The sequence below is a fragment of the Azolla caroliniana genome, unplaced genomic scaffold (assembly GCF_043228905.1).
Source record: "Azolla caroliniana isolate FFs.n. ecotype wild unplaced genomic scaffold, voAzoCaro1.0.p SCAF_18, whole genome shotgun sequence".
In the NCBI taxonomy this organism is placed as follows: Eukaryota; Viridiplantae; Streptophyta; class Polypodiopsida; order Salviniales; family Salviniaceae; genus Azolla; species Azolla caroliniana.
The window spans coordinates 17998745-18068272 of record NW_028230453.1 but is presented as its reverse complement, the minus strand read 5'-3'; the positions used below and the strand labels follow the sequence as shown (position 1 = coordinate 18068272).

Genomic DNA, 69528 nt, shown 5'->3' with positions numbered 1-69528 from the left:
ATCGTTCTATGCCAAATCTTGTTGAACAGAAACTGGGGTTAAATTTAGATTCAAAAGAGCTATTGGAAGTCTTGGTCAAGAAACATCCCAAAGGGATGTTTTCTCTGATTTTTATCAACAGTCTAAATTTCTTCCCAAGATCTAGTGAAAGCACAATTTCTGACAGCCCTTCTCCATCCAGTTTGGAAGAAATAATTCAAGAATTACAAGTGAGTATGTGGTTTTTATTTTGCTGTTCAAAATCTTTATTTGTGCTGCTTAAAAAAAACAGTGTTTCTGTTTGTGGTAGGAAGCGAAAGCTAATGATAGCATTTGCAGTCTAGCTCAGGCATTCTTCATGGTGGCAGAATCTAATTGTCGAAATGCAAAACTGCAAGAAGTATGTCTAATCTAAGTTATTATATTCAAGCCAGGTGCCCATTTCTAGATAATTGACGTTCTTAGAGTTGGTTTTTGTATTCTTATTTTAGGCTCTTCAAAATGCAAAAGAAGCACTTAGTCTTCGGCTCAAATTATTGTATAGATTCTTCAAGATCTCTGCAAAATCCTCTACGTTTAGGGTTGCTGAGGCAGAAGCTGTTGAAGATAATCAGAAAGCTCATTATCTTGAACCGTTGGGATCTATTGTTGTTGGCAAATGGCCAAGGGTGAATCTAGGAAAGCATGATGCAGGTCCTAGTCAATGGCAAATTCTTAGCAATTATTTAGAAAGTCTGATGCAGGTAGTTCTATGTCTTTGTTGTAATGGATGCATTTTTGTCCTTTTTGTTCTTGATGCCAACATTTCTCTTTTTACAGGTTGGGACCCTCAATCAAATGTTAGGCATCATTGATGATGCAGAGAATAGTTTCCAAGAAGGCTTCCAAATTGCAACTTCTCACAGTCTCTCATTCGTAGGAGGAGTTTTTAGTTCATGTTTAGGTTGATAATTATTATACAGCTCACAATTTTAAATTGAAAATGAGGCCTTATTGTCTATTAACATAGAAATTTTCTATTTCTAGGGGAGGTACAAAGAAAAAAACATTCATGGCAGCTAGCTGAGGACAGCCTTGTAATTGCCAAACGACTGCTAAATGATCAAGATAAGACACTATACTGTCATCATTGTAGGGAAATGGCTGAAGCTGTTCTAAGTTCCCGCTTTGCTGACCTGGAATATCTTCGTGATGATAGAACTGCTATGAATTCTAATGAAACATGTAACCATGTGATAGAGAAGTATTGCGATGCTGAAAAACAACTCTACTGCCTTATCGTTGAAAGCTGTAAAAATGAAACTGGAGAAAATATGTTCTGTCCTAGCAAAACAAGCTTGTCCCAGGAGAATGAATGTCTCAACATATCTGGAAACAAGGATTTTGTAAAGCCATCTTGTTCGAATGTGTTTCATATTGACACCAATTGTTCTTCCAGCACCGACAGGCATAGGGCTGGCAGAAAGTCTACCAGCACACAAAAACATTCTGATGGAGTTCCTGAATTGAAACCTGCACTTTTAAATAAAGGAAATAATAATATGACTGGGTATCGTACAAGGCGCAAGGTTGCAGCTGCTGCAAAGCAAAGGGAAGAAGATGGAGTTAATGAATTGTGTATGGAGACAAACATTAAACTGGCTATTAGTGAAAGCAATCCACAAGAAGTTGGTAAATATGAGATTGGCTTGGAGAATACACAGAAAAAGAGAAGGCCTCGCCTAAGGAAAAAGACGCGTGATTTGGTTTTAGAATTTGATGTGCAGAATTCAAGCCTTGAAATGCATGAAAGTGATTATGGAGCAAAATTATCTGAAGAAACCACTGTCATAGAAAACTTTAATGAAATTTCCAGTAGATCCCTGAAAATGTGCTGGTGTCATTGCAATAGCAAAGCTAGTTTTCAGCCATTGCCGATTGAAGAATGGTTGGATCTTCAATTGTCTAGACATGCAAAACGTTTGATGGCCAGAGTTCTATTACAGAAAGGTAATAGATATATAGCCTGAAGAGGCATTATTTTCTTCAACTGAAAAAGATTGAACTTTATGAAAATTGTTGGCAGCTTTCATCATATATTTTGACAGTGATCTCTATTTGTTTTCAGGAAAGTACTTCAGAAATATGCAAAACATCCATAAAGCACATCAAGAGTTTTACAAAGCTCTCTCAGTTGTGCAACGTGGTATATATATCTCTTCATCAACGTCTGATTCTCCTGGAGTTTGTCAACCTGATTGCATTTCTCTGAAGGAGATGGGACTTTTTCCAATTGAAGAAAGCAGTTTGCTGTATCATATAAGCATGCTTGCTTTATGCCAAGAAAAATGCGAGGAATTTAGGTAAATATATTCATAATCTGTATAGTACTCTATTACAACTAGATGTCTAACCTTTCTGATGTCAGCAAAATAAATGAAACTTAATGTAGTGAACGATGCTGCTATTTTTCAACTGTTGATGTATCTCAAGCATTAATATGGCTAACTAGAGCTTTCCTATTATGCAAAGAAATGCCTCCATTAATGTCAAAGGTATGACGGGTTATTATTTGTTTGGTATTATGACAGAGATTGTAAACATTGAGCATTCTTGTAATTTAGTCGCAATTTACATGGTATAGGTAGCAAGGACTTTGGCGATACTTCATGTACCCAAGGATTTTGGAGGCCCCTTTGAGGTCTCCCTGATCAATGGTGTTTTGCCTCTGAAATCAGCGTCATATTTCCATCAGATATCTTTAGGTGCAACTGCTCGGCAAAAGCACCTCACCATGTTGAAAGCTAGAAAACATCCGTCAAAGACAGCAACAGGAAAGGTCTATAGCACAGACCCTGTTCTTGCTTCTGAATTCTTTTTTTCCAACTGATGCATGTCGAACTGATACGAGATGAAATATTGGCAGGAATTGGAGGAATGCTGTAATGCCCACCAATGTATCGAGCAGATGGAGCAGCTACTCAGGTATATGATGTTAATTTTTGTTGGATTAAATGGTTTAGTCTCCATCTTCATTAGTGTAGCATATCAACTTGTTTTTTAAAGTTTTACAGGATTCAGCCAAGTGATTTGAGTGATCTTAAGAGAGCTATTGACCATGATCCTGAACTGCCCTGCTCAACCGTCTGTTTAAGCTTGGTTGATCAAGAGATGCAATCTCTATTCATGAGCGAGAAGTTTATTCATCATGATTCATGGCTTCTGATTACACGTTTTGATACTGGTTTGAACCCTCTGTCCATGATGTTCCACTGTGCTTCATTGCCTGAAGGTAGGCGGTAGATCTCTTTTATCATTGCACGATTCGAAATGTTATTTCAAGAAGAACCTCTGCTAAGAATGTCGTGATGTTTATTTAGGCCTCGGTACTTCTTGTTGTCCGTATAACCTGGATGATGATGATGTAACAGTGGAAGGAAGCAAAAGGCCAGCATTCAGTAGTCTTCTCAGCAAGCTTAGTACTATTCTTGATGAAAGCAGACAATCAACTTCTGGAGTTGGACGTCTGAATTCTGTCGAGGACAAGTGTAGATGGTGGGAGTGGAGAATGGATCTTGACATTCGACTTGCATCACTTTTAAGGTATATATGACCTGTAAACGTTGCTGGTTTGGCTCAAATAGCCGTTTCTTTGTTAACTATTTCTAGCTTGACTTTGCAGAACGATAGAAGAGTACTGGTTGGGTCCATGGAAATCATTTCTATTTGGGAATTTCTCTGGCAAATTTTCAGAGACTTTCAGGCATAGTGCTGATTGCTTGAAACAGCAGTTAGAATCTCTAGCCAAGTCATGCTCACTTAATAGTGAACTGATCTGTCTTTTGCTACAAGGAACTGGCTTGTTAACCAAGGCTGAGTTGGAGAAAGGAATTACCTGGATGCTTGGTCAGAGGAGCTACCATTTTAGCTGTAATAAAGGCGCACGGTGTAGGGTTCTGGATTCTGTGGGGAGTTCTGTAATTGCTGAGACGACAGAAGTAGCAGCCAGGATGTTTCTTGAATTCTTTCAATCAGCAGAAAAAACAGCGAGTTCCTTTGGTGGTGTGCAAAATTCGGAAAATGTGAATTTTCATCGGGATCCCATAGTACTAATCCTTGACCGGCATCTTCAGGTGCACACCATCAAGTCTGTTACAGAGTTAATTTATTCCTCATTGTAGTTGCATCTAACTAATATACTATATCCTGTACTGTTTCAGGCATTTCCATGGGAGAGTTTCCCTTCATTAAGAATGAATGAAGTCTACAGGATGCCCTCTATAGGTGCAATCCAAGCGCTTGTGACACAGAGAGGTTTGCATGAAACAATGAAAAGCAAACAGGAAAGTTTAGCAAGTCAATTTCCGAGAAGGGTGGTTGCAAATGAACATTCCTTGGCATGTGTCTCTGATGTGCCCTCCATCGATCCATACAATGCATACTTTCTCCTCAATCCCAGTGGGGATCTTGGAAGCACACAGGCAGCTTTTGAGGAAATGTTCAGGAGTCAGCATGGGTGGGAGGTTGGTTGATTTTGTGATTCTCAAGAGAGAGTTCTACTTACACTTGTACTTTCGTTTTTTTATCAAAACCTGGTATTACTGAGATCAGAAGTAAGTTGAATATCTGATAGGCATTGGTCAAAAATAGGTTGATCGTAATGCGAGTGGTCCAGAAAAAAGAAAGAAAAATATATTAATGTCTTTTAAGAGGCAAAAATGGCCCGTAAGACCAAACAAGAGATTACATTTTAAAATGTTATCTTTATCATTGAGAACAACAAACCAAAATAAAATTTACCTAAGAAAAGTAACTAGAAATAAAGCGATTAAATATATTCTTGAAAGATCTCTAGCATAGGATGATCCAGAAGGGAGAGGTCTTCTGAAGTGATTGAAGCACCTATGATGAAGAGAGATAACAGCCTTTATTTGTTGATGACTGGGCCGGTGAGATCATGGTTCCCGAAGCCAGGGCCTATGTACATAACAAATTGCTGTTGACCGATCTATTGTCACCCTTTTGCAATGTCCTGGTTGGGAGCTTCCTTGTGTAGCCCTTGATAAACTTGTCCTCATATTCTATTGCCTTGCATAGTGCGCAAAAACCTTGGTTAAAGAGGCAATGGTAACTGTTTCTTGTCTCATAAAACACAGCACAGTTTAGAGATATCCATTCTGTCCATCAAGTCTAAAATCTGATACTCAAAGAAATTTGCTAGTTTGGTGAATTTTGTGATATACAAAGCCAGATAGCTAAAAAAGATATTTGAAATTATGTGTTGAAAAAAATGTGTATATACATACATACATATCCAACATAATTATCTTGATTGTGTCAGGTTTTCATATTGCCAAGGTTTGCTACCATGCAATTCGATATGTATTACATATATATAACAATGTATATTTATTTATATGGAAACTTTTGGTTTGCAGGGGAGGGTAGGGGAAATACCTACTGCTGAAGAATATATGGATGGTCTGCAAACACATGAGCTGTTTGTATATTTTGGTCATGGAAGTGGTACACCCTCTTTGAACATGAATCTCAACAAGAAATTTGGATCTACTAATGGATTCTGAGAATAAAATCATCATCTGAACTAAACTGCAGGAGATCAATACCTTCCCGAGAGGCGAATGAGGAAAATGAAATGCTGTGCTGCTGCGTTGCTGATGGGTTGTAGCAGTGGCCGCCTATTGATGAGAGGTGATTATGAGCCTCTAGGAGTGCCTTGGACTTACCTAATGACAGGCTGTCCAACAGCTATTGCAAATCTATGGGATGTGACTGATGGTGATATCGATAGGTTTAGCAGAGTCCTCCTCAGTAAATGGTTAGATTCTGAAATTGACCAAGAGGCTAGGGTCACTTCATGTAATAAGGTGAAAGAGAGCAAAAAACAAAGCCTCAGAAAAGGACATAATAAGGCTGCACTAACTGTTATGTCTGAAGATGGATCAAGTCGACAAGCTATGTTACAGGGTAGAGTACGTACAGCTACTCATGTTGGAGAAGGAAGAGATGCATGTAGATTGCCATATCTCATTGGTGCTTCACCTGTATGCTATGGTATTCCCACATTGATAAGAAGAAAGAACCCATCTTAGAACTCTAGATCTACAATCCTTGTTGGGGTTATTACTTCAAATTAGGCGGAAAAGCCTTTGTAATAGAATGGTTATTGATTGCCATTTGTAATAAAAGAAATCAACGTCTTTCAAATGTTAATTTCTTCTATAAAATTGGTTACTCTTACAGCTTAACTAATGATATGAAAGAATTTGGTAAGTAGATTACCAACAGCTTGCATGATTCTACGTTGTAGATGGCTATACCAATAAGTGTACACCAATTAAACCACTCATTAAGAGATGCATGAATGAGAGAGAGAGAGAGAGAGAGAGAGCCCAAATAGATGTAGTTCAGTTGGAAAGGTTGCCCTATGGAGACCAGGAGGTCATGGGTTTAACCCCAACATTCCAAGATATATATGAAGTAATAGAGAGGTGACAGATTGGGTTTCGAATCTAAGGCATAGTGCTCATAGTGCTAATTAAGGTAATCAAGAGAGAGAGAGAGAGAGAGAGCTTGGCTGGTATGGTTGCTCAATGTCATGGGTTCAAGCCCTATATTCTATAGTGGCATCTAGTGAATTAAGAGATATGTATGAAGTAATAGAGAAGTGAAAATTTAGGTTTTGAACCCAAGATGTAGTGGTAGTAGTGTAACAACTTACCACCAATGTAACCTAATTGAGAGAGAGAGAGATCCTTTTTCTTTTTTTGAGCTGTTAGGGATTTTTACATAATTGGGAATGTTTGTCATGAGTCGATGGAGATGATGTTGTGTAGATATGCATGAGATTCAAAGCCCAAGATTATGTCATCAACATAAAGAAGGATGTAAACATGTGTACCTACTTGTAAGAAAACTCTAGCTCTTGAGTGAAAAGTGAATAAGACGTAGAAGTGAAAAGTGCAACTTTTATACTTACACGTTTAGTGCAATTACATATATGTTGCTTAGTGTCTAGGATTATTTCATAGGTTGCCAATGCCAATGTCCATGCCTATCATAGACCATCACTTTCCCAAATCTTCCATATCAAATGTATTCTTCAAATCAAAATTTACCATGGCAATCAAAAATTTATCATTAGATGTGAGCATAATGTCGTCCACATAATGCCATCTCGTGACAAAATAATCTATAGACTTTTTGAAGGATAATCTTTGACAATATTGTTATCAAGTATAGGTTGGTAAGAAACCTAGGAACTATAAGTGTTAGATAAACCTTTAAATGTTGATGTAGGAGATCAATTCAGAATATGATTTGTTGTGGGAATGGCTTTGTACCAAAGTGCATTATTGGATTTCTAATGCAAGCTATCAAGTTATATAAGCCATCACAAGGGTTCTATTATCTATTTACTTCCTTTGAATAAACTAGGATAATAGTAATGAAAATTGCCATGATATATTTTTTTCCTCTTATTTTTCACCTTTGAAACATGCCATATATTTTCATGCATAGACTTAGTGTGAGGCGAAACAAATGTTGATACCAAAAGAGCAATAAAGTATGTTAATACTAATTCTAAAATGTCAACACTTTTTGTTAAGAGTGGTTAACTTTAGCTCAAACTTCATCACCGTATATAATGCACTAGAGGCCTCTTTAAATGAATTGTTTCTCATCATAAAGGTTCACATGGGATAGTTCTTCCCCTCACGTCTATCTTCATTAACAATAACACGAACAACATCTTCTTTGGATGCAATCCTAACAGGGAAAAATAAACAACTCTCTAACCACCAAAATACTACCCGTGGTTCAATTAACAACAACAAAATTTGGCTATAACCCAAAGCATTGTTTGCTCTTGGATGAGTCTATGACACCAAATGCTCAAAGAAAGACCATCGAAATAACATTGCATTACGCAGCCAATAAATTCATAAGAAAACAATACACTGCTTCAATGTAGGTTTTTGGGAACTAATGCATGTAAGGCGGTTCTAACAACCAATGCATGATTCTAGATATGCATAACCATAACATAACTTACTCTACGAAATAGAACATTCCCTCCCATAAACTCAAATAATCTCTTTCATGCCCATATCATGGCCGAAGGTGTATCAAGCTCAACGGGGGTGTTTGCTTCGGTAAAGATGGCCATGTATGCGAACATCTTTCGGGTGTGTGTTGTGCTCTTCACACATAGCCATGTGGGCAATCTTGTCCTACTTGGCCCTTCACAGATAGATAGACATGTGGGCACTTTAGCACCTCTTTCTCCTTCATAGACAAAAGCCATGTGGGCGATTCTGTTGGTTGTCTGAATTCCTCCAACGCTGCCATGGCTACGGTGTCCGAGAAGGCAACCCTTGTGAGAGAGCTTCTGCAAGCCAAAGAATCGAGCGGGAAGAGCTTCACTCAGATCGCCAAGGAAACCGGCCTGACCAATGCTTATGTAGCTCAGCTCTTCCATCGCCAGGCTCCTCTACCTGGACCCATGGCTGAAACCCTTCAGAGGTCTGTTCCGTCCCTCACTGATGACCATATCCATGCCATGAAGAAAATTCCTCTTCGTTCATATGACCCCTCCATCTTGCAAGACCCCACCATCTACAGGTATGTAAAAGTTTGTACCAGAATTAGGGCTTCTTTGTCTGAATTGGAAATAGCATAAATTCTTGTCTAAAGGAAATCTCTGTATCTTATGTTAAGTTCCCTGTATCAACAGTTTGGGGTTGAAATTAAGTTGTCAAAGGATTCTTCATCATTATTCTGCATATTTCTATGGTGAGCATTCATGTGAAAACTGCATCATTAGCAGTGTTTAAAGGAAAATTCCAGTGCAAACTTCCTTGGGTACCCAAGCTTGTGGTGACATAGTTTGAAGCAAAGCGCTGCATCTTACAAGTTTCTATGTGCCAATACATATGACACTCATGTGAAGCCTCCTATATGTCATGAGGCCGTTTTTCATATTTTGGATTCAGAGTTTAGGGGTTTAGTGTTAATGATACAAACAGGAAATGCTAGCAAATGGGCAGGCGCAGTGGTTGCTTGGCAGACTTTGAGTCAGTGTTTTATCAGAAATCTTTATAAAGGGAACAAAATCCATAGAAGTATATAAATTTTAAGTGTTTCATGCGTGAGAAGGCATCTATCCTCTTTTGTACTTATTCATTGATCGTAATTGTATTTGTCGTAAAAGGTTTCAAGAAGCCACTGCACACTATGCAGAAAGCATTAAAGCGATCATCAACGAGGAGCTTGGCGATGGCATGTGAGGAATAGATTGCATACTACTATACTAGCCTTTTCTGTCAGGAATAGATTCAGTGGATTTTAAGAGTTCTTGGCTAAAAAATTTGCTTTTATATATACTCGTGGATTGTAGAATGTCTGCAATTGGATTTTATTGCACCGTGGAGAAGGTAAAGGGAAACGACGGGGAAGATCGGGTTGTGGTCATTTTCAATGGAAAATACCTGCCACATACTGTCCAGGTAAAAACACCAACAATATCATTTGATGAAACTTTGTTTGGTGCTTATGTTTATCTGTGGTGCTTTTATTCTTTCCAGGAATCTGAAGATAATGTAGCTAGGTTGCAAAAGCTCTAGTGGAATGCCTCTTAAATGCATGATACAAATAAAATCCATATAGCTGCCAAAGAGTGGTAGTCAATGTCATGGCTAAATCTGTACTCCATGAATCCATGAATAATATAAATGGTTTACTCTCATTTCGCTATTATGACAAAGTTGCAACAAACTCTTATTCATGGTTCATATGCTATAGTTTATGGTTTCTTGTGCATTAATAGAAAATTTCTACATTTCCTAATTCATCACCAAGTTCCACCTCAGTATCATTAATTATGCATTAGTTTAGTGCATATGCATGTGCAAAGAAAGCTTTGGGAGGCAATGAAATCACAAAATCATCCATAGATTCAGAAGAAAAACTAAATTGGTTCCACCAGCTGAATGCAATTGAATGTAACTATATAAAAATGGATGAATCATGATAACAAATATGGGTGAATTCAATGTTGCTAATATGGATCCATGGTATTGATCTCAATCATTGTTGTAGAATACTTAGCATACAACACCTGTAGAATATGTATGCTAAGTATTCTTAGATTATGTATTTTACAAATAAAATATGTTAAAAACTTAGAATACGTGTTGAATACTTTAAATACGAAGAATACTTGTAAATTTCGTTAAATACCTCTTCAATTTAAAGGTTTTTTCAAAAAATAATAATTTAAAAAACTTTTGAACTTTTTTGAAATAATAAATACTTTTTAAATACATAGAATATTTCAAATTGATAGAATACGTGAAATTTTGAAAAACAGCAATTCTAGAAAATAGAATACATGTAGAAAGCTTTAGAGTATTCTAAAATGTGTTTGACGTATTCTAAAGTTAGATACACGTTTTTTATCTATGATCTCAATCCATACAATGGCATGATTCTCAAGATGGTTTACAAGGAAGACATGCATAATTAATATGTATAGAATAAATAGCGGTGAGGGAACTTTGATATATGCAGGTGTCAAGTGAGGCTATGATAAATGTCATGTAGCAGATTTGGGTGTCCCTTTGTTGATTTAAATAATGAGCAATTATCTCTATGATTTAGTGATGGTATGGCCCATGCGCCTCACATTGTTTGTTGGTGTCACTCCACTTAAACTATGGTGACTTTTCAGCACATTGTCAATGGAGGTGTGACACTCAGTGAATTGTTTGTTGTTGGTGTCACTCCTCTACTTACTCTATGGTGACTTCTCCGCACATTGTCAATGGAGATGTGACACAATGAATTATTTGTTGTTGGTGTCACTCCTCTACTTACTCTATGGTCACTTCTCAGCACATTGTCAATGGAGGTGCCGCACACAATGATGTGCATATCAATATAGAGCTTGTAGGAATGATTTGGCCTACTGCTTCAAGAACACTATGGAACATGTAGATGTGTACATACCTCAAGCCTATATGGATTAGTCATTAAACAACCTTTTGTAGAAGGCTGTCTTTTCAGGGAGAGTTTCCCTTGGTCTGACCAAAGTCCTTTGGGTATAAGGTTGTCATAGGTCTTTTTGTTCTTCATTTTGGAGACCAGGTAAGGTGGCAATTTCTTGATCGCAATGCCATGAGAAAAAGTTGGTAAGGAATAGAAGATGATGTGGGAAGCATTTACACTGCAGTAGAAGATGGTAGATGGTAGGGAAGGAATCAACACAGTGTCGAGATGTGTTAAACATATTTTCTGCCTCATATATTTAACTTATTTGCTGCCCTATTTGGGTGTACATTGTCAGTCAGGCACTATTTTTTCCATTTGGGCAGCAATTAAGTATTATAGGCTTATGGGCCGAAGAGTTTGTTTTTTCTCAGTTAAACAGCAATTGAGTATCACAAGTTCATGGTCTTCAGCAAATCAGAGACAATATAATGTTGCACACAAACATCATGTAAGATAACATTACCTTGGGTAAAATTATTATGTTGAACTCGACCATAGATATCACACTGAAAACATAACGTATCAAGAATTTAAGCTGCAAATTCTGCCCAATCAAAGCCCTTGAAGAAATTTGATTATGTATACATACATACATTCATCATTTTGTATAGTTGAAGAAACAAGATACTGGAAATACAAATTTAACACTTCGATTAAGAATGAATGATCTCTCATCTCGTTTCAATAATTAACATAATCTCATTATCTGATACCATTGACCTAAGCCACGTGAAAAAATGTGTTTCAGCCGGATTGTGAAAAGCAGCCGTTCACTGCCTCCAAACACCTGACCTTGAAAATAATTTATTAACCTCTTGCCCGTGAAAATGGATTCTTTCTTTCAAAAACTAGAGATCAAAGCGCACCTCTAGCAAGAAGCAAAAAATAAAATCTCCAAAAGCTATGGCCACCATATAAAGTTATAGTCGTGACTCTTGCACAGTTCCACATACTCTGAGGATTCAACGTCTTCATTTTTGTATTAGAAACTCTTCATGTGCACTGAACCGTAAAATGCTTTATACCAGCAAAAATTTATGTATACATTCGGATGAACTGTAAAAGTATAGTTTAGTTTACTCAGTATCTTTCTATATTTTCTAAATAGTAAATGAGCATTATCAAAGCCCAGAAAGGAATACCTGCAAAGAAGACTCATTTGAAAATACGTAGCAGTGCAACACCAAGAGCATAGACAGAGATGATGGTACCTGTATGCAAGTGAATAACATTTCCATTTCAATTGTAGGCTCAGTCAATTTCTCAATTGTAGAAAAGATTTGAAAAAGTAAATAGATATACCTATACAATATTTGATGACCTCATATTTTGAAGCTTCTAATTGTGTTTTCAAAGTATTGATTTCCTGAACATTGAAGTTAGTTCAAGGATTTTGATTATAAATCAGTTGTAATTGCCTACATTGTACAAATGTTCAAGGAATATGTTCACTATACCTTGTCTAGTCTATTTGTCAAATTGGATGTCTCAGCATTTCGATTAGCTAATTCTTCTTTGATACGTCTGCAAAGAGATGGAAAACAGAAAAATTCATTGATCAGACTCTGCTGTTTATGTATGCTCAGCATTTCTCATATTAATACCTTACCCTCTCTCCAGATTCAGATCCAAGCGTTGGCCAGCTGTAACTTTATCCATTTCATACCTGTTAAAAACTTACACGGTCTAAGTACTACAGGAGAGAAATAAATAAATAATTATTTCCTCAAGAATCATATAACACAAACCTTATTTCTGTTTGGAGTTTCTCGATATCAATTCGAAGTTTTTCAGTATCTCGATGTATGGATGATATTTTTTTCTCCTACAAATCATGAAAATAAACTTTAAGGAAGAACTTAACCCCTCTTTTTCTCTCAATAGATTTCAGACTGTGACGTAACTATGACACAACAAATAGCACTTAACTTTTTAGCATGACATGACATATAAAAGCACATGGCTGCATAAATATTTCATCACATTTCATTCTGCTATGAGATTGAGATGGACCACACAGGGGGCTGTATACATCGTAAACCATATTCCTTTTGATTAAAAAACATGCCTGTTTCAAAGGCTGCATACCGTCAAATATATCTCTTCTTCTGGATAATGACTTGGTTATGTGTAGTGCCCATTTTTCGTCCTTTCTTTGCCGCTTAGGCTAGTCTAAGTAAGGGTCCAGGATTGTACTGTTTTCTATTAAGGCAACAGATATTTCCTTAACAAATCTGTACATCCCACCCAACCTTATTCAAGTTTATTTTTATCTCACTTTCAGACTTTTCTAAATTATTTAGATTGACTAACATGCCCTCTAGGAAAAATAATCAAGCGCTTAGCATTTCCTTTGGCAGTCTAGGATAGCATTTGCCCTTTGTTTCGACATCTTATCCAAATATTGCAGTTATGCCTCCCTGTTTCATCAACTAGGGTCTTCAAGCACATTAGACATGAGGCTACTTCCATGAGGCTACAGACTTGATGAAATATGTTATCTTTCTTCTCATGTTCATCAACGTCCTACAGTTGACAGTTGACGGGTTTCCTTCTTTCATCATTCCTTAAACCTTTTCATCTTCACCATGTCTCACTACCCTTCATCAGGGTTTCTTTCAAATTTCATGTCTCTTTCACATAAAAGACCTAGATGCATGGTAGAGTTAAGGACTCCATTAAATTTCATGCAGGTCTTCATCTCTACTTTTCAATATGCTTGATTGGTTTGCATTAATTTAACTTGCTGACTATGTTTTACTCAATATTTAAGAGATTGATGATAAAAATGAAATCTCCCAGTTATTGTTCTTATACTTTGATTCTCAAGGAATGATAACTGAGCTTGCAAAGTCGACACAGTACTCATCTACAAAACGAACCATTTTCGAATTCACAGGAAAACCTGCTAAATGTCTTACTTTGCATAGATACTGTGATTAAAGAATATAGAGCAGTTAATTTATTTCAAAGAATCCATGGTTTAATAAATATACAATGACAAAAAATTGTAATTTAATGCTTAGCATCCAGAAAGGGTTCGAATCGATCATCTTACATGTGAGCTTTGCACATCAGTCTGCAGCTTTTCATATGCACCCTCTTGCATTAAGTTGAACTATTCAATAACCACGCCAAGATAGATCTAAAGATGTCAGAATAGCATGCAGTATATAGTTTAAACAGGCTTCAACAATCCAGCATAAAACATTTAAAAGGAGAATGGGTGCATTTCCAGTGACAATGATCCACAAAGCATATGAAAAACGTCAATCTTTTGATGTATCTTAAAATGGAAGCCAGTTAACCATTTGTCTGATGCATGTAGGCATATGATTTGGATGTGACAGTGTCGAAATGAGAAAATACAATAAGAGAGCATTCCTTTTTACCTGTTGCAACTCAGACTTGGACACAAATGAATCTGAAACGTTCTGCAAACAATCGTTGAGCACATCTGTCATTGCAGCAGTTATGGCTTCTGCTTGTTTAGCATCAAATCCCTGTGATTCCAGTTTACGAACCTACCAGATCATTACAGACACTGCATAAGAAACTCAGAGTTTCCAAATCAAAGACTTTCACATTGGTAAATAAATTGCATAAAAAGGCAGCTTTTCAAACACACCAATCCCTTAGGGCGAGAACTGAGAATAAACCAGAACATGTTAAACAGTCTTTCCATTGTCCTAGGTCTTGTATGAGTAGAACTGAGAGTCGGTCTCAATAAACACTCCTTCCATCTTCCTTTTCCTTAAAGAGAGCAGAAGAAACTAGAACATTCTTGGATTTTCAATACTTTATCAGCCTATTCCGTAAGATGAGAAGAATACAGAAAATGAGAATGATTTAGTTTCATCCCATTCTTTGAGGGAGAAGACGAAACCAGAACATGCTTCAATTTCATTTTAACACTCCTTCCTCATTCTCCTCCTTTCAGAGCGAGGAATCCACCTGACATTCTTTAGTTTCAGTAAACACTCTATAATCGTCCTACTCCTGAAAAAGGGAAGAGGATTTTGATATGACCTACCAAGGCAAGGGTGTCGAAGAAAGGCACAATGCTGGAGCCATTGGAAGAGGTTGAAATCTTTGCAAAGTGTCTGCGACGGCTCCAAAGGTGAGAATTGGACTGCATAAAAGACGAATAAGAAGAAGAAGAAGAAGAAGGTTTCGATGATGATGATGATGATGATGATGATGGTGATGGTGATGAAGACGAAGATGGTGATGATGATGATGATGATGCAAGTAATCGAAACGGCTCTCCACGCAGAGATGAAGAAGGCTCCACACGAGACGAAGCAAGAGGCGGAAGCGGAGAAGAAGAAGAAGAATCTGCGGGGCTGTAAGGTCGGAGGTAGGCCCGAAAGCATCTCTGACAGGAAGGAACACGTCTGGCCATCGCCATGGCCCAGAAGGCTGGCTCTGTGTCTGTGTGTATGTGTGTATGTGTGTGTGTGTGTGTCTCTCTCTCTCCGTTGTGTCTTTCTCTCTCCTTGCTTGCTCTCTCTCTCTCTCTTGTGTGTGTGTGTGAGTGAGTGTGTGTGTGTGTGTCTCTCTCTCTCCCCTGTGTATGTCTGTGTCTGTTTCTCTCTCCTTGCTTGCTCTTTCTCTCTCTCTCTCTCTCTCTCTCTCTCTGTCTGTTGTGTCTTTCTCTCTCCTTGCTTGCTCTCTCTCTCGTGTGTGTGTGTGTGTGTGTCTCTCTCTCTCTCTCTGTGTTGTGTCTTTCTCTCTCCTTGCTTGCTCTCTCTCTCTCTCTTGTGTGTGTGTGTATATCTCTCCTGTGTGTCTGTCTGTGTCTCTCTCCTTGCTTGCTCTCTCTCTCTCTCTCTCTCTGTCTGTTGTGTCTTTCTCTCTCCTTGCTTGCTCTCTCTCTCTCTCTCTCTCTCTCTGTTGTGTCTTTCTCTCTCCTTACTTGCTCTCTCCCTCGTGTGTGTGTGTGTGTCTCTCTCTCTCTCTCTCAGACGTTAATATATCTTTCTTTCTCTCTCCTTGCTTGCTCTCTCTCTCTCTCTTGTGTCTTTCTCTCTCCTTGCTTGCTCTCTCTCTCTCTCTTGTGTCTTTCTCTCTCCTTGCTTGCTCTCTCTCTCTCTCTTGTGTCTTTCTCTCTCCTTGCTTGCTCTCTCTCTCGTGTGTGTGTGTGTGTGTGTCTCTCTCTCTCTCAGACGTTAATATATCTTTCTTTCTCTCTCCTTGCTTGCTCTCTCTCTCTCTCTTGTGTCTTTCTCTCTCCTTGCTTGCTCTCTCTCTCTCTCTTGTGTCTTTCTCTCTCCTTGCTTGCTCTCTCTCTCTCTTGTGTCTTTCTCTCACCTTGCTTGCTCTCTCTCTCTCTCTCTCTCTCTGTGTATGTCTTGCCTTGGCAGGCAAGGGAGGAGAAAGGGACAGAAATGTAAATATGTCAAACCCAAACGAGTTAATTATGTTAATTGAGCTCATTCATCATCATCATCATCATCATCATCATCATCATGTGACCAAAGTTGAAAACCGAAACTGAACCACAAAACCTTGGTTTTACCAGTTTGAATTTTTTTTTAACGGTTTCGTGGTTCCATTCAATTCAAGTTTCGAAATTTTTAAACGGTTCAGTTTCATCACTCTCAAACCAAACCGAACCAAATGTCCCTTATATATCTTATGACGCGTAAATATGATGCCATACTAGATCATGCATGCAAAAGAAGCGTTTTTTTAGAGTGCATGAGGTACACATCATGAATTTTGGAGCATCGGTGCAACTAGCTGACACAATAGTCATGCGACTCAAGAGACCCGGTTTGTTCTTGAGTTATGTCCAAACCATGCACAAGGCCACCAAATACATTGGATGATACCATTCAATTGATTCAACATATTTTCTTGGTGTAATTGAATATGTACTTTTGAGATTTTAAATGCAAATCAAGCTCCTAACCCTTTCTTGGACATGGCTAATGCCATACTATACATTAGAGGAAACAATTCTCTTTTTCCATCTACCCTATGGTTTTTACTACCTCGTATCTCCAAGGAAGAACCATGGCAAGAATCAAAGTCTTTTGTGAATGGTCTTGTGCAAACCACATTGACCAATTGGAAATCTTACCACATTTAATCCAGCCTGTCTGAACGAAAACCTTCAAATTTAGATAAAAAAAACATTTTGCCTTGAAAAGAAATGTGCATTCGTGTTCCCAAGGAGCAATTAAACTCAGGCACATCCATAACAAGCAACACAGCTTTCGGATTTGCAATCATCTAGATAGCTTTGGGGGGCTGTTCTCAAGAAGGAATATATGTATTATCAACCATTACCAGGATAAATTGCACATTTCACATATCCAATAAAAAAGACATTAATCTTTACACTTGTGTAACCTAGAGTGAATTTCCGCCTGATCACAGAACGACGGTAACTAATTCATATGCAATTCAGTTCAATCCATCTTAAGAGTATTGTCTGCATCTCACTCGTTCATGTTCCAGTTTCAGACATAGCATGAGCACAACTTAAAAAAAGGAGTTGCAATACAAGCAAAGACCAGCAGCTAGAGCTTGGAATAGGAAAGGGATTCCATGTATTGCAACTTTTTTCCAGCATTTGCAGGGATTCAATTCAATATCTATCTGACTTTTTAAGACAAGGTTATGCACTTTTCTCTATATTCCCAAAAAAATAAGATGGAGCAATTGCACCAGTGAAAAACCCAAACATTGTTTCATGATGGAAAAATGACTTGCTAGATCCTACCCCTACAGAGAATCTTTTATACTTGAGAGCATAAAATAAATAAAAATAACAAGCTAAGTATATTTGAGAAACGGAATGGAATGGATGTCATGCGTGCCTTCCACAATGTATAGCAGACAGCTTCATCATCATTGAATTCATTTGCACAACTCTTCTACAGCAGTAACAATTTGCGCTGGCTGAACAACCGTTGCTTCCTCTAAGGTTCCAGCATAAGGCGTAGGCACGTCTTGTGAAGATAAGCACATCACTGGTGCATCTAAATAATCCCAAAAGTTGTCAATGATAGATGACCTCAAACTCGCACCAATGCCTCCCGTCCTCATGCACTCCTCCACTATTAGCACCTTGTGAGTCTTTTTAATCGAGTTTCCAATGGTGTAAAGATCGAATGGCTTTAGGGAAATGATGTCAATGATCTCTGGATCGTAGCCCTTGTTGATGAGGGTTTTGGCAGCTTGCAAGACATGATGCCGCATTCGGGAATATGTCAAGATAGTGATATCTTTGCCTGGGCGAACCAACTCAGCTTTCTCAAGACAGCATACATATTCCTCATCGGGAATCCTCTCTTTCAAGTTGTATAGCAATACATGCTCAAAAAGAATTACAGGATTCTCGCTCCTTATAGCCGCTTTCATGAGACCTTTGGCATTATAAGGGGTAGAGCAAGCAACCATTTGCAACCCAGGGACAGATTGGAAATAAGATTCTAACCTTTGCGAATGCTCAGCACCAAGTTGTCTGCCGACACCACCAGGGCCTCTAATTACTACTGGGATAGTGAATTGCCCTCCAGATGTGTAATGCAACATGCCACAATTGTTGGAGATCTGATTATAAGCCAACAAGAGAAAACCCATGTTCATGCCTTCAATCACAGGTCTTAGACCTGTCATGGCTGCACCGATCGCCATCCCGGTGAACGAGTTTTCCGCAATTGGAGTATCAAGGACCCTTAGATCTCCAAATTTTTCAGCAAATCCTTTGGTCACTTTGTACGAGCCCCCATAGTGTCCCACATCCTCTCCCACAACACACACTCGCGGATTTTGTTCCATTTCTTCTTCCAGTCCCTCACGAAGCGCCTCAAACAGAAGAAGCTCATGCCTGGTGCCTCGGTGGTGTCAGCAAAATGTAGTTTTTTTCCGTTTTTACTTTCCTTTTTAAACAAACACAAAGAGATACATACCCTGATTTTGCCCCAGTAGAGCTTGCAGCAGCTTCTCCTCCTTTGACCTGTGAAATTTATGAAGGGAAACTTGGAACATGGAGCATGAAAAACAATCACATTACAAGATGCAACGAAATATTCACTTTCACCAGAGTGATAAGGTTCTTTTAATTTTAGTGTTCTGGTGTTGTGATGCTTTGCATGTTCAATCTATATGTCATTTGGTCTCTCTCTGAGCATAAATCGCACTTTATAATTCATGGATGAACTTTAAATGTGATCTAATTAAGAAAAACACCGCACAAACATAAAGACCCCACATGCAAGATGTCCCAATATCCGAATGCAAGAGCTGTCTTTCACTGCAACCAAACTTATGGCCTGTAAATGGGTCAAATAACACGAGAAAACACAACGATCATGCATGCAAAAAATTAACAGACAATAATGTTTATCAACCATAAACTAAAACAAAAGGTTGTGCATACACATGATTTCTATAGAGCGATCTAAATGAAAAAAGACGACAAAACAGCAATTCTTTTCACTTCTTTTAAGCATATGCATGATTTCTGAAGTGTGATCTAAACGATAAAAGAAACAGAGGATCTCTCTCACAGCAACTGCTTGAGCGACAAGCTTCGATTTCTTATCACTTGAAGAAGAGACTGACAAAGATCCATGATCCTCTCCAAATGATCCCACCACATGAACCCCTTTGCTTGAAACTGAAAAGAAACAGTGTAATTTTCATCCTCGTCAAAATTAAGAGGAAAAAATGGAGAATGAAAAACGAGATAATGGTCATCGTCAAGTTTTCAGAAGCAACTCTGAGAAAAAACACCTACAGTGTTCATCATCGTCACAGTTTAACAAGCAATTTTTTACAATAACTAACGGAAAACATTGTGATATCGAAAACGAAAATGATGGGGATTATGACATGTTCTCAAATAAAAGACATGATTCATCATCAAAACAGCTCAAGAAGCCGATTTTGAGGGAAAATGTAAAGTTCATCAGCAGCAGCACAGTTCAAGAAGCAAATTTCGAGGGAAAGAACACAAACACGGGAAAAAACTGCGATCTTGGCAACTGAAAGAAATGGAAAAACAAGTAAATCTGAAGTGTAGTGTTCCATCACCATCGACATCCATCCATCATCGCAGTTTGAGAAGAGATTTTCAAGAAGAGATTTTCAAGTGAGAACAGAAAAGGTATAAAAAATTAAGAAAAAAACTAACGAAATCCTTGTTTCGACATGAAAAGGTAGCGGAATTTACAGACCAGGTGGCTTCAAGGAGAAGCGGAGAGATGGAGGGAAACGCGCAGAAACGGCGGCGTTCTGGGAAGCGAACGAGGAGAGGTGCATCGCGTTGGAAGCCATAGCCTGACCTGCGGGAGGGAGGGGCAGAGGAAACGGCACGAAACGGCACGAAACGGATGCGTTTCGGTGAAGGAGGAGGAGAAGGAACAGAGGAGAGCTTCTTCAGATTCAGACAGCCCAAAATCTGATTTTTATATGATAAAAATAAAATAATAAATGATAATGATAATTTTTTTGCTTTTTTTTTTAACCTTTTATTTCTTTTAATTATTTATGGATAAAGTAAAATAGAAAAAAACAAAAAAACAGAGTAAAAATAAATAAATAATAACAAATAACAAATGGAAGGCTGATAAAAGAGCATTGCCATGCATCTCTCTCTCTCTCTCCTCTTCTCTTCTCTTCTCTTCTCTTCTCTTTCCTTTCTCTTCTTTTTTCTTCTCTTCTCTCGGACTCAGCTCTCGGCTTGTCTGTCGGCCCTCACAGATCCCACATCTGTGTTTCAAACCCTGCCATTGTTGGTCGTGACCCCGCCCATATGTTCTGTATTGCCATAACAGGACATAACCTCATGGTCCCAACTCTCCTCGGTGGTGCTCGTAAACCTCCTGATAATTGTAGGCCATACCCCTCCCATACCCCATCTTACCAACATCTATAGTCGTGTGTGTCTTTCTAGATGGCATTTGGCTCACCTTGCGGCATTACCACGCTTGCTCGATTCCTTTTATTTACGTCCAATGACACAGTTGGTCGTCTTATATGTTCCATTGTGTGGAGGATATGACCTTCCCATGAACCTATTACGAAGATGAGGGTGGGCATATTGTCAATCTATTCCCGTGCCATATTTCAACCCACGTCACTTGCTTAGCTAGTGGAATGGCTCTCCACATTGTCACTCCCTATCCCATTGTTGTCATCGTTCACCATGTTGGCATTCATTGCCCTAATGATTGTTGATGGGTAAGGCATCACATGTTTTGCCTAACAACATGAATGAGGGGAGACAAGGTGAACAAATATTGCATGTGGATGTGTCATCTACTTCTAACATGTTGGTGTGTCACCTCCATCAATCCATTCTTTTTCACAATTCACGTGTGGCACTGAAAATTTGCCATGGGTCGAGATTTGTCCAAGTACATGATCCCAACTATAGTTGGTAACATGACCTCTAGAATGGCTTTTGCGATCTTCTGTGTGGTCAGTCCCTTCACCTCCATACTTTGACAACTCTTTAATACAACATTCATATGCCGTAGTTCCTACTGCTCATAATTTGATCAATTGTACATCTTACCTTGGTCAAGTCCAAACATCCAATGCTAATAATAACATGTTGGCTTTAAACCCTTAGGATTATGAAAAGTGTCAACACTGAAGTAGATGTTCACAATGCTCGACTTGCGTTTACATCCTTCATCTACCATGGCATCATAAAGCCAATTGAGCTCCCTCATTAATGAGATTGTTGTATTCGGTCCCACGTACTTTCAATTTGAATTATCTAATATTTTGAGCATGTCTCACTCAATGGATAAAAGCAAACCTACTTCACAATAAACAGAATTGTTCTTCTTGAAATGGCAATTGCTCCACATCAATCAACTTAACTTGGCCACTTTTCAATGAAGTATCATTCTTCCTACTCGTAAGAATACTTAAAACTTTAGGACAAATGTATCCATAGCATTTTATGAAATCTACCAGTCCTTCTATGAAGCAACTACAGGTAACAATTGAAATATTTCCTTTAGAGGTGACGTCATAAAATCATACTTCATGTAATGAGGTGATCTTTTGCATTGGGGTTCATTCTTTCAACCACACTAAAGCACAATAATATAGATGTGGAGCAAAATAAGCACGATAAACATTGAGAAAGTCAATAATATATGTAAGGCTATACTCAAATTTGTACGAGTTAGACTCCTTAAAGGATTCAATATATTGATGGACGCATGAACCAAATTTTCACTTTCAATTCTTTTTTATTAAACGAAACTTTTTTAACTTTGTATGGCATAGCATAATGCATGAATATCAAACCACAATGGTTTATCGCTTGATGGTGAAATGTATAAGTCTTCCACCATATCTTACCTCTACGCGTGGAGAGAGAGAGAGAGAGAGAGAGAGAGAGAGAGAGAGAGAGAGATCATTCTTTCTTAAGTGGGGCATTCGTATATATGATCTCATTCACATTCAAGGATAGGACAACTTCAAAGTTCAAATGCATACATATTGGACATGCAAGAAAATTGAAGCATACAAAAGTAAGTTTAAGCTAATTAGGTTTAAACGGTTCTAATTCGCACAAATCTCTAACATGCAACACTTAATATTTGAACTTGGTCACACTACTCACTACCATTTGTCATAGTAAACACATGGACGTCCATGCATGTGTTATACACACAAAAGTGGGCAATAATTGAATCATCCTTAATATTTTGTCATCAAATAAATATGAATTGAGTGACTTGTGTTATGATCTGATAAGCATTTAAATGACACAACAATAGGATCTTACAAAAGATGGAAACAATATCACATCAATCATGCATGTTGTGTGCTACCAATATGAAAGAAACGTTACCTATTTATTTGTTTTGTAACAAAAAAGTGTCACATGCATATAGACTATGAGCACATGCAACAATGAGGATTTGTGATTTTACTGTTTTGGCTTAAATCTAATTCCAAAGGAAAGTTATCACTCTTTATTTGCATTCATGTTTGTGCAATGTGACATCATACATGTACACAACTTCTCTCTCTCACGCACACTCTTTCTTCACACACAATCACAATTTGCACTCTCCATTACAACGTTTATGAGTCTAGAACATTGGGTATCAATGCTCAATTCAACACATGTTATGTAAAACTGTTTGTCCCATAGGTCATATGTGATATTTTTTCTTTTTCTTTTTTGTCTAAAAACAATTACTGCTTCTATTAGTTACAACTCATATGTTACAAGCCAATTTGCATGGCTACAAAGAAACCAACATGTATAAAGGAATCAACAAAGACTCAAACTCACCACTTCATCCGATGAGCACAGTATTACTCGACCGAATCCCCTCAACACGAGCCTCACACAACCCACATTCAGCATAGACATCGTCCAATCTCTTCACATTTCAGCACCCACCTCAATGTTTGGTACCCTCAGAGGAAACAACCACCGGGGTGGCTGATAAATCCACTTTGCATTGTCATCCACCATCTGCAACATTGGAGAACCTCTCTATTTCAGAAGGAAACGACCTCTAGCTTCTTCACTCACATCAAAGGGCCCTTGAAGGTTCTCAAACTCTCCTTGTAATGTAGAAATAAAATTAAACGAAATCATCATTAAACTCTCAATTGATGGGTTCACTTATCGGTAAATAACTCCTTGCACCTAGATACCCACACTTGCCAAATAGTAATACCGACCACTAGAAACTAAATATCTGCGTATCGTTCTTGTATGTAGAATGAACCTCCTTGAGCTAAAAGTTGTATTGTTCCATGCACCACCTTTAAGAGAAGGACTATTTCCATTCCACCCATGAAACCACGCAACCAATTCAGTAGCTAACCAAACAACTGTTGCGCTTGATACCTGAACTTCAACTCTGCATCGAACCCGAATTCTTAAGCTCCTCGTCCAAACTTCTTGGACATGCGGGCAACTCCACAAACAATGTGTGATGTCCTCCAAACTCACTCCACAAGCCTTGCAATTACTCATCCCACCCCTTTTCCCCAACCACTCTTTGATTGGAACAACCCGATGGGTGATTAACCAATAAAACACCTTGACCCTCTCGGGGAGGGATGAGTTCCATATCACGTTCCTGGTTCTATCCACGAAGACCCGAATTGACAAGTACATGGGTCCATTTGTTGGCACACTTCTCATGATGCAAGCATAACTTTCTCCCCAAGCACGTCGAGTAGTCAAAGAAACCTCTTGATTTATCTTGTTCTCCCCTCCACATATATTCTGCAAGATCCCATTCTAAACACTCGAGTGGCCTTCCTTCAACAACATACAAGATCCAATCCTCCTCAACCTCATCGACTGATGGACTCACCTTCCATTTCTTAGTGTCTCGTGCCATAATTCTAATCGGGGACCAACTAGCACTTGCATCTATTGATCCCAACTGGATGATCTTCCCATTCTTTCCTAGACCCTTAGCATTGACAAATTTTCCTGTATCATCACATTGTCCGAACCATTCACCCTCTTCCCCATTACTAATAGGAATAGAGTGACTAGGTCAAGCATCTTCCTACCATTTCTGAACTTTCCCGCATCTTCATATAATTTATCCTGGTTACTAATAGACAGCTCCATCCAATCTGCCATTGAATGAATCCATGCACAATGCAATATAGCCCACGACATACCCTTGCTCTGGCCAAACATCTTTCCCTTTGCCGACTTTAAGGTCTAGTTCCACAATAGGGGTTGGTGCATCCATTCAACATTAGTACTTGAACCTATACGACTAAGATGCCCACGGAGCATACTCCACGCCTTCATCACTGACATTGTGCGATCAACCAACCAATTACATTTTCTAAGCTTTAAATCCATACAAAATAGCCATGATTTATGTGGCTTCAAATGCCCACCATGTCGTGGACTCTAGATGATGCTCCTATTATAAATCAATGTTTTTCATAAATAAAATCTATGTGCATGATTATGTGCGCATGGATTCTTTATGTTTTGTATGGGTTTTGAGTGACAAAGGAGCCAAGGAAATATGTGCATGGACATACACATAGTTTTGTAGGAGAGTAAGAAGGTCTATATTTAATGCCTCAAAATGAGGTCACGATTTTCAAATATTGTATTGTTGTTGATTAATTGTTTCATTTTCATTTAAGTGCTTAATTGTTGGCTACCTCATTATTATTTCACTTACTATGTATACCCAATTAATGTACATGCATAGGTTAAAAGGATAGTTCTAGAATTGACTTACCATGTAGTTATTGGTTAGTTGTAAAAAAAACAGTTTGCTAAACATGTTTCTATTATTCATTTTTAGCGTTGCTACATGCATTACCCTTATTTCCTTTATGCTTTAACGGAAGTTGTAACTTTAGTGGCATAGATCATTGAGGTCTACATGAATATATGTATGTAGGTGTATGCATATTGTGAGTATATATAGGTTCTCTGGTTACTTGCATTAAAGTACAATTTTACTTGTTTATGAAACCAAGTTGGAACCCATGAATCTTGATCCAAAATTAAGACCTTACCAAACCATGTATTAATGTTAAATACATGTATAGGGAAATATTGAAATATGCAAATAAAACGACTTCTGTTGGACATGGATTTTACAATATCTTGAGATATTGATATGTTTAGGAATGTACAACCACTTTTAGGTAAAAGGAACAATGAAGACCCCAACTAGTGCTATCTACCAATATAACATCAAATAGAAGGCAATAAAGTGGACACTTCAAAGACATTACAAACATTTTGATCTAGTGACTTAAAAAATATGTGTCTCTATGGTTTGAGAAAAAACAATTTAAATTTAGACGCGTGAAGATGGAATCCAATAAGGAAAAACAATGCTTAAATTGTTTGAGTAAACACTCCCTATATGCACATACCACTAATGCAAATTCACCTCAATATTGCCCATTTTAACCAATAGGTTGTTACGACCTCGTTAACACTAGTTTCATTTTTAATCGACTAGTGGAAACCCTTCAACAAATTCAAAGGAACCCATGTCTAGGAAAGCGGAAACGACAAAAACCAATTGAATTGTTCTCCAACTCTATGAAGATTCGTTCATAGCCCTTGTGTTGGTGAAGATTTAGACTCCAAACAACATCGAGTAAAAGAAATATTCAACAAATTGGTTAGATTTTGTGTCATTGATGAACAAGTGGTTACCTATGCTTTCCTTTCTTGTATGCTCAAATACTCATCTAAAGTAACACGTCAAGAAGTCAAACAAGTACTCACACTTTTTACATTGGATCTACTGAGAAGATTACAATTATGTGTTTGGCCCCATGGGGGATTCTAATTGCCCTAATTAAAATGTGAAAATGACAAGGTTATCACATTGCATGGATGCCCAACTAAATACCTTGTTTATTTTTAAATATAGATCGTTCTCACTTGAATTTGATCATTATTGGTATACTCTCCTTATTTGTTCGCTTGAAGAGAATTCAATATAATAATATGGAAATCTCCCTTTGTATTCAATATTGACCATGACTTAGAACAATTCTGTCCCACAACATTCACATGAAAAATGTTGGATTTAGCTTGTGACAAATACTCGTTGATCACACCCAATGTAGTCTTATATGCTTTACTAGTTAAGTATAAACACATAGCTCTCAAGCCCATGAGTGAATGTATAGTAAAAAAAACATTGTCACAAGAAAGCAAGAGGAATGCCATCATTGAAACTTTATCCTTTGATCATGTCTCTTGTATTGTTAAATTAGAGCACATACATTAGTTAATAGAGATACGAGGAAGAATAGATAAAACATCTGTAGATAATCCAATCGTTGAGTTGTGCCATCACTACTACTTGGACTCCTTCTCCTAGTGGTATATATGGTATCATAGTCAAGCTTTGTGTTGCTTTGAGTTATGATTCCATGGTTGTGATGAGAGCCTTTATCTTCGATGTCTTGACTTGGAGTTGGTTGCATTCTATTTCACTCCTTAAACTTTGAGGTTGGTGACCAATAATTTTTGTCATTTGCGGAGCTCTCTAAACTTCTTTGTGTTTGCCTTGGATTTGCAAGGGAGCCTATGGGCATTCCAAATCAAAACTTTGAGCCTAGCATCTATGGTTGTCGAGAGTTCCTTCGATGCCTCAAGTGAATGTCATGTTCATTTTTAAACTTTTTGGCCATCGTGAAGAGTGCTTTTGTGTAGATATCGGGGGCCACATGTGGGTTCTTTCTTCTCCTCTTCCAATCATGTAGTAGTAATCCACAACTCTTCTTCTAGTCAATGGAGTTCCACTTGGGTTCTCTGTCTCGTATATTAGGATTCTGCTAGTTGGTGTTCAAGTGATTCACATAGGTTGGTGGTGGAAACTTTAGCTAGGTTGTGTAATGAGATCTCATTGTGGCCTATTTTGAGTTGGTCCACCATGTATAAGTTTTGTTATGTCAGAATATGTGCTTGTTGTTGGAACTTGGTAATTCACACTTTTGATTGCTAGCACTTCCGGTTTGTCTTGGAGCATGGTGACCTTTCCCAAATACATATTGAATTATCAACATGGACACCTCATGTGGGATCATAGGGATGCATTGCATGAGCGTTTTTTTACCAAATTTGAACACCAAAACATTGATTAGAAATGAAGGAATAATAATAGTAATAAGGAAAAGAGAAAAATTATTGAAGACGAGGACAAGAGGATAGAGAGACTTATAACTATGTGTCAAAACACCAAGAGCATTATAAAAAGTATAAAATACATTTGAATAAGACTATTTAACTTCTTCCTAACATTTAGAAAACTTGAGCTAGACCTTCAACCTCCCTCCATTAATCCTAATTAATATTACCTCAAGACCCTAACCTTAAACCTTAATCTCAATGGTTTGGGTTGGTGGTTGTAACTCTTGTGGACCATCTTTTGTCTCTTAATTGATCTCATTGCCATTTCCTTTTCATTGTTTACTGTGATAATAACTTAATGCCTATATATTTGAGTAATTAAGCATAATAGGTCAAGACTTTCCCTCTCAAGTGCATAATTAGGTCCAATGAGTCGACGTCTCGTCTGACTCATTCCAATCATCCAATGAATCCATCAAGTCACTGTCTCACTTGACTCATTTGATTCATACACTAACTCCAACAAGTTGACCTCTCATATACCTCATTAAAGTCATATGATGCATCGTTCGAATCACCTACTAATTTGAATCATTTGGGCAACCTAGACTCTACTTAGTGAGAAATTTGTAAGTAGCTCAAACGTCAAATTTTAATAGATACAATCATATATTAGAGAGTGCACACACACACACACACCTCACTTAGTCGACGCCCACTCTACTTATGGATCACACAATTAGTCCCATTTCCTCTTGCCTATGCCAAGGACAATTTATTCCACTCACAACTTGCGACCCACACACTATCCGCACTCACTAACCCTTTTCTCTCTTCCCTGATTTTATATTTATCTTATCAAGCTCTCTCTCTCTCTCTCTCTCATATGCATGATGATAGAATGCCAAAACAGGCTTGGAACACAGGAACCGATGTAAGGCACAAAAAACTAATAATAGAAAATTCTTCTCATGTAGTTGGGTGTTTAACAGTATGAAATGGTCTTTGTTGCCTTCCTCTCCCTTGATTAGAAGTCAAGTGCCTGTGGCCTAATGGACAAGGCACTTGACTTCTAATCAAGGGATTGTGGGTTCGAGTCCCATCAGGTGTGCCAAATTGTGTTGCCTTCCTCTCTGGAGGCGACACCTTCGATTCCTAACCGGAATCTGACCAAAGGAGTGTGGTATGTGGTGGTCATATCGCTTTTACGAAATGGGATGACACCCTACAGATTACGTAAGAGAAAACATTCGCTTATGCATACACGATAGGGAGAGATGGGTTACTTAACAATTATTAAAAGCGAACAATGACACAACATAGACCCAACATTGTTTAGATTACAGAACGATCAATGATTACAGTTACACGGCTATATGCCGGAATGTATCAGATACACTATGGTATGATTAATTACGTAATGACCTCAGACTTCTCTCCTATATGTCTCTCCTTTCTTCCTTCGATCTATTGCTCCTTATATAGATGTTCCTTGGCGTGCTCCTTCTCCTTCCACGTTTACAACTGTGTTTATTTTGGCTGCTTTTGATTGCTTTCGGTTGTTTACCTACTGCTACCTAATACCTATTGCGATTCACATATGTTACTTTTTTTGGCCCATGGACAACAGTCTTAATGATCTATTGGAGGGTGAGTACATATGTGTGTGCATTAATATCACATTGAGAGTTTTTATTACATAGTAGTAACTGCCTTATTAGGAAGGAGTCACATAAAACATGATATATTGATTTGGTTCCATAGGTTAAATTTGGCCTTGTCTTGGACGATAAAATATCTACTATGAAGCAAACATTGGCAAGTGGTGCTAGGGCAAAGAGAATGATTATGATGCCCCAAAATGAGACACTTCAATTGCTAAGGCCCCCAGGTGGTGAGAAAATTCCCCACTAAACATGAATATCACAATGTTACCTTCTTTTTTCAAAAAGATTTCCTTCATTAGTATTAAGAAAAAGTGCCAGAAGGCTACAAAATGTACAATCAATGAGTGTTATATACAAGAAAGATGATCAAGGCAAGGGCAAGGGGTGATGATATTTCCAGATTGGTCCTTGAGAGGAGACCGTGAACAGAGGCAACTTTCTCTATAACTGCAATAATTTTTTCCTTTTCTTAAGAGCAACCTCCGAAGAGCCTGACATATTGTCATATTGCCCACGCACTACTGCTAATAAGCTCTCCCACAATTCCGGCAATATATCCGAGAGAAGAAGAATTATGGAATCATATCGTCTTTTACAACGACACTTCCATGAGATCCATAATGTAGCCGTAGATACTGTTTTCCATACATGGGCTACACACATTTGCTTCCAAGGTTGCTGAAAAGGGGAGATAGGAATTAGATGCATGTTGATGACTTTCATAGCCTCTGGAGCATCAATTGATTGGTTGATGGATTGATATGATGAATTGATTGACCGATTGATGGATTGGCCTTGATGAATCGATTGATTGATAGATGGATTGATCAGATGAATCGATTGATCAAGCGATGAATGGATTGATCAACTGACGAATGGATAAAGTAACTGACGGATTGAATCGGTGGATCGATTGGCTATAACTACTGATGGATTGATCCAATGAAACAACAGATCAACCGACAAATGGATTGACCAATTGAATCGATGGATCGAGTGACCGACTGATCGAGCGATGAACAGATCGACCGACCAACGAATGGATAAACTAACTCGTGGATTGAATCGGTGGATCGATTGGCTATAACCACTGATGGATTGATCCGATGAAACAACAGATCGACTGACAAACGGATTGACCAATTGAATCGAGTGACCGACTCAGCCGATAACTGACCTGACCACAGGAGCCCAAAATTATATGTCTGTCAAAACAAAAACCAAAAAAAGCCAAAAAACAATCAAACTTCACGATAACATAATCTCTCTTTCTCTCTCTCTCTCTCTCTCTCTGTCTCTCTGTCTGTCTTCCACGCCTCAGTCTCATCCTCTCTCTTCTGAAGCAAAGCTTCGAAGCTATGGCGTCTCTTCTTCCTGCGCAGACCACTGCCCTTTCGGAGGCGAAGACTACCTTCTCTGCGCTCGGATTTCACGCTTCTTCTCTCTCCGGTGATGCCCGTATCCTCCTCCCGACCTTCGATGTTTCTCGACCTTCCCTCAGACGCCACCGAATCGCTCCCGTCTCTGCCTCCTTTCAGCATATCCCCAAACAGTTCCGTCAGGAAAATCTCAAAGATGGAGGTAAGAGGTCATATTTTGTATCTTCTAAACCCTAACTTTCTGTCGGAATTTAGTGGGGTGATAGTTTGTGCTCATTCTCATATGTTTACCTTGTTATTTCTGTATGCGTCTCAACCTTTCATCTCTGCTAAAACCTAGTCGCGCTGATATTTCATCTGCACATCTGTTTCGGTTCTATATGTTCCATCTGTAAGAAGATATAATATCTCATATATGACAACTAACTGTGCTGATGATTGATATGTTTTGTCATGCTTACCAGTTTATTCCTGTCCATTTTATGGGCTTCTTTCATCTTTACTCTATTATAGCGTTTCCTCTTATGTGTATCTGTTAACCACATATGCATATTTGTTTGTTTCTCCACAGATGGTATCTTATTGTAATCTGTGGCGTTAGTTTAAACTCAATTTCTGTTAAATTGATGTAGAAAAAAATCAATTTGTTTATGATGTATATTTTCTCTTTATTTCAAAAGTATAGATTTTTTAGAGGTGATTAAGAGCACATTCTTTCTTAGCATTACTGAATTTCCTCCTTTAATGGGATCGATTGTTAAACAATACAGCAGCAGTACTGTATACAATTTTTTGTGTTTTTTTTCTGTTAATTTTTTTTATGTCAAACTATGTGCTATTTTATGCGTATATCTATTGTTCCTCCACAAAAGCATGATTTCTTTGAGAATGGCACATAAGTAATACAAAGAATATATCTATTTTATGTGCGTGCATATAATCACTTTGTATTCCACGAGTCCCATCCTTTTATAACATTGTGTGTTAAACTCAATAGCAAAGGCTACAAAAGGGTTTGATTCAAAACTACTCCTCTACGAACCATTATATTTTTGGTTGCGAACAGCACATAATTGCTTAGTGTTTCCTAAAGTTCCATCGCTGGGCATCATAATTAGTGAGACCATGCAGTAAAGGCTACAAAATGTTTGAGAAAGAGTTATGCATAAGCACTTCTATATAGTAAAAAGCCGCCGTCTCTTATTTATATGTTGAAAAATCACGAGAACTCTTTGTCCTTGTAGTGATGGAAAATTTCCGAAATGTGCCCAGTAGCCTTTATGGCTTATCTCCATCACAAATGGACATGTTCATGACAGAGGATAGCCCAATCAAACGGCAAGCAGATCGCGTCACTGAAGTGAGTAGAATCATCATATGCTATCATCTTTCCTTATGCACATTAATGAACCTTTTCTTTTCTAAATTTTCTGAATCACAGGAATCAATCTCATCAGCACAAAATTACCTGCAAGGAACAGGGATGTGGAATCTCTCGACTTTGCAAAACGTCCCATCGAGACTAAGCATGAGTGTCAACATGTATCGTGGTGGAGGAGGAGGTGGATATGGAAGACCAAGGACTGCACCACCAGATTTGCCCTCTCTTTTGCTTGATGCCAGAATTTGTTACCTTGGAATGCCGGTATTGTGACAGATTGTTTCTATTAATTAGTTTTCTTCTTTAATTGTAGATCTTCCTCACTCTTTAACAGTCTTAAACGGTCATTGATGTTCCAGATTGTTCCAGCAGTCACAGAGCTTGTTGTTGCCGAGCTCTTGTGGTTGGATTATGATAATCCAGCCAAACCAATCTATTTTTATATAAACTCCTCTGGGACTCAGGTGAATGTTATTTTAAAAAACAATCTTGGTTTGCGCTAATTTGCATTAGTCTATCTTTCCCTTCGATTGTAATATGACCTGAGAGATTAGGAAGAGTTCCCCCATTACAACCCACAGATAACACTGGCAACAACAATGATTTGCTCATTTTGGATGAGACTGATGCCTGTCAACCACTCTGTCAAGACATGCCCTTGTAACAAACACACAAACACCCCTGCCATAGCCTACCAACTGGACTCAGCCCACACTGAGCATACCTATGATCAGGATGAGTTCGGCCCTGTTCACTATGCCAATTGACAACCCTTTCAGGACAATGCTATGACTACCTGCAATACAACGAATTCTCCCACAATAATTATTACTACATGAATGACAATGGTTACTGCATGCATGATAGTGCCTAGCTATCACTTTGACCGCCAATGATTGCTACATGCACAATGATGCCTGGCTATTACTTTGACCGCCAGAAATATAATAAATTATTTGTCATGATTTATCGAGAAATCATCGAGAGAGAGAATTTGCAGATAACAATACATAGATTACTAGCAGAGATTAGATTAGATTCAATATTTTTTCTAGCGTCCATAGAGAGGTCAATATTGACCCATGGGACCTAAGTACAAAAGTTTTCTAGATGTGTGTCTCTTTCCTAAGAAGGGATATTCATACTTCGAAGCAGAATCTTGATGTGTGAATAAGGCATACACATGAGCCCCTCTTAATATATCACCATAACTTTCACGAATTGCACTATACGCAGAGCATGTAAAAAGCAAGTAATACTCAACCTCTGCTAGCCCTCCTTGCATACCTTACATGCATTTATATTTGGCAAATTTCGATGCCATAATGCAACTTCAATACCTAGGCTGTGTGATCAAGTGTGAAGGAGTGTTAAGGCTCTATGAGAGTTAATACTCATGCTAGAAGAAATAGAAGTGTGGAAGCACCAAAAGAAGAGGTTTGAACAGAAGGAGAATAGGATTGACAAAGATAGGCAAAAACAATCCCAGGAAACAAGAGAATAGAAAACCTAGGCACAGAAGTTGAGAGATGGAGATCAATGAGCTAAATATTAGTAGTAGATGGATCAGCTCTGAGTAACAATAATAGCAAGGAACATGGATTTCGTCAGGTTAGAGGCTTATGCTCAATGCCATGAGAGGTTAATGACATCATACTATAGACGTTTTTGCACAGTTCTACCTTTTACATGCTCATAATTTATGAAACACCTGATCCCTGCTCTTCTATGTAGAATATCGTATCTTTTTGGAAAACTAAATAATTTATCTCTTATAGATTAGTAATCATTGGTTTCATCTTTATTTCATCCAGAATGAAAAGAGGGAGAGCATTGGTTTTGAGACAGAGGCTTATGCAATTGCAGACACTATTGCGGTAAATTCAAAGCTTGTTACATACAGAGGAAGGCTACTCAATCAAGTTTGTTTTTTAATCTTATCATTGAAATGAATTTTGGACAGTATGTAAAATCAAAAGTTTACACCATAAATTGTGGAACGGCCTTTGGGCAAGCAGCCATGCTGCTGTCTGTTGGTGAAAAGGGTTTCCGTGCAGTTCAACCCAACAGTGTCAGTAAGTTTAATTGAATATTTTAGTTGAGTTTGAACAAACTTTATTGATTTATTTTGTTTTCATTAGGGGTTTAGGTTTTTGCAAAAGTATATATGATTTTCTTACTGTTCTTTCAGCCAAAATTTACTCACCCAAGACAAGCCAGTCTAGTGGGTCTGCAACTGAAATGTGGATAAAGGCATGTATTACATTTTGGGTCTATTTTAAATCTCAACTCTATTAAGTTATATAGTGATCCTTAATCAATTCCTGTATTTATGCTGAATATGAATCAGGCAAAAGAGTTGGATGCTAATACCAAGTACTATGTTGAGATGCTTGCAAAGAGCACTGGTAAGTCGCAAGATGAGATTCGTCACGACATTCAAAGGCCGAAATATTTTCGTGCTCAGGAGGCCATTGATTATGGTCTTGCCGATAAGATTATTGAAAGCCGTGGTATAGCGATGGAGAGAAGGGTATGGTGTTAGACGCTGTTTTCTTTATTTCTTCCTTTTTGGTGTATAGGCTAGTTGATAAATGATCATCTGAACTTATATGTCTATTTTTCAGAACTACGATGAGATGCTTGCACAGGCCAAGGCCATGAGAGCTAAATCTGGGCCTCAAGCAGCGTCTGCAGCTGGGCCAAGGTAGCCGACATGGAGATATTAATGGTGATCTCTTTACCTAAAGCCTGGGCCACAAGTCAGTTTATAGAGGTTATGCCCTCTGTCAAGGAATGATGCTGAATGTAACATATAATGCTATAAAGAGTTTAACTAATGCAGGGTTATTAAAAATAGATTATATTTTATAGAATCCTGTACATGTGATAGAGAATTTCTTATACATGCGTTTGTAAAGTCGAATTTCTACCATTTCTAAGATAAAAATGGACTATATTTTCTTTTTCCATATTTGTCAGAATGGATGTTTAAATGCCTCGTTTGTTTATGGAGATAATTTCAGAGGTGTGTAAATCATAGTTTTTCTATGAAACATGGTGCTGCGCACAAAAGCACTGACTCTTTTTTGATGCAGGATTTGTGAAATGTTTCCATTTAACATTTGATTAAGCTGCACATATATTTACTAGTTGTTTGAACCACTATTGGCATGTTTCATGACATAGTGTAATATACTACAAATGAGTTTTGCATTGCTTTAGGATATTTGAGCTTTTTATGACATTTTTAGCTTCCTCCATGTGCCATTTTTTATTAAGCTGCACATATATTTACTAGTTGTTTGAACCACTATTGGCATGTTGCAGGACATAGTGTAATATACTGCAAATGAGTTTTGCATTGTTTTAGGAATATTGAGCTTTTTACGACATTTTTAGCTTCCTCCATGTGCCTTTTTCTAATTTCTCTCTTTCTCTAGCTCTTTAGTGTATACCATCTATGCAGTGTATATTTGTCTTCATCTTGATGAGGTGTTTCTTTTCTTTCTGACTTTAGACAACCATGTTTTAATGGCATTAGAGCATCAAATGGAGTATAGTGCAAAATGTCTTCTACCAAATGCAACATTTCCATTTGTTTATAATTGTATTCTTCACTCCCTTTTTTTCTCACATGTATTGCTAGCTTTCAATACGGAAGAAAAAAATACCACCATGACTTAAACTTAAATGGAAAATAAAATTGGGGATTTGCCACCATCAAGGCTAACTTAGGATTTTTTTGGAGTCCAAATAACGAGATATCACTCCCAACCAACAAACCCATTTAATGATGAACATGATGAATTGTCACCTTACATAGATTCCATAAAAGAAACCCGTTTAACTTCATAACATATTTTGCTTTCCCACAAATTTGCTGCAATAGAGTTAGTAAATGTAGTTCTCATACTCCTTGAACCATAATTGAATAAATTGAAAATGGGACATCATTTATTCAATTACATGTATGCAAAAACCCAATTTGATTGAGATCTTGCTACTTGAGTAAGACATCCACTTGTCCTCGCATATGTCCAATCAAGCTTTTATTTTAGCTTTCACTCGCTCTCTTTCAGTGGTGAGATATTTTAGTCATAGGTCAATGTTTGTAGTTGACCAAAGCTGAGAATGATGTTCAGTCAATTAACAATTGCAACAACAATGATCTTATAACAAGGTGTTTCTATTTCTTTTCATGAATATGGTTGGCAACTTGATATTGGTATATAAGAAGATTAGGGGATTATGGCTAATGACTTGTGGAAGTGAGGTAATTTTTTAATGTATAATAAAAGTTTTTCTAGTGAATTGAGCTTGCGGCAAAGTGCTAAAATGCCAAAATAATCAAGTCTCTAGTATATATTTCCAGTAGCAAGTAAGGTGATGAATTTGTGCTTGAATAGTCTTGGCTTTGTCATTGTTATTGATATTTTAGGGTGCATGCCATAGAATCTATATCGCAACATCATAGTACAAACAATAATCCAAACTTATAACAATAAGCAAAATAAAGATATATGCTTTTTAAGGAAACAAAAAAGGGTATAAGTAAAAACATATGATGGAATGGATTGGGTTGTTACGACAATGCATGCTTTGTATTAAGGAATAAGGGCAAATTTCAAGGAGTGGGTTCATCATGTATTGCATATGATTGGAAGATGGTCAATCTGATTAGAAATGGGTGGCGATGATATTTTTCCATCATCATAGTGGATGCTTTGGCTTGGGATATGGGGATGCTAAAGAAAAATAAGGGTACCGATTACCAAGTGGAAAAGTGGCATTATCTGAAATATTACATTTAAAAACGCGTCTAAGAAAATGATAACTTTCAGCCTCTTTATGTAAGTCATGGAGTGCACACAGAGTTTTAGATTCAAGCTTAGCATCCCTATGGGACTCCAATCTCGCACATTTGTCAAATTTCTTCATATGATTGCATCATGTTGATCTAATGAGCGTTTCAAAATATATTATCGAAGGACATTTTGTGCACTAGCTAGTTAAGTCATATTGTGTGGAAGAGAACATTCGAGGATTTACAATGAGGTTATTCAGTGAGACTCAATGGTTAATGTATTTCGTATAGTACATACATATGACACTCCTTTTCATATTCATATTTTTTCTCATGCAGCAGTCCCTCTTTTCTCAATGTGCTTTGATTGCAAGTTGAATATGTTTGAAAATGTGGAATCCATGTGCAAATATATGAAGATAAGCTTGATGAGGCTCAATGACACTTTTAAGGCAATGAAGTAAGGCTACAAAAGATTTGGTCTATCATTGTGAAATGTTTTATGATGGAGAAGGATGCTAAATTGATGATATCAATATCAAGAGAATTATTTATTGTACAATAAGTCAATATCTGTTGAAGATCATATATTTGTAACTTTTTTGCATATGATGCATGGCATCGTTTGTAACGTTCCAAATTTAATACTTTATATTCTGGTTACCTTTCGAGATAGTTGGCATTGACATGATCATATTGTACTCATCGTCACTAGTTATACGAATGGTTTTGCATGTTTGATGCTTGAGCTATGTTGCTAATGTTTGGAAACATGGTGCTAGTAAACTCCTTGCTAGGATTCATTGCATTGCCATATTGTTTCTCGGATTAATATCCTCATATTGCATCTCTTCCTACAGGCTACAAGGCAATCTATAGGTTCCAAAGTCTTAGATTGTGTAGAAAGGCATTTGTAAAGTTGATGGAGTGAGAAGGCAAAGTGTTTCCAACATTCCTTGTGCATTTGGCTAGTCTAATGGTCTAGATTCATTACCTAAAACCAATAAGCCCTCCTTTATGGACATATTAAAGCATTTCCCATTAAAATAAAGAAATTGACCACATGATTTGTGTAGTGAACATGGAGCTTCAATTTATGTTTGATGTTGCCTATTTTCTTAGCATTGTTTACCATATAGATATTTGGCAAAATATAGATAGGTGTCCAATTAACATGTACATGCTTAGATTCCTCCAAAATTCCTTGTGAATTTCTCTTCCATAGAAACATTTGATCATAAACAAGCATCTAACTTGCAATGTATATTAGACTCTATTGTTGTGTTCCTTAGCTATAGGAACCTCCCCCAAAGAGTATATAGATGCAAGATCTATTATCTATGGGCTTTTGACGAGGAGATCCATTTGTAATAAACAATGATTAGAGAACATCCTATCAAGTTCCAAAATTAGGAAAATGCAAATATTCAATTATTCATAATTCAAGAAATTTTGCTTCTTTCCTATGATTTTGAACTTCAAAATTCTTGAATACTCGGGCATGTTGATATTCTATTAACCATAGCCATGGATTTATACTTGCATACCAATATATAAGTCAACATCATTAAGCAAGTGAAAACACTTGTACAACCATATCAACATAGAGGACAACACCAAGAAATATTTTGTGACAGTGTGTGAAAGAGACATTGAATCAAAATGTGCAAGAAAACTAGTTTTCGGGTGTGGAAAATTCTTTTAGGAAATACTAGAGTGTGGTTTCAATATGAATCATGATCGTTGTAGAAGCGATGAGATAGTGTGTGAAAGAGACATTGAATCAAAATGTGCAAGAAAACTAGTTTTCAGGTGTGGAAAATTCTTTTAGGAAATTCTAAAGTGTGGTTTCAATACGAATCATGATCGTTGTCGAAGCGATGATGGAGAAAGTTATAGGATTAGGATTGACACATGTTAGCATTAAAGAAGCAACTTGAATATGGGTGAATACTTTTGACAAAAGCTTTTGTTATACGTTTTTGTGGCATTAATACATGACTAGGAGTTATACTAACTAACATGTATTATATAGGCTCATGCATCTCTAGTTATGTATGATAAAAATGTTGAATAAACCAACCTCGTTGTTTAACCTTCCGAACTAAAGTTAGTTTGTTACTTTCTCTTTGATCATATGTTCCAAGAGCGTATTAGATACCATGATTTGTAAACCAAAATTAGAGTCATACCAATGTCACTGCGTACCTTAGGTACAATGATATTTTTCTACATTGAGAGTCCTCTTAATAATATTGTTCAAAATGAGAAATTGTATTATTAAAACTTAATAATGTCTTAGAAAAGCTATCAAAACTCAACATGTGGATTGGCTGAAGAAGAAATAGGGACATATGTGATATTGCATAATTACATCTCAAAGTTCTTGGGAAAGAAGTATAAAGTACACACACACACACACACACACACACACACACACACACACACACACACATAGATAGATAGATATAGGTAAGTGGAACTTATAAGGTTAGTGAGGAAAAGCCAAAATTTGATTAGGCAATAGTGTACATGTGGATGGATGACTATAAAGAGGCATCATTGTAGGAAAAAACCATCACTACCCCTTGTTGCTATCTATTTTGTCCTAAAGATAAAGCCACTCTTGTAAAGCGAGGAAGACAAGAAAATACCACCCAAAAAAATATGATGCTTAGAACCAACACGATGCATGTTACACACAAGACTTACCAATATTTCCTCGAGCAAATAATGGTCTCAACAACTCATGTCGTCTCCCATATATTGAAGGATATGTGACCAAATTGGTCTTGACATTAAAAAATGGTATGCATAATGGAGTGTGGAAGACTCCCTAAAAAGAGGACGCTGAGAAGACAAGACCAACGTGAACAAAATTTAAATTTACTCAACCACACTAGATATCTTATGCACTAAGTGGATAACCATGATATGTAGAAGATGATTGGCATCGCATATTTAATCGTGAAATTCGAACGCATTGCAAGTAATGGAAAGGCTAGGCCTAGATCCAGAATAAAACTTGGGTACCATCGTGGTATTGTGTTGTACATGCCCTCACATGCACACAAAGAAAACGAAATAAGGTGGCTGGCCAAATATTGAAGAGAAGAAAACACCTAACACATGCAATCTTAACAACTCTTTCAAAATGGTGGCTTCACGATTCACATGGATGACTTTGGTTTGTAGAAATGCTGATCTGGCTAGCTAGCAACTGAATTTTCGATGCCAATGGATGATTTTCATAGATGTTCGACAGATTGCTGGAATCCCAAGATGTTGCTCATGAGTCGGTGCAGGAACGTGCCACATTTTCCAGGAACTCATAAAAGATGGGTTGCAACCCCTACTCCCATGCCATGATTTCGGATATTTGCTTTGCGGAGTCACTACAAGCTCCTAAGACAATCCCAGACTCTTCGCAACCCGGTATAATAAGTTATAATTATGTTTCTATGACCAACGAACGCATAATTGAGAGTCTCATTCTCGGCATCTCTCGACGAATAGTCCGAGGATTTCTACGAAAAAATAATGTAAAAGGGGGGGGGGGGGGGGTGCATTTTTGCTTTTTTTTGGTAAATAGATTTTCCCTAGTAATTATTATAAATAAATAAATAAAACCATTGAAAAATAAACTATATAAATATAAATGCAAATGAAAAATAGTTAGATAAATATATTTATGGTTGAAAAACTCATTAAAAACCCATTTGAATGGATAATAGGATAATAGGAGTATTCTCTTTCTCTCTCTCTCTGAGACTCTGTTTTCAGTAACAGAGACAGGGACAGAGGCAGAGATAGACAACAGATACAGACATAGACAGATATATTCGTGGGCTCTAATCTCCCTCTCCCTCTCCCAGAAAAACGGATTGTGAGCTAATTTTACATTGTACATACATAGAGACAGAAAGATTTAGGGTTTATTAGAAATGACTATGGCGTCCTTGTCTTCACATCTGAATTTGAATACGACAGTAAGATCTTGTTTACCCTTAATGTCGATTTTTATATAAGTTAAGACAATTCTCGTGTGTACAAAAATTTGGGTCTTCTATTTTATTTAGTCTTGTTAATATGGATTTACAAGAGATAATACTTTTGTTTGCAAATTTTGGATCTTTAATTTTATGTTTTTGTTTCTTACTTGATCAGTATGATCAGCTGACTCAATTGGGTTCTTCTGAAAGCACACTTTTCAGAAACATGTCAAAACAGCTTAAAGGTACTCACTCAGTTATGAATATTCTAAACCTGCCATCAAACATACACAGATGTTATATACATGTATGTATATATTGCAAGGATTGAAAGAGCATGTGTGTATATATAATACGCATGCATGTATCTGAGAGTTGAAAGAACAACAGACATTGTTTGATATTAGACAGAACTGGGATCTGTGTATTCTCAAGTATTATATGTATTATAAATGATTCCAAGAACCCATTATCTACATGGTAAAGATCCTGCTTTCCATTTTATGTGTGATTATACGCACTGAAACACAAGTTATGGCCATGGTCTATGTGTGTGCATCAGTCTTTATTTAGTAAGTAGGGGCTGAGCAGCATGTTAGGAAAGACGATGACTGCGGGCATCCTTGTGCCCTCATCGCTCTCTTCTCTATCTTTATTTAGTTTTAGGAACTGAGCAGCATGGTAGGCGAGCTGATGGCTGAAGGGCATCCTGATGTTGCCATTGATCCTCTTGCTTTTGTGAAGTGGCATCAAGCTTATGGGGGATACACAATTCTTCCTGTTTTTGAGCTCTCTCTGCAGTACACTGATCCTCTGTAGTGCCATTTTAGTTTTAAATTTCTTTTTTCCATTGTTTTTCTATTTTGTTTATTTTTTCTTATTGATATTGCATTTTTTTTGTTTTTCTATCTATTTCTTCTTTATCTAGTAATCCTGATAGACAGATGTCTCGTTTTTCATTACTTTTCTATTTTATTTATTTATTTATCTTTTGTCTTTTTTTTGTTTAAAAATCTGGACAAACAGGGTCTCATATATAGTAGTATAGACATGTCTATTTATTTGACCTGAATTCTGCGTTTCCTCAAGTATTGTATGTTTAATTGAGCCTCAGAGTCCATGACATCTATGTTACATATATGGTATCTATGTGATATGCCTCAACGTACACGAATTGAAAGAGAAACATACACTATCTGGGATTAGACATTGTAAGCTCTGTATGAATAATCATGCCAAGTATCCAGATCTCATAACAGATATTTATGGTATCCCTTTTTTTGTTTTTTTAACAGTGGGAGTACAAGTGTCCAACAGTGGTAAGTTTGTAAGTCCTCTAGCACATAGCATCAAGTGCAGTGCGGGAGGGCCACCACCAGCTTGGCCTGGGAGAGCTACTGTTGAGGAAGGTAGGAAGTCTTGGGATGGACCTAAGCCCATTTCCTTGATCGGTTCGACAGGATCCATTGGGACCCAGGTACATGATTTCTTTTCCACTGCATGCATTTATTCTAGGACGTATAAATCACCACAAACTCATGGAATAGGAATACTTTTAAATGCAGTTTTTTATTGATGAATAAAGAGAATATTTGCTGGAATATTTGAGCCCCTGAATTTTTTTGTCATTGAAGATACATAACTTACATAGAATCATTCCTGAGCCTAGGACCTCCGAGAAATTCCCTTTGGAGGATGGGGTTGAGAATGAGAAGCATTCTTGAATGTTGTGATTCATGAAATCTTGTTTTGGCATGTGCGTCCGATAATTGGCTTATGATTTTTTGTAGAACTCATATTAATGATGATAGGTACTTATTCAGCTATTTTATTTCTTTTTAGCTCTCATATTCATGATGTTATCTACAAGATTTTATGTCTGATAGTAGATCTTGGTTTTGAATGTGTCCTATTCTTTTTTCTTTATGTAAAGTTAACAAATGAAATCTTGGATTTTAGTTTTGCCCTGACAAACTATGATGTCCATATTGTGTCCTATTGTTTTGAGAGTACTTTGAAGAAAATAAAACTCTTCATGAGCTGAAAATGGTTTTCACGCTCTATAAGCATTTAAAAAAATAATAATTAAAATATTCAGGTTGAAGTAACTCACCTTAACTTCTTTTTCTGATTCCAGACTCTCGACATTGTGGCTGAACATCCAGACAAATTCCGTGTAGTTGCACTTGCAGCAGGTTCCAATGTAACATTGCTTGCAGAGCAGGTGAAACTTCTTTCTTCAACCTAATTCAAAACCTGAATTCTGTACTTATTGCTACCATCCTTTGACAAATATATAATAAACACATTTATTTCTCCTTTTAACTATGGATTCCAATGCTAATATAGATTAGAAGATTTAAGCCTAGTCTGGTGGCCATTAGGAATGGTGCCCTTGTCTCCGAGCTGAAAGATGCTATAGCCGACGTTGATGTCAAGCCTGAGATTGTTGTTGGAGACGAAGGAACGATACAGGAACTATTTTTCTTCTCTGCTGATTCAGTTGTTGTCAATTGTTTCTTCATGTTATTTTCTATACTTGTTCTTATGTAAAGTTTTTTGTGAAACAGGTAGCACGTCATCCCGAAGCAGTTACAGTTGTGACCGGAATTGTAGGTTGTGCTGGCCTTAGAGTAAGTTTCTGCCTACTGTTTTTTTCCCTTGCATCTTAATTTCACAAGAAGATATTAGGTTCATTTGCACATGTGGGAAGGAGCCCACTTTTCCTCATGTTTCCCTATAATAATGAACATTGTAAGATGTTCAATACCAATATTTATGGGTGGTGACCAGGATGGGTTTGTGGTCACTGGGTGTAGAAAAGCTAGGTTTACTGTGTTTCTATAGGTCTATGATAGAAATATCTACGGCAGGTGGTGAATCTCATCTATTTTTCTGGTTAAATTCATGCTACTTCTTTTCTTTGTCATGTGGTCAGTTTTTGCTGTTGCCCTTGGCTCACCATTGGTGTGATAAAATATAATTGTAGCCAACGGTTGCTGCTATTGAAGATGGCAAAGACATAGCATTAGCAAATAAAGAGACATTGATAGCTGGTGGTCCATATGTCCTTCCATTAGCCAAGAAACACAACATCAAGATTTTGCCGGCGGATTCGGAGCATTCGGCAATATTTCAGGTGACCCTAAAACTTTCTCAATCAATATAGAAGAGTCTCATATGCAATGATATTGAGAAAGAAACATCTAACTCTGTTTCTAAATACTATTGTTGTATTGTGTCCTATTGATCGATTAAATTTCTTCAGTGTATACAAGGCTTGCCGGAAGGTGGTTTACGAAGAATTATTCTGACAGCTTCAGGTGGTGCATTCAGGTTAGTTTTCAGCCGAATATTTTTTGTCCAAATCTCTCTGGCAAATGCCATTTGATTCAGTAGACAGACCCAATAAGGACTTGCTTTCTGGACATAGGGATTGGCCAGTTGAGAAATTAAAGGATGTCAAAGTTGCCGATGCTCTTAAGCATCCAAATTGGAGCATGGGTAGAAAAATAACTGTCGATTCAGCCACGCTAATGAACAAGGTTTGTGTGTGTACAGTTTGAGACTCAATCAGTCATCCAAATTAGAATAATGCATTGGTTACCGATTTTTCGAACAGTTCACTATCATAATTGGTAATCAACTTTATTTTCTTTTATTGTTAGAACCCCTTAGACAATGGTTGTCATTGAACTTTTACTTGATTTGTTTGAACTGTGGAAGGGTCTGGAAGTGATAGAGGCACACTATCTATATGGAGTAGACTATGACAACATCGAGATAGTGGTTCATCCGCAGTCAATTATTCACTCAATGATTGAGACACAGGTAAAAATAGAATGATGATATATGGGCCTTTCTTAGGATTGTGCCACCTTCAATAGCTTACGATTGAAAATAATGGTAGACCAGATAGGCAATGCTAAAATAAAGGGAGCTTTGATCATAATGTGCAGGATTCATCAGTTCTAGCGCAACTAGGATGGCCTGATATGAGATTGCCCATTCTCTACACACTCTCATGGCCAGAGAGAATTGCATGTTCCGAAATTACATGGCCACGTCTTGACTTTGTCAAGTAAGTAATTCCTTAGAATTCTCGTAAACTTTGTAATGAGAAATATGGAGTGCACTTTATCGTTATTTAACAGATCAACAGATAATTTATTTGTCAAGTAAATTCTTAATAAACTTATAGCCATCCTTATTTTCCTCAAATTGCTTTCAGTTTCACATAAACCTATGTATACCCCAAACCCCTAATCAAACCCTAAACCCTAAGCAAACTCTAAACCCTAAACCTAAGACTAAACCCTCAATATATGTAGGTTTCTTTCGAATGTTTTCATTTGGTTTCAATTTTACATAGCGCTACATGTATTGTAAAGTGGAAACCTTAAACGCTGAACAACATCTGCAAGTTTTCTTTTCGAATATTCCCTCATAATTGTTTGGGGTTCATGGTGGGGTTTTGGTTTGTCAGGATGGGATCTCTAACGTTCCGAACACCCGACAATGCAAAGTATCCCTCAATGGACCTTGCTTATGCAGCTGGCAGAGCTGGAGGTACAATGACTGGAGTACTAAGTGCTGCTAATGAGAAGGCAGTTGAGCTCTTTCTTGATGAAAAGTAAGCATTATACTTTCCTTTGTTGTGCTTATCAAGTCTCTGCTATAAATATTATTTACATTAGGTCTAACTTCTGCTTACATGCCCCTTTGTTCATACTCTCTAGAATTGGTTATCTGGATATATTCAAAGTTGTTGAGGAGACATGCAACAAGCATCAACAAGAGCTTGTAGTTTCGCCAACTTTGGAGGAGATCATTCACTATGATTTATGGGCCCGAGAATTCGCTGGTCAATGCCTCACTAGAACGACTCCAGTGCCCATCTAAGAGTGCTATATTGGAACCATTCTTCTATATCTCATCATTTTTTATATGATTTTGTAACATTGAGTAATGCGAAGGATTTTGGAACATGAATGAGATAAATGTGTGCGAAGGAGCATAGGAATAACAATGATATTTTCGTTTACCCCATTGGCCTTCACTATCTCTATAGTTGCTCTAATTGCATGTAGATTTCTTTAAACATTAACTTAATAAAAGAACAATGAAAATGATTCTCTGTAATCAAAGCTTTGATACCATGCAAGGGAACATGGGTGCCATTACTAAAAGAAATGAGATAACATACATGTTTTTTACCATTAGTGTGTTGTATTAAGAACAAATCGAGTAATTGGCAAATTGCAAGGTGGCACAAACTCTAGAAGAATGATAAATCAGAAGTTCCAACAACACCTCATTCATTTTATGCAATAGAACCTTTTCTCTTAACATCGGTTGCTTTCTTGGAGATTTCATAAACCTTGCCAATTGTATGTTTACAGCTGTCACTCATGTTTTAGTGGCTCCAAATGAATGATGATCTGCGATGAGACTCATATCATAATGAAAGGAGGCTGATATGCTCATTGCTTCAACTAGATTGATAGTTAACCTAATTGAAAAGTATAACAAGGCATGTGATTGCGTGAGGTAATGCATCAAGTATCTTTGCCAAATAATTATCAAAGAATAAGATGTTCTTTGATAAGTTGAACCCAATAAAACGTAAATACGGAACGTAATCCCAACATGTAAGTAACTACGGAAAATTACCCAACACTAATAAATTAAGAAACATTACCAAACATAGAAGTTTCAAGTAATTAAGGAGAATTCCCCAACACAAAATAATCGAGATACATCAACAACAAACTTGTGCCATATCATCACATATAATTATCCATCCAATTGTGTAGTTAGCGTGAACCAAGGAGGGAATGCGTTAGTAATATCTGTACACTACTAACATGAGAAGATGAGTGAAGTAACTTAACCCAACACGAGATTAGTAAAGGAGAATAGCCAGAATAGGATGAGTGAAGTAACTTACCTTGTTAGGAGTGACGCGACCTAACCCTACATAGGACGAGTGAAGCATCACATGATTGGGAAAGGATGAGTGAAATGATCTAACTCAACATGGACGAGTAGAGTAGCACATAATCGGAAAAGGATGAGTGAAGCAACATCTTAGTAACTTTGACAAATGATAATCGCGGACCACTTTAAGTAAAGTAATCCATGAAGAATAAGGTAAATTTGCCCACCAAAATTTTTAATTAACTAACCATCATTAGCTCCTAATCAAAGATAATTAACTCATGAAGGTAGACCTTATGACAATAGGTCCTTTAATTGAGGCATTAATAATGCCATGAAGAACACAGAAGAACACAGAAGAAGAAGAAGAAGAAGAAGACAGTAGGCAGAAGACGGAAGATAGAAACAAGAAGAAAAGAAAGGAATGGTGAGAGCTGTGATCGGCGATGAGACCCACGTTGGAGCTTTTATAGATCGTCAATTGCAGTCTGGAATTACTCTGCAGGTGTGTATCTATCTATTTATATATGTATACCATGAAATCTTCATCCTCAGACACTCTTTGATAAGTTAAAAATGTTGAGAGTATAGACCATTTTTTTTGTTTTCTCCTTCTTGGATAGATTGGTCTATCTATTGGTAGATTAGGTGGTGGTTCAAGCAGAGATTGTGTGTTTGCCCTCATTCCTAGCCCTCGGAGTAATGAAGGTCAAGACGTGGTCTTCTTGGAAGGGGAACCTAAGATCTCTTCCAGAGATAGTGAAAAGAAGAAAGTAAGCAAAGGGAGATCTGTGCCACAAACTCTGCAAATCGATGTTGATTGGGTCGTCGAACATGCTCGACAGGTTTTGAAACTATATCTGTGCATAACGAAATTATGGATTGTCTAATTGGTGAATATCCATACATGCCTGCATGCAGTATATATTTGTAGAAATATCTCATGTGACTATATGTAGGTGAAAAAACTTCCATGAATGTGTATATACATTATATGTAAATAAACATGGACTGTTGGTGAAAATCCATACATTCTCACATATGGATGATCTTGTATGGAACATTGCGCTCTATAGGTGAGGATCCATACATACCCACATATACATTATATATGTAAAAAAACACGTTCTATATAGGTGAATTCCATATATGTCCGTACATGTATTATTTTTGAAAAACCGTGATCTATTTAGGTAAAGTCCATACATGTCCACACAGCCACGTAATATACATTATATGTGTAACATGCATCCAAGCCTGCACATTTGCATTCCATTGGTAACATTCATCATGCCCATTGCCCACATTGTATTATGTGTGTATTATTCTCTCTGGTAAAATTCATCTGTGAATACATATTCATCATTTGTGTAGCATGATTGTCATGATCACATATTCATAATGAATGCAACTTTTTCCTCATGACAACATTTTCATCATGCTAGAAAGTGAACTGTGATGTACACACACACACACACACATATCCATGCTTACATAATGCATTAAATGTGTAAAACATGTTTGTACATCTGAAATGCATCCATATCCATGTATGCATTATATTATCAAAGGACATGCATGGTGAATTGATTCAGACATGACGTGATATTTTAGGCTTTCTAAATGGGATTTCCAAATGTGTAGACTGTAATTTATCTATGATCCAGGTCTCGAAAATGCTCGTTGGTGGAATGAAGGTGGTGGGCTTCTATATCCTTGCAAGTGAGAGTACCTTCAAAATTTCGACAGCATTATTATGGCAGGTCAGGTCTTTAATGTATGAATACGTAGCTCTATATATAGTACATGGACTTGTATAATCACTTTAGCAGTCACGTAATGTTTATTTTATCATGTCAATCTACTTCATTGGCAGGTGTCAAAGGTGATTGTAGCAACATTGAGTACTAATCCACTTGAAGATTTTTTGCTGTTGCACTTTTCTTATAGTCCAAGAAGGTAATGGCTATATGAGTTACGTGCCTAATTTAGGATGAAACCAAGTAAACGAAATTCAATCTAATTAGAAAATTTTGGCCTTGTCAAAGAGTATTACAAAATTGTTGCTATATGTATATATATTTTTTTATGTGGATGATTATGCAAATTCAACAGCATATCAGTAAAAGTCATTCTTTAACATTGTTTCTTGCCATTTATTGTAGAGATTCTTGCCGAAGCTGCAGTTTCGGGTCTGGTTTTAGCTCTACATCCTTTCATCCATGTGATTGGAAATTGGGAAAGACCCTCTTGGGTCTATATGGTCTTAGTTGCACATATAATTTCGAGAGTAGGTGAGGGAAATACTAGAATAGAGGATTTGCTTTGGGTTTTATTCATGCCAGAAATGATAAACTGGTGGTGTCTTTCTGATGACAAGGGTGCCACTATATGTGAATAAATCTTCAAGAAAACGGCTATATGAAAATCTCTTGTCTGCGATATCCCTTGAGGCAACACATTTGGAATCTGCAATAATGTCAACAAATGGAACAGTGGTATTGATTCTGCACATTGTTAATTAGGTATGACATGTTTGAATTGGCTAAAATCATGGATGGTATGTATTGATGATAAAAACAGGTTAATGATGACAAGGCTCTAGTTGGTGAGACAAATCATAAGATGGAGATTTTTTTTCCTTTTGACACTCTTGCAAGTAAGAGAATGAAACACCCTTTTTCATCACTGCTATCATGTGAATAAAATGATTTGGATGGTAACAAATCATGAATCTTGTCGTAATAAGCTATTTGAACTACATCCCGCTATGATTTAGTAATATTATTAAAGGAAATTGCGAAAATTTTGAAATTCTAGTCGTACATGTCATAAAGCGGGGATATAAAAGAGAAAAATGGATTGATTTTTTTTCCTTTTGACACTCTTGCAAGTAAGAGAATGAAACACCCTTTTTCATCACTGCTATCATGTGAATAAAATGATTTGGATGGTAACAAATCATGAATCTTGTCGTAATAAGCTATTTGAACTACATCCCGCTATGATTTAGTAATATTATTAAAGGAAATTGCGAAAATTTTGAAATTCTAGTCGTACATGTCATAAAGCGGGGATATAAAAGAGAAAAATGGATTGATTTTTTTTCCTTTTGACACTCTTGCAAGTAAGAGAATGAAACACCCTTTTTCATCACTGCTATCATGTGAATAAAATGATTTGGATGGTAACAAATCATGAATCTTGTCGTAATAAGCTATTTGAACTACATCCCGCTATGATTTAGTAATATTATTAAAGGAAATTGCGAAAATTTTGAAATTCTAGTCGTACATGTCATAAAGCGGGGATATAAAAGAGAAAAATGGATTGATTTTTTTTCCTTTTGACACTCTTGCAAGTAATAGAATGAAACACCCTTTTTCATCACTGCTATCATGTGAATAAAATGATTTGGATGGTAACAAATCATGAATCTTGTCGTAGTAAGCTATTTGAACTACATCCTGCTATGATTTAGTAATATTATTAAAGGAAATTGCGAAAATTTTGAAATTCTAGTCATACATGTCATAAAGCGGGGATATAAAAGAGAAAAATGGATTAAAAATAGATATTCTCAATTTTTACCTAAAAAAGAGCAGAATACCAGTACAAATTTATTTAATTAATTAGAAATTTAGTAGCGTTATGCAGAATAATCTGGCCAAATTTGATTTGGAAACAGGTGTTAGAGAGATTTTCAAAATATTTTATTTTAAGATAAAGCCACAAAAAATGCAGTGGGATATGGCTCTTGGCTAGTGTGAGCTGAATGATAAATTTTGATCTTAATGAAGATGCTAAGAATGGGGAAGTAACCGGCCTCGTCATCTTGAGTGGCTCGGTTCGAGCTCATGCATATGCTTTTGCCAGAGATCCACTGGCCCGTGCTGTCACAGATTTAAAGGCAAGCATACCAATTATCAAACATTCGTTTTCATGTATGAATAATAGGAATTGTGAGAAAACATCACAAATTTCTAGGAATATAGCATAAACTTTTATCAGGAGAAACTTTGAAATATTACCGAGTTTTTGTTTATTGTCCTGAATGCCCCTAGTTTTTGTTACTTCCCCCAATGCTCGTAGTCAATCCCCAAATCGGGGATGGTTTGTTCATATAATTGAGAAAATGTGGATGAGCTAACCTTCATATTACTTAAAATAGCATATATAATCACTTGAGATGGGGTTGACCAAGGGTATTTGGGGAAATAAAGAAAATGTAGAAAATTCTGGTCTATTTTGGAGTTTTTCCCATTTTTATATATTTCAGTCAGATTGTGTTCTCTTTATAAATATTTATAAAGCCAGAGGTAAAAAATTGCAACTGGCAGTTTTTTGAATGAGGGCACATTGTTCTGTTTCATTTTACAGGCTGACATAATAAATAGCTTGAGAAGTAGGATGGAGATTGTCTATGACGAAGTTCATTTTTCCTCCAAGAATAATGGGAATACGACCACGTCTACAGATGCAGAAACTTCACATCCTCTTCAAAGAATGTAAGGCTCTTTCCTGTAGCTCGTAAATCTAAATAAATGTCATGAGCAGCCATGACATGGGATGCATATCAGTGATGTTGTTATGAACTCCCTATTTACGGTTGAGACTAGGATGATGGGTTTACCTAGGGTCTAGCGTGACTTATGTTGTGTGAACAATATGATATATAGCTAATATGTAACTCTATTTCTCAAAAGCACATATTTTAAAGCTCGGTGGTTGACTGATGGATCAGCATCTACTTTTCTGGTAGCCAAAGCGGAAATTAGCTGGGAAGCATGGCAGAGTCAGAAAGATAACTGAAAGTTTCAAATTTTGACCATTGTTTCGGTTTATTAATAATTACAACATGGAGAGACTGAAGAACCTCTGTTCACTCTAAGTCTGAACCTAGCTTAAGCATTGAAAACCTAATTGGTATACCATCTTATCTTGTTGGTCTATTGTTTGGCAAACATGCAAGTACACCTGATATTCAAACCCGGGCGTGATCAATGGCACACTGTCCTTACTATCATAACAATCTCTTGCCTTTTCTCTTGAGAGTTAATTTAGCTTTGTTTTTTTATTAATTGAAAATGCAGTGCTGTTTAAACTAATTCTTTGGTTATGTTTATTTGGGTATGGTTGTTTCTGGCTTTATTAAAAATTTCTATTAAGTCTTTGTTGAAAAAGCATTCCCCCGTTCCTTTTCAGTTTGCATGATGTGGGCATTTTCTATCTTGATTGGCAGTGAGGATACCGCAGAATATCGATGCAAGCTTCCATGTCGTGTTTTCATTCCATGGCTTGAGGGGGTTCTTCTCTCTGATTACATGCAAGAACATGAAACCATCCAGGTTAGTTATTCATTCACATAAATGGTTTCAATTCTCGAATTGGGATCATGTGAGCTTTCAATGCTTTCAATGGAGAGATATCATACATTTATGTCGATAAAAAATTCAAATGTCAGAAGCATTATTGTAGAATACTTAGCATACACCACACGTAGAATATGTATGCTAAGTATTTTAAAAGTCTTCACCCATTTTTCTTAAATACTTAAATGTATTCTATAGATAAACTATGTTAAATACATAGAATATGTTTAAATACGTAGATTATGTTTAAAAAATAAAAATAAAAATATTAATTTTATTTAGCTTTTTGGAAACGTTAAATACTTGTTAAATATATAGAATACATAGAAAACGTGAATATTATATTATGGCAGTTCTAAAACATAGAATATGTGTGGAATATTTCAGAGTATTCTAAACATGGAAAACACATTTTTCAACTATTGTCATAAGGTTTGTCATTATATGGTGATGGAATGGCATATACTCGAGTGAATGAATAATGGAAGAGCTTGGTTGATTCCCCTTGGGCCAAAGAGGTTCAAAGATGGGCATTACACACACCTTTGTCATGATTTGTAGGCTAAAAACTAAGGAACATCAAAGCGTAGTATGTTTTCAAACTTTTGAGTTGTAGAAATATCAGGCTAATCTTTCAACTCTCCATAATGTTCGTAACTTATTGTTGTCAACCATTACTTGTAAATTATGAACATTTTTTAATGTTTCAATTGTAAGAAATAGCAAATATTTTCTGGAAAACTCGAAATCCAGCTCTTGACAAAAATATTAGGCCGTTGTTTTTCCCTTATTTATTCATATGATTTATTTGTACAGGATACAAATGGTCGATGTGAGGAACTCTTTGGAATAGACAAACCTTTAGATGAGTCCAAGATTGTGGACCGTGAACATGCTAGTGCTGTTTTGAGAGAGATCTCATTTTGGGAGATCTCAAATCGAAATATGTTAAAGCTCAAGGTCGAAACAAGTGTTGAATCAAGTAAAGTTGTGTCCAATGAGCGGGTTCTTGATCCAACTTCTACCAGTGTATTCAACAAGCCCATCATTTTGTCTGCGATTGTAATAATCTTTGTGGCTTGTTTCATTGCCTATGTTCTAAAAATAGCTTCCAGACATACAAATACACCTATGCGATAAACCAGGGTTGATTTCTCCCTCGTCATCTTGACTATCTCGATGGGTGTACTCTATGTCCATAAGTTTTGGAATGAAATGTTTCAAATAAAAAGCTAATTCTTTCATGACTAAAGCACTTACTAACAACTCTTGTAAATGCATTAGTCTGAGCAAGGCCAAGGGAACCTAACTTTTGTTGGTTAATGATCCATGCTTGGTAAACGGGAAAACATTTGTCCACTTTATATAAAAGACTTCCTACTTATAAACAAATTGCTTCTTTCCATTTGTTTGCATCATTTTCTTTGGTTTTCCTAGAAACAAACATTTTAATGGCACAGCCATAAACCCAAAAGCAAATAAATCAAAGAAATTTTTGGAGTTTTAACTTAATCTTCACCAATGGTTATGGCTGTTTTGAAAGAAGTTAGTGCCATTATGATCTAATATAGCATTTCATGAAGAATGCTTTTGGTGATTACAGTGCCAATCATCTCTTCTATGATGTAATCATTTTTGGAGTTTTAACTTAATCTTCACCAATGTTTATGGCTGTTTTGAAAGAAGATAGTGCCATTATGATCTAATATAGCATTTCATGAAGAATGCTTTTGGTGATTACAGTGCCAATCATCTCTTCTATGATGTTTTCATCAAGATCTTTGAAATGAATGGTCATACTGTGATGTTTGATCGTAGTAATGTATAGCTCCAAGTAATGCTTTCTCCTTTGAAGTTTGGGATTGGTCCTAATTCTAACATGAATCCAGTTCACTCAACATACGAAATTCTATTGTTAAAATTGGTTAATGCACACAAATGGCTGATGGATTGGCTAATATGGAGAGACATAATTGCAATTAGAATTTTCGTTTCAAACTCTTGGTCCGAAAGAGAAAGTCCTAGACCTCAAGGAAGGTTATCTAAAAATGAACTCATTATCTTTTTGCAACATGTTCAATTGTCTACAAGCCCAACAACATCTTAATGATGAAAAGCAACCCAAGCAAGGATGTTCATGAAGATGTGAATGTGAATTTTAGACTACCAACACCTTTATTGCAAATAAATTGCAAGACACACAAACATGAGTATAATGAGGTTGATTTCATCAGTTACGGTGCATGCACTCTTGCTCTACAAATATTTGCTAAGAGAATTATAAATGTGCCTTCAAGTTTGCAAAAATATGACCTTGAGTGAAGAATTCAAGATTTTTACGTTACATTAACCCTCTTATTTGAACTATTTAAAAAGCACTACCTTTTTCTAATAATATTCCTCACATGTCTAATGAAAATTCTCACACGTTTCCCATTAAATGCATTTATTTCCCCAACAATTTGTATAAATGTGTAAAGTTTCTGTGTACGATACATAACAATAGGATCATTAACTAGCCTTGAAGATCTAGAATAGCGGTACTATAGAATTAGGTCAAAAGTTATTCATTGAAGTTGTGAATGCGAAAGTCGGGGGCTATGGGTTTGTTCTCAAGCACTAATTGGTGTTATGAGCATATGCATTAGTTTAATTATGAGTTAGGAATCAAATTATTACGTTTTTGTGTTTTTTTCTTCTTGCAAATACATATACTAGAGTGCTGGGTTTCAAAATCGGTATGGGCATTGATCGACCAGAACACTACAATCTACTAGTGGAAAAAATAAAAGCCAAGCGAATATGGTGGAATGCAAGAAAACTATCCTTTGCAAGCAAGATTGTGATTGCAAATCAAATTCTAATGGCCACTATATGGCATATTGTTGCATGTTGAATAATTGCACCCAAGTTGATGTAATTGATAAAAAGGCTTATCAAAAATTTCCTATGGGGGGACACTAAGGAAAAACATGCTTGTGCAAAGGTTGCTTGGACCACACTTGTAAAAGGCAAAAGTGAAGGCGAGGTGGGATTGATAGATCCCCGGGTGCAAACGAAGGCTTTGTTGGGCAAATTAGTGGATAGGAGCTTGCAACTACCTGAGGCACATTGGAAAATTCTATGGAGACACAAATGGAAGATGTGGTTGGCAAGACAAGGTGGAAGTTGGCCAAGCAACACTTTTGGGGGATATGTGCCAGAAATGCGACCCAAATGATGGTGATGTATGCAAAGTATATGTGTTGTTGGAATTATGAAGGCGTGGTAGGGAATCAGAAAGGGGATCACACGCATGTGGAGAAATGATGCATATGCCAATTGTGTAGAACCCATTTATCAGAGATGTGGATGGGTTGATGATAAGACAAAAAACATGCTTCAAATGCGCCAACTTAATCAGTGCCCAAGGTAATGTGTTAGAGGACTCGAAGAGATTTCTATCTAATGACGTGGGCACTCAAAAGGCTAGGATATGGAGGATAAGTAGGGGTAAAAGCATGCTCAAGAGAATTACAGACGCCATTGCACGCAACAAGCAAGCCTTGGAAGATGAAGATATAATTACCCCTGAAATTGAATGGACATGACTTATAGATGTTGGAAACTATATAAGTGGAATTAAGGGAATGAAAGTAGGATCTAATGAGGCATGTTGCTACAAAATAGAACTTGGAATGGCAATATACGAGCAACCAGCCTATCAAAGTAAAAGGCTGATCATGCTAATTGCAAAAAATGGAAAGGATACGATGATTGACCCCAAACCGAGTGAGATCACACCGACGATAGTGTGTTGGTTGATAGAAGGGCATTCGAATCCGCTATAATGGGACCCAACGATGTATTTCTGGAGAACTTAGGGATAAACTAGGGGTGCAAAGTTGGTTCAGTTTTTTAGCTACAACACGAAAATCAAGAGGCAAATTATTCTAGAACAAGAACACAAAGAGATTGCAACACAAAAATATTGGATATAGGAGGACATTAGCAAAAGGCAATTAGATAAATTCTAGAAAATGATACATATGGCATGGCAGTGGTGATCACAAGATAATGACATGGAGCAAAGGCCCCAATGTAGACCCAAGATGTAGTGCATGTGGACAAAAAGCATTCCCCATTGTCTTTGGGAATGTCGCGACTCGTGAGGCAACGACTATATGGGGAAGGGCATTATGATTGTGATGTCATGCCTCTAGCTCATTTACCCTCAAATGGCGACATGCTTGCTGGAACTGTCTTGATGATGACATGGAGAAATATGATATCACATGTGAAGTAATGTATGGAGGGGAGAATGGAACTATTTGACTGATCACTGATAACACGGTTCCTATAGTTATTGCCCAAAAGAAGAAAATTGGAGATCTATGGATGTTGCTTGCACCCATTGTCGTATGGAGCATATGGACGACAAAATGTACTAGGGTATTTTCATTAAAAAAGCGGCCTCCTGCTGAATCTATTAAGCTAATATGGCACACATTGATAACAACATTGAGGGTGCAATATGAGCGGATTGATGGAATTGATGATGCTTCAGAACTAATGAGGCTGAATTTTAGAAAACATTGGTGTACTACACTAATGGTTGTAGAAAATGGAATGGATATACAATGGTAGTACGTGGTACCTAGATGGTTGTTTCCCACTCCCATAGTTGAAAGAGACGCATGAATGCAATGAGATACCTAGATAACTGACATTTGGGCTATTGAATGCAGATGGTGTGTGTGGAAAGTGCGTGGATAACTAGTAAATATGTAGATAAAACCAAGTATAGATCAGTTAGAGACATATGCGAAAGTGTAAGATAAATATGAAATGTCGCCCAGATGTAAGTAGAAGTCTAGTGGCAAGCTTTTGTACAACCAACACAGGATATATAGTAGCTGAGAATGATAGGATAATTTTAGGCAAGGACTACCCAATAAGGGGACTAAAGTTGTGTATAAAAGGACCTATTTAACTAATGGAGTATATTCTTTTTTGGAAAAATGAATAAATAAATAAATACATATACTAGAGTGGGAAACCTTTGTTAGAGGTAAAACATCTATAAAAAAACGAGGAATACTTGAGATAAGCCCAATTAGTAAATGGGCAACCTTTGACCATCTACGTTGTAGATATTGTAAAGTATGGTACAAACAAAACCTAGGGGTTTAGTATACATATGTAAAGAGCTAGAGCCATCTATGTGTGACACTTCCACATCTCCATTTGCTCTATCGTAGGAGGGATGAAACCCTCAACTCTAATATTGCACATAGATATACAAATATGTCCAACCTACATTGTGAAAAAAGAAAAAAATAGAAGGTAGAAGGTAGCGAAGACATGGAATCTGAATCTGTGAGCTTGTTTCAAAATATATATCAATGTAGAAGATAGTGAAGACATAGAATTTGAATCTATGAGCTTGTTTCAAAATGCAGTCCAAGATTATACTTTCTCTCTTCGACAAAATAATAGCTTGCAGTACACACAGGGTGAAGAAAACAGTTGCATGTGCATCAAGGAACGTTTGATGTCAAGAAGTGTAGCAACATGATGTAGATGCTACACATTCTTTCATAGAATATAATGATAATATGGATTCTTCGAAACATTGTTCAAGAATTGAGGATGAGGGAATCATGAAAACCACCGAAACATTCGATGAAACTTAGTCTTTTGAGAATGTCTCTACTGAAATGGAATGTATGAAAGAGTTTAAACATTCGGATGAGACTCTTTTTGATGTAGATCTCAATGATGATATAAAGCCTTTTGGTGAGCATGCATACTCGGTTGTGATGTCTGATGTGAGTAAGGAATCTATAGAAGAGTGTGAAGCATGTCTGTGAACCTGTTTCAAAATGCAGTCCAAGATTATACTTTCTCTCTTCACCAAAATAATAGCTTGTTGTACACACATGTTGAAGAAAACAATTGCATGTGCATCATGGAAAGTTTGGTGTCTATGAATGTAGCAACTGAAGCAGGTGTAGAAGTACAGAAATTTGCCAAGCATGTTGTAGGTGACAGGTCAATGTGTATGATTCATTCACTGACTCAAATGATAGACAATTTGAGCCTAATGTTGTGGCTGAAAATATTTTTAGCATGGATTCTTGTGTGGAGAATTTAAGTCAAGCTCTTCCTTTTTAAAGTAAAATTAAAGAACATTCTCGAGATATCCACTCCTTCCACAATGAAGAGAAATTTTCAGCTAATTCGAATGCAATAGTATGTGTTGATTGTTCAACAGAAGAATGTCAGGATGAATCATCCTCAAAAGGGGTTTTGCTAGACATTCATTACATATAGGATGTCCAACATATTTCTTTTTGGTCTTTCACTTGCTTCTTTGTGCTTTATTATAGGTCATCATGGTTAGAGCCATTGTAATGTTTTCAGCCTAATAATTTCGTCATGTATGCAGAATTTCTACTAATGAAGAATAATCTTTTTTGGAAAAGAAGAAGAAAATAATAGGCAAAGCAAAACAACGAAGTTGAATGGTCCCTAATGGAGACTTGCCACACACAAGAGGTTGTATGTTACGGGCATGACCATATAATATCCCGTGGTAAGATTGTATCGTAGTATTTTATCCACATGGATAAAGTGAGGGTTAAACGAGAGTGTAAAGAAGGGAATGATTATGGGCATGAATGACCACATAATATGAGGCCTAGCTACCTTCATTAGCCATACATAAGGCCCTTAGGCAAGTTCACACTCGGTCTTAATGGGTTGTTTCAATCCCAAGGATTAAAAGCAATCTTTCCCTTCTTTACACTCTCGTTTAACCCTCACACTTTATCCACGTGTATAGAATATATACTACGATACAATCTTAACACGAGATATTATATGGTCATGGCCGTAACATTGTATGGGGGCGTTGAATATTCCTCAGATTATTGTACTACTACTATACTTGTGTTGGCTTACTCGCAATAGGGGACCTGTTCTCTCAATCATGATGCAGAACCCATGCTCACTAATGATGTTGGACATAAGCTACCTCACGACATGCTTAATGTGACAATACATGCTTGACATACAATACATACATGCTTGACATACAATACATACATGCTTGACATACATACATACATACATACATACATACATACATACATGCTTGTCATACATACATACATACATACATACAATACACACATACATAACATCATGCATGTATGCATACATACATACACACATACATAACATCATGCATGCATGCATGTATACATACATACATAAGTATGTACATGCATACATACATAACATCATGCATGTATGCATACATACATACACACATACATAACATCATTCATGCATGCATGCATACATACATACATACATATATATGTACATACATACATTGGCAATGTTTGTGCCATCACTTAGAATGTGAGAACCAGAATAAAGTTTAAGGAAATTACAAATGTACCCCTCACAGAATATGTATGAAGAAGAGGAAGAAGAAGAAGAAGAAGAAGAAGAAGGAAGACTAGATCAAAGCGCAGAGAGGTCGTGCTCATCCCCTGCTTCCCCCTGTTGATCGCGACGATCGGCCCGTCCCTGCCCTGCCTACCCTGTCCTCAGCAGAATCTTGTTTCTTTATTTATTAATTTCTGTCTCATTTCTAGATCCATGGATTCCTGTCAGGCCGTCAGCTCGATTCTGCTGTCGCCTCGTCTTCTTCCGCTTCTTGTTCTCCTTCTGGTCTCTTCATGCGTTTCCATCGTTGCTGCAGAGGACGTTGTTGCGCTCACCCCTGACACGTTTGAAAAGGAAGTTGGGAAAGATAAGGATGCTCTTGTCGAGTTTTACGCACCCTGGTATGATCTTCTTCGTCCAATACATTTTAGTTTTTCATTTGTTTCTGTTCGAATTTCCTTTTTTTATTTTAACTTTAACTCTTTAACTTCTGATTTGAACTGTAAAACCACACATTTTAATTTTCAATATTAACTGCGTAGTATTATATTGATTGCTCTTTTTTAATTTTTAATTTTCGTGTTAATTTCCTTTAATTGAATCGACTTCTCATCTCTCGATCCAAAATTTCGACATCTCACATATAATTTCTAATTGCATTTTAAACTTCCATTAATTGAATGATCTTTAATAGCTCACTAACTTATTTTTCATATATATATTTTTTATTGTCGGCAATTTTTAACATTAAAATATACTCCCTGTTATCACACATTTGATTTTATTGATATTTTTTTATTTTCATCACTAATTTTTAACTGTTACCACTAAATTTTAATCATTTAGTTTCTTGTTTCTTTTGGTTGATAATGATTTGATTTAACCCACTTTATTGAGCTCAAATGGTTAAGCCTTTTATAACATAGGGAAAAAAGCTGTTTGTCTATGAATTGGCTGTAGATCCACTTACTTGGTGCCCAAACCTTCTTCATAATCATCAGATTTGGAACCTTATGATTTAAAATCACAGCATTGGGTCTTCAGAATCACATGATCTTTTGCGCCTTTATAATTCATGAGATTTGGGTTCATATGATGGCAATTGCTTTGTTGGGATTTTCTTGATGTAAACATCTGTGTGTTGTTTCACTGAGAAAATATGCCAGTTTCTCCTGATAACAATCATGTTGACCTTAACATGAATCTATATTCACCTGGCACAATTATAATGCTTAATAGGTCATGCTAAAGGCTGTAAATAAAGCAAGGAACAGTCAGTAGAATAAATAGATGTGACCTATATTGCATGAATTTATGGCTAAAGGAACTGGATATTATTTAGGGGAACTGGATAGTCTTGTTTGTAGTCTAGGAGACTACGGGAAGAAGGATCCCTTATTTGTAGGAGACTCATACGAAAGCAACAAAACCTCATCGAAAAATTCAAAAGGTAAATTTACCATGTTATTCTTCGTGTACAGGTGTGGCCATTGCAAAAAGCTTGCTCCGGAATTTGAAAAGTTAGCATCTTCTTTCAAGAAATCGAAGTCAGTGTTGATAGCTAAGGTTAGTTAAGAAGAAATTAATGTATTTTTATATTTAAGATATACCTGTAAGAATTCCTCTCATGGCTCATTGCCTTTATAGGTTGACTGTGATGACCACAAAAGCCTTTGTTCCAAGTTTGGGGTTTCTGGCTATCCCACGATAAAGTGGTTCTCTAAAGGATCACTGGAGCCAAAAGAGTAAGTAAATGTTTATTGTTGGATAAGTTTAGTATATGGGATGAAACTGATTTTGCTCTTATACACACCAGTTATTCTGGAGGTCGTACTGTAGAATCTTTGGTTGAATTTGTAAACCAAGAATCAGGTACATGTACTTTCGTCGAATTCTATTTAACTTAGGCTGTGCAATTCATGGTTATACAAAATATCTGAGTAAATACATGAAAAAGTACCAACTCTAACCAAGTATGTGAGGGTTTAATATGCAACTCACTTTTGTGGCTTTTTGCAGGTACACATGTAAAACTCAGCACACCAGTTTCTGATACTGTAGTCCTAACACCTGAGAACTTTGAAACCATTGTTTTGGATCAATCCAAGGATGTACTTGTTGAATTCTATGCTCCTTGGTAAGTTAAAAATTTGGGCACACATTTTCCACTTATCATATCTTGCTTATCCTTTTTCAGACTAGTTTTGTTTGATCTGTTTGCAGGTGTGGTCACTGCAAAAGCCTTGCTCCTGTGAGTTTGTTTTGATATTAGCAGATGTTGTTTGCAAGATTAATAATGGCTTTTAAGAAATAGGCCTGATAATTTTGTTTATGAATCTAGGTGTATGACCAAGTTGCAACAGTTTTTAAGGGGGAGAAAGATGTGGTCATTGCTAAAGTGGATGCTGATGCTCACAAAAGTCTGGGTGAAAAGTAAAAACCAGAATAAATATTACTCTAAACTGAAGTGTCGTCTATGTTGTGACATATTTATAAGCATACATTGCATTGATGATATTGGTCATTGTGTGTCAGGTATGGTGTGAGTGGTTATCCCACCTTGAAGTTCTTTCCTAAAGAAAACAAAGATGGAGAAAACTATGAAGGGGGTAGAGATGCCGATGATTTCATTGCCTTCATTAATAAACGCTCGGGCACAAATCGTAATAGCAAGGGACAACTTACACAAGAGGTGTGGTGTCACGATTCAAGAGTCGATAATGGGACCTCTTGACATCTCTTGGAAATTTTCAAGTGATTCTAAAGAGGCTATTTATATTTGTTTATGTTTGTTTTCAGGCAGGTAAGGTTCCTAGTTTAACGACCTTGGTGGAAGAGTTTTTGAGTGCTACTGGTGAAGCTAAAAAAGACTTTCTTCAAAAGCTGGAAGAAGAGGCTGAAAAGCTCAAGGGTGCTGCAGCTAGGTTTGTTTTTGCAACTTGTACAAATTTCGTCATGTTAGCTCTACTGGGGATCAGCTTCTTACACTTGTGCGCAGTGGCAATTGATCATGTGAATTGCAGCATAATGTGAGATTTAAATGACAGGGGGTGTCATATCACATGTCCATTAAAAAGTTTCTCTCTTGCTCTAGCATTTGATAAACTTGTATTGCTGTATATTTAGGGCCTGACAGATAAATGGGCAATTCAACTGCCCGTAAAAAGACTAGAAAGATCATGTATGTGTTAGGATAATAATTTGTTGAATATCGAAGAAAAGCACCTCAAACAAAATGGGTTCCATTTAGATCTCCAAATGTATCGTTGTAAATCAGTTATAACAAACATAGGCTGCCCAAGAGATGCCAACAAGAAGTGGGTTTTTTTTTTATTACCAAAAATATAACAAAATCACTTAATGGCCGTGTAGAAAATGTATAAATAATAGACTAACAGAAATGCACGTTCCTTGTCTCAAACCATGCTATAAACTGTGTACAGCTATGGAAAATTATACACGAAAGCTGCTCTTAAAGTCTTGGAGAAAGGTGAAGAGTATGCCTCGAAAGAAGTTGAACGATTGGAACGCCTTCTCTCAGGGGTAAGTAAAAAACTTTCCTTCTGCTTCTTTTTTTTTCTTTTTGACATTTGTATCTTCCAATGTTCCAAAAGCTAAAAGTAGTTATGTTTTAGGCTTATGGACAATATGTTTCTTTTTCTTTACAGCATGTAAGCCCTTCAAAAGCAGATGAATTGACCCTTAAAAGGAATGTCATTTCTTTATTCATTGTAAAAAGGGAGGAATTGTAATTTGGTAATTATTTCCTCTCACAGAAACATACATGGAAAGTTTTATGCATCATATAGAGGATAGACAGTAACAATTTAGTCTTGTGCTGTAACTTCAGAGCCAACATGGAGTGACGTTAAAACAGGATCGATATGTGCAATTTTATCGCTGAAGTGCATATTTCATCTATTTTTTTTCAATTATTTAAAGTTTTGTTTTCTTCACATGAAAGGGGCGAAGACAATTTGAATAAGAGTATCAAGTGTATTTCTTTCTTAGTTGTTTGCGTGTCTGTGTTTTCTCATTGATTAAAACTAGATTCTTAATAAGAAATGTAAGTTAAATTACCATATATTGTGATGATGTGTATTTCTTAACAATTGTTCTTGAGTTGTATATTTGTGTACCGCCATTGCTTATAGAGACTTGGTTGAGTTCTCATTTATGATGGCGTTAATTCTATGTTTGCGGAAGAAATTGAAGTGTGTGCTCAGAGCTTTAAATAAAATTTGATTTGAACACATTATTATTGTGTGATATACCTCTATCGATCCTTTAGTAATGTTACTTGGATTTTGGAGAATTCATTCAAATTCTTTGTGCCAAGACCAGTATGTTGCTAGTTGTTACCTCTTATGTCGTGAATATATACCCATTGATAATTTGGACTTACGTTCTCTGTTTCCTGTTGATTTTCCAAGTGAGGTGGTCAAGTTTAAGGGATGTATGAATCTTTCCGGTCTTAAAGGAAATTCAATGCAAACCATTTATGAATCTGGTAGTCTTGTAGGGAATAAAATGTAGCCCAAGTAAGGATCTTGTGGCCTGGAAAGGAAGAAAATGTGAAACAAGGTCCTCATAGTCCAATAGAATAGAGTTTGGGTTCTTTCTAATGTTATTGATGTGTAGGTAGTTCATCATGCGGAAAGGATAAATGGCTGAAGATGAGTCACATGATGGTGAGCTTAAACTATGTAAGTGTAATTTACCTACAAGGGAGGGTTTCACACACCTCAAACTGCATATTCTATATGTGAAAAATATAGTGTGCGCATAATGTTGCATGGAATGTTCACATGCAGTCTTCACCAGGAAAGACCACCAAAAATGAGACCAAGTATGTAAGACAAGTTACAACCTTATGGTGTAAACAATCTTCATAGTGTGACTCTGGAATTGGTAATGTAATAAGGCAATCTTAGGCCATCAGTAATCTCCAGGTTTAAGGCAAGTTGGCCAGAGCTTGCTAACCATTACAGTCAAAACCTCGACAAAAATAACTTGAGCGACAAAGAAGTCCTAGTTGATGTCCAAGAAGAAGGTTATGAACTCTTGGAACAGTTTTGTGATGTCGGGGATGGTGGGAAGTTCAAACTCTTGATTGTGCTTGCATAGCCATTTGCAGACTAGTAGGGAATAGGCGAAAACAATGAGCAAGAAAGCAAGGAAAAGCTCTATGCACGCAGAATACCAATAACACAACTTTGGATTCAAGAGGAGCCACATATAGGATTAGGAATGACATGGGGACTTGTCCTAGCTAGTTACTATTTGTGGAAGGCCAACCCTAGTCCCGAGGCATGGTGGCCACACATCTAGGTGTACATTGGAAAAGTGAATGAGAGGAATATCTAAATTCCTTTCATTCAGTGACCAAATTAATTCTTACGTAACTACCAGTGGAAAAGAGCCTAGTTATGGTCCTACCTAATAGATCCTTTTTTATCTCCTAGATTTAACTGGGACATGGGGACCTTATCAGGACTTACTGGGATGGTTCCCACAGGTTGTTGGCAAAGGATTTGGTGGACATCTCCTTGGTATGACTTCAAATGGTACCTGTTAACTAATTTTTGTTTGATTCGACTGTCAAGTGTGCCAAGTTAGGGTGGAATCACCGATGCTTCAGATGATAATATGGACCAGCTTAATGAAGAGGAATTTTACCTACATCAAGTTGAATTTGATCTAGAATACTTGGACTACCTTGCCATCCTAGAACTAGATCTGAGGTGGGGCATTCTGGTGCTCCACAAAGGCCGTCACACATCGTTATAGCTGTTCAAGGTGTAGTGTGTTCTCTACCCAACTTTGGCGAATAGGAGCACGTCCCTCCTTTGGTGAGAGAGTTTCTTTTCCACGTGCTTGGTCACATGAAGGCATACACTACAATTAAGGTGACTGCCTCTAGATTAAGGGATTTTGGGTTTGAAACAAGTTTGCTATGGCTAGAGAGCAGATTGTAGCTTATGGACCTAGTACATGCAATTCTCATTGACAATCTCCTTGTGGATAGTCTCGAGGGTCTTCATTGATTGATTATGTGAGGCCATTAGCCTATGGATAATATGTTGTGCTTTCCTTGTGCCGCATACTATGTGATTAGCACGTGGAATGTCACCGTTGATGAAATGTCCGCTTTGGTTGCTTGTGAGTTTGATCGGGCACCCATGATGACACCTGCATACAGAAAATGGGTTGTGAAATGGACTATGTTATCACGACATGCCTTGACCTCAACCTGTTTCGTGAAGTAATTGGTGTCATTGAGGATGTAATGACTCCTGGCTTGGGCCATCTTTACGTAAATGTGTCGACAAAGTTGAGACACCATTTCTAAAAGGGTCCTATAGGGAGCACATATTGATGTGGTATCAAAGCTTTGGTGGTGTGTTGGCCCAACTTTGGTGCTTATTGCAAGTTTTGTAGAAGTGGGTGTTGTATGGACCATTGGACACCACAAATTGTTGTGCCAAAGCTTACTTCCAGTGCCATCATCAACCTAGTGACCATCAGAAGACCCTAGAGTGGGCTCTATGAGGTTCTTTTCATGGATGAGAACTTTGTTATACTTGTCACCATCCACAAGTTCGTGGTAACGGACATCATTGAGCTAACAAAGGTTGCAACTACCAATAGTGGGTATTTGCACCCCTCCTTGGTGAGGCTCATGGCTGGGTTCCAATAGCAAGAATTGTGATTATTTCAATGATCCAGTGGTTCAGATCATCAAGTGGCATGTGTAATGTGCTGACTGCACAAATGAGAAAGATGGCTGCATTCGAGAAGTCGTCAAACCCCTTATTGTGCATATCAAAATCCCGTGTTAGGATCTGGGCTTTGGAAGAACTGGAACTTCTAAAGAATTCCATCTGGGTAATTGTTGGACATAGGCCATCGTGGCAATGAGGTAGAGGAGAGGAATGATTTGCATCAAAAGTGAATTTTGGCCCAATTAGTAGCAGAACTTGGTCACACTATAGATCATGCCAACCGCTTCTGTCCTAACATTGTGGAATAGTTTTTCTGCTCAGAGAGCTTACAATTGGCGTGAACATGAGCTGATACCATCTAGGTTCATACATTTTCATAAGCATGTCATGAAACGTGATGTCAAAGGCATTGACAAACATATGGAACTCCCAATTCCAATTGGGAAGTAGGAGGGGGTCTAAGATAAGAGGACCTTTAGCTCTCTGAATGATTTTTCCCCCCATCTCCGTTGCCTAGCTCTCTAACTAGCATCAAAAGGGCGTCTTCATTAGGCTTTTTAGATTCCTCAAGGGTCTTCCTTGCGTGTACTGTTGTAGCATTGTGGCCACTTGTGGGGAACGTCATTGATATTGGGCTGCGGCTTGAAGGATGTGGATATTGAAGACGAGGATGAAATCTTGGTGTTGAACTAAGTATGCACTAACGTTGGTTTTGTCCGTAGTGACAATTGGCATCTTTGTCTTTCCGCGGTGGAAAAACACCACCTAGTCAAAGTATGTTGGTTTGGATTTATAGGGTTCAAGGTTCTTAGGTGAGTGCATGCTCCTAAGTCACCCATGGTCTTCTATTTCTTTTGGATAAGGATTGGAACATTAGTCTTGGTTAGAATGCATGGCCTTCAATTTAACTTTCGTGTGTGTGCTCTCTCTCTTTCTCTCTTCCATACTTTTAACTTTCCTCCACACCTAGATGACCTTGCCACTTCCAAGCTCACCTTCCACATCTCCAACTCGTGGCATCAGAATGAGGTTCCTAATACCTAGAGACTTCAGGTTAAATTTATTCTTGGATTGCTTTCCTTGGAGCGAGCCTCTCTCTCTCTCTCTCATGCATCTCCCAGGTCCTTCAGTCATGCCATGTTGCAGATGAGTGGTTAATATCCTCCTAGCATAATGAGTGCACACTCATGGGTGTATCCATCCACAATGTTGAATCACGCAAGTTGTTATAGTGTACTTTTGTACCCTTCCAAAACATTATATCTTTCTCGGGTGTTCTTTTTGAGAGCCACATTGGTGTCATTTGTGGGGGGCAAAATAACTATCCCTTTCACACTTGGAGGATATAAAGGTTTATAGATATTACCTTTATATCCCCTATCCCCTTTACAATGTTAGTCTCTCTTTCTCAATCTATTACTTTGCTTCTATTAGAATTCTTGAGTATATCCCCAAACACAAGCATCAAATGTGAGACATCTAGTGGCTTCTTGAGATCCCCAATGCTCATCACTTGGTCTCATTCTCATCATATATGTGTTGAGTAGGGAACCAATATGAAAGTGGACAAGTATATAGTCATAAAAAAAACGACATGTCTTGAAGCGTTGGATAAACTTTTAGATTGGGAATTGTTGGTGATGATTGGTGGTAGTGGGCGATGTTGGAGGCGAAGATGAGTGAGAGAGCATTTCATCAAGAGAGATGGCACAAGAGGTGTGGAGCAAGATGTGTGAGACGGTTGTGCAGTGGTTGATAGCGAAAGGGGAAGGGATGTGGTGGTGCGGATAAAGAAGGGGGGATGTGTGGGGAAGAGGGGTAACATGTGTGGTGTTAGTGCTAGTAGTAATGGGGTAACAGATATGGGTTGTGTATGATGTCCCTTGGCAATGCACTCTTTGTGGATGGTTCATATTGTGATAATGCACATGGGTTTATAGCAAATAAAGTACCAAGATTTGCTAGAGAAGTTCTCAAAAAACCAGATGGAGTGCGGAGTGCTACAAAATAAAACAATTGTAGCAACGATATGACATGCAAAAATGGGCGTGTTGGGAGAGTTGTGGTTGATAGAGATGAATTAGATGTTGGTGAAGCAAGAAAACTTTTCTCACTATTGAGAGTCAAGTATTGACTCGCCACTTATAGATCCGAAGCAAAGCAAAAGGTGGAACGGTTACCCTATGCCTAGTTGGCAAACAAAACCATGCATAGCAATAGTGATGAGATTTATGCCAAACGAGTTCGTTAATGGAAAAAGGCTTGTTATGCCTATTGAGCAATCGATCTCCCCATGGATTGCAATGTCATGGCATGAAAAGATGAAACAAATTTGGCAATAAGAATCACATAACTCATGAGAATGTCCAAGGATGTGTGCATAATTGTAAAATATTAGCATACAATAGGAGTAAAATAATATGATAGGAGTATTTTATGATTTTTTAAATACTTTGAATACATTTTCTAAACATTAAATGCATAGACATATTGATTATGTTAGAATGCTTCTAAAATTTGCATTGCATCTAACAATTGTGTTTTCGCCAAATCTTTAAGTTTTTCCCCCCAAAAAAACACTACTTAAAATCTTTAAGTTTTAATTATTAGTTTTTGGAAACATAAAATATTGGTTAAATACATGGAAACGTGCATTATAGTGTTGAAGTAGGAATTGTGGTTTTGGAAGTAGTGGGTGTCATGATGTGGTTGGGTCATGGGGAGAATGTGATCCAAGTGGTAGGATTTTTGTTATATTAGGGAGGCTACAAAAGCTCAGACATATTCATAAATAGTTAAATTATGCACTAGCAGAATAGGTTTTAATGTATCACCGTCAAGTTAGATGTTGCAAGGTTTATATACCTTTACATAGGGTCTCAACACATTTCTATTGTAATTTGGTTGGTTTGGTATGCGGCAACCCAAAAGTACTAACTTTGGGCTATAAAAGTAATGGTTGGCTCATTTGTGGGGTTGTGGTTGTTAGATTGAGGCCCGAGGGGTTAGAGTAAGAAAAGAGAGAGAGGCAAACAAAGAGAGCTCACTAACGGTAATTACTTAATTATTTGAAATTGTCTTGTCGTTAATCATGCATTCAACATGTCTTGGTGTTGAAGTAATTTTCTACGAGTGAAAAGAGAAGTGAATAGAGTTGGTGGTGACTTAAGGGGCTAGGCGTGATGAAAGCTAGTGGT

The 69528-nt window shown here is 37.2% G+C and overlaps 8 protein-coding genes and 1 non-coding gene across 17 annotated transcripts in view; 7 read left to right on the top strand and 2 right to left on the bottom strand.

Annotated features, from left to right (window-relative positions):
- The window catches only part of LOC147852581 (separase-like), a 13864-nt gene extending 7690 nt beyond the window's left edge, over positions 1–6174 (top strand). For 3 of the 4 annotated variants that reach the window (XM_087334115.1, XM_087334117.1, XM_087334119.1), the window contains 15 exons: positions 1–209; positions 290–379; positions 471–722; positions 799–922; positions 1006–1968; positions 2087–2321; positions 2411–2513; positions 2603–2797; positions 2885–2943; positions 3033–3250; positions 3339–3561; positions 3641–4091; positions 4179–4481; positions 5397–5484; positions 5575–6174. The exon at positions 1–209 is cut by the window's left edge and continues 139 nt beyond it. In XM_087334115.1, coding sequence (XP_087190241.1) covers positions 1–209; positions 290–379; positions 471–722; positions 799–922; positions 1006–1968; positions 2087–2321; positions 2411–2513; positions 2603–2797; positions 2885–2943; positions 3033–3250; positions 3339–3561; positions 3641–4091; positions 4179–4481; positions 5397–5484; positions 5575–6071 — 4010 coding nt within the window. In that variant the 3' untranslated portion in view covers positions 6072–6174. Of the gene's footprint in view, positions 210–289; positions 380–470; positions 723–798; positions 923–1005; positions 1969–2086; positions 2322–2410; positions 2514–2602; positions 2798–2884; positions 2944–3032; positions 3251–3338; positions 3562–3640; positions 4092–4178; positions 4482–4805; positions 4929–5396; positions 5485–5574 lie in introns of those variants that run through there. The other variant, XM_087334116.1, reaches the window with a different exon arrangement.
- Positions 6175–8255: 2081 nt separating this feature from the next.
- CYN (cyanase) lies at positions 8256–9731 on the top strand. Its single transcript, XM_087334513.1, has 4 exons — positions 8256–8604; positions 9194–9265; positions 9380–9488; positions 9567–9731. The coding sequence occupies exons 1-4, from the start codon at positions 8330–8332 to the stop codon at positions 9603–9605; spliced, it is 495 nt and encodes a 164-aa protein (XP_087190639.1). The 5' UTR covers positions 8256–8329; the 3' UTR covers positions 9606–9731.
- Positions 9732–11592: 1861 nt separating this feature from the next.
- On the bottom strand, positions 11593–15638 carry LOC147852579 (protein FMP32, mitochondrial-like). Of its 3 annotated transcripts, none has more exons than XM_087334304.1 (9): positions 15065–15633; positions 14424–14555; positions 14090–14149; positions 12780–12856; positions 12641–12697; positions 12489–12555; positions 12334–12397; positions 12174–12242; positions 11593–12087 (listed from the first exon to the last, which is right to left on the bottom strand). In XM_087334304.1, the coding sequence occupies exons 1-8, from the start codon at positions 15440–15442 to the stop codon at positions 12187–12189; spliced, it is 891 nt and encodes a 296-aa protein (XP_087190430.1). In that variant the 5' UTR covers positions 15443–15633; the 3' UTR covers positions 11593–12087; positions 12174–12186. The 3 variants fall into 3 exon arrangements, 2 of the variants coding, with proteins under 2 accessions (XP_087190430.1, XP_087190432.1); XM_087334306.1 differs by lacking the exon at positions 15065–15633 and adding an exon at positions 14660–14940; XR_015531460.1 differs by lacking the exon at positions 11593–12087 and having other exon boundaries at positions 12227–12242; positions 12484–12555; positions 15065–15638.
- A 2021-nt stretch (positions 15639–17659) lies between these two features.
- On the bottom strand, positions 17660–20360 carry LOC147852578 (pyruvate dehydrogenase E1 component subunit beta-like). The gene is made up of 4 exons (XM_087334143.1): positions 20226–20360; positions 19557–19666; positions 18957–19003; positions 17660–18874 (listed from the first exon to the last, which is right to left on the bottom strand). The coding sequence occupies exons 1-4, from the start codon at positions 20323–20325 to the stop codon at positions 17902–17904; spliced, it is 1230 nt and encodes a 409-aa protein (XP_087190269.1). The 5' UTR covers positions 20326–20360; the 3' UTR covers positions 17660–17901.
- An 8306-nt stretch (positions 20361–28666) lies between these two features.
- Positions 28667–28739, top strand: TRNAR-UCU (transfer RNA arginine (anticodon UCU)). Its single transcript has one exon. It is a non-coding gene; the product is annotated as a tRNA-Arg (tRNA).
- A 1839-nt stretch (positions 28740–30578) lies between these two features.
- On the top strand, positions 30579–35025 carry CLPR1 (CLP protease proteolytic subunit 1). Its single transcript, XM_087334242.1, has 9 exons — positions 30579–30876; positions 31919–32034; positions 32116–32319; positions 32415–32519; positions 33870–33932; positions 34019–34130; positions 34247–34308; positions 34406–34588; positions 34683–35025. Exons 1-9 carry the CDS (start codon positions 30654–30656, stop codon positions 34764–34766), a joined length of 1152 nt encoding a protein of 383 aa, XP_087190368.1. The 5' UTR covers positions 30579–30653; the 3' UTR covers positions 34767–35025.
- Positions 35026–40660: 5635 nt separating this feature from the next.
- On the top strand, positions 40661–45898 carry DXR (1-deoxy-D-xylulose 5-phosphate reductoisomerase). 2 transcript variants are annotated; one of them, XM_087334034.1, is made up of 13 exons: positions 40661–40851; positions 41039–41099; positions 42150–42331; positions 42992–43078; positions 43204–43330; positions 43426–43487; positions 43844–43993; positions 44123–44190; positions 44288–44399; positions 44581–44685; positions 44814–44935; positions 45341–45487; positions 45594–45898. In XM_087334034.1, exons 1-13 carry the CDS (start codon positions 40807–40809, stop codon positions 45754–45756), a joined length of 1431 nt encoding a protein of 476 aa, XP_087190160.1. In that variant the 5' UTR covers positions 40661–40806; the 3' UTR covers positions 45757–45898. The 2 variants fall into 2 exon arrangements, with proteins under 2 accessions (XP_087190160.1, XP_087190159.1); XM_087334033.1 differs by having other exon boundaries at positions 40662–40851; positions 41030–41099.
- Positions 45899–47120: 1222 nt separating this feature from the next.
- LOC147852574 (oxidoreductase, zinc-binding dehydrogenase family protein) lies at positions 47121–53410 on the top strand. 2 transcript variants are annotated; one of them, XM_087334317.1, is made up of 11 exons: positions 47122–47299; positions 47418–47639; positions 48462–48557; positions 48671–48753; positions 48960–49088; positions 49175–49292; positions 49378–49453; positions 50595–50704; positions 51175–51302; positions 52037–52142; positions 52983–53410. In XM_087334317.1, the coding sequence occupies exons 1-11, from the start codon at positions 47219–47221 to the stop codon at positions 53304–53306; spliced, it is 1473 nt and encodes a 490-aa protein (XP_087190443.1). In that variant the 5' UTR covers positions 47122–47218; the 3' UTR covers positions 53307–53410. The 2 variants fall into 2 exon arrangements, with proteins under 2 accessions (XP_087190444.1, XP_087190443.1); XM_087334318.1 differs by lacking the exon at positions 52983–53410 and having other exon boundaries at positions 47121–47299; positions 52000–52136.
- A 6293-nt stretch (positions 53411–59703) lies between these two features.
- LOC147852573 (protein disulfide-isomerase like 2-1-like) lies at positions 59704–63559 on the top strand. Of its 2 annotated transcripts, XM_087334203.1 has the most exons (12): positions 59704–60007; positions 61088–61172; positions 61254–61351; positions 61423–61478; positions 61626–61743; positions 61830–61857; positions 61948–62039; positions 62142–62298; positions 62406–62530; positions 63050–63149; positions 63275–63362; positions 63457–63559. In XM_087334203.1, exons 1-11 carry the CDS (start codon positions 59820–59822, stop codon positions 63356–63358), a joined length of 1131 nt encoding a protein of 376 aa, XP_087190329.1. In that variant the 5' UTR covers positions 59704–59819; the 3' UTR covers positions 63359–63362; positions 63457–63559. The 2 variants fall into 2 exon arrangements, with proteins under 2 accessions (XP_087190329.1, XP_087190328.1); XM_087334202.1 differs by having other exon boundaries at positions 63275–63559.
- Positions 63560–69528: the final 5969 nt, after the last annotated feature.

Coding starts and splice junctions, on each gene's coding strand:
- LOC147852579 (XM_087334304.1), bottom strand. CDS start 15,442: ATGGCGATGGCCAGACGTGTTCCTTCCTGTCAGAGATGCTTTCGGGCC. Junction 12,698..12,779: donor AAACTCCAAACAGAAATAAG/GTTTGTGTTATA, acceptor AGTTTTTAACAG/GTATGAAATGGATAAAGTTA. Junction 12,398..12,488: donor TGACAAATAGACTAGACAAG/GTATAGTGAACA, acceptor TTCAATGTTCAG/GAAATCAATACTTTGAAAAC.
- DXR (XM_087334033.1), top strand. CDS start 40,807: ATGACTATGGCGTCCTTGTCTTCACATCTGAATTTGAATACGACA. Junction 41,100..42,149: donor CATGTCAAAACAGCTTAAAG/GTACTCACTCAG, acceptor TTTTTTTAACAG/TGGGAGTACAAGTGTCCAAC. Junction 43,331..43,425: donor AGACGAAGGAACGATACAGG/AACTATTTTTCT, acceptor TTGTGAAACAGG/TAGCACGTCATCCCGAAGCA.
- LOC147852578 (XM_087334143.1), bottom strand. CDS start 20,325: ATGGCTTCCAACGCGATGCACCTCTCCTCGTTCGCTTCCCAGAACGCC. Junction 19,667..20,225: donor CTTCTCCTTGAAGCCACCTG/GTCTGTAAATTC, acceptor GTTTCTTTTCAG/TTTCAAGCAAAGGGGTTCAT. Junction 19,004..19,556: donor TTGTCGCTCAAGCAGTTGCT/GTGAGAGAGATC, acceptor TAAATTTCACAG/GTCAAAGGAGGAGAAGCTGC.
- CYN (XM_087334513.1), top strand. CDS start 8,330: ATGGCTACGGTGTCCGAGAAGGCAACCCTTGTGAGAGAGCTTCTGCAA. Junction 8,605..9,193: donor CAAGACCCCACCATCTACAG/GTATGTAAAAGT, acceptor TTGTCGTAAAAG/GTTTCAAGAAGCCACTGCAC. Junction 9,266..9,379: donor GAGGAGCTTGGCGATGGCAT/GTGAGGAATAGA, acceptor CGTGGATTGTAG/AATGTCTGCAATTGGATTTT.
- LOC147852574 (XM_087334317.1), top strand. CDS start 47,219: ATGGTGAGAGCTGTGATCGGCGATGAGACCCACGTTGGAGCTTTTATA. Junction 49,089..49,174: donor ACATATAATTTCGAGAGTAG/GTGAGGGAAATA, acceptor TCTGATGACAAG/GGTGCCACTATATGTGAATA. Junction 51,303..52,036: donor TCACATCCTCTTCAAAGAAT/GTAAGGCTCTTT, acceptor CTTGATTGGCAG/TGAGGATACCGCAGAATATC.
- CLPR1 (XM_087334242.1), top strand. CDS start 30,654: ATGGCGTCTCTTCTTCCTGCGCAGACCACTGCCCTTTCGGAGGCGAAG. Junction 30,877..31,918: donor GGAAAATCTCAAAGATGGAG/GTAAGAGGTCAT, acceptor TTGTCCTTGTAG/TGATGGAAAATTTCCGAAAT. Junction 34,131..34,246: donor AGTTCAACCCAACAGTGTCA/GTAAGTTTAATT, acceptor CTGTTCTTTCAG/CCAAAATTTACTCACCCAAG.
- LOC147852573 (XM_087334203.1), top strand. CDS start 59,820: ATGGATTCCTGTCAGGCCGTCAGCTCGATTCTGCTGTCGCCTCGTCTT. Junction 61,858..61,947: donor ACTGCAAAAGCCTTGCTCCT/GTGAGTTTGTTT, acceptor TTATGAATCTAG/GTGTATGACCAAGTTGCAAC. Junction 62,299..62,405: donor AGGGACAACTTACACAAGAG/GTGTGGTGTCAC, acceptor GTTTGTTTTCAG/GCAGGTAAGGTTCCTAGTTT.